At 44.2% G+C, this 66,699-nt stretch overlaps 8 non-coding genes across 8 annotated transcripts; 4 read left to right on the forward strand and 4 right to left on the reverse strand.

Annotated features, from left to right (window-relative positions):
* Positions 1–11,397: 11,397 nt before the first annotated feature.
* On the reverse strand, positions 11,398–11,479 carry trnas-aga (transfer RNA serine (anticodon AGA)). The gene has a single exon. It is a non-coding gene; the product is annotated as a tRNA-Ser (tRNA).
* An 11,189-nt stretch (positions 11,480–22,668) lies between these two features.
* Positions 22,669–22,740, reverse strand: trnae-uuc (transfer RNA glutamic acid (anticodon UUC)). Its single transcript has one exon. It is a non-coding gene; the product is annotated as a tRNA-Glu (tRNA).
* A 19,135-nt stretch (positions 22,741–41,875) lies between these two features.
* On the forward strand, positions 41,876–41,957 carry trnas-aga (transfer RNA serine (anticodon AGA)). The gene has a single exon. It is a non-coding gene; the product is annotated as a tRNA-Ser (tRNA).
* A 2,497-nt stretch (positions 41,958–44,454) lies between these two features.
* On the reverse strand, positions 44,455–44,526 carry trnae-uuc (transfer RNA glutamic acid (anticodon UUC)). The gene has a single exon. It is a non-coding gene; the product is annotated as a tRNA-Glu (tRNA).
* A 2,646-nt stretch (positions 44,527–47,172) lies between these two features.
* Positions 47,173–47,244, forward strand: trnad-guc (transfer RNA aspartic acid (anticodon GUC)). Its single transcript has one exon. It is a non-coding gene; the product is annotated as a tRNA-Asp (tRNA).
* A 6,473-nt stretch (positions 47,245–53,717) lies between these two features.
* Positions 53,718–53,799, forward strand: trnas-aga (transfer RNA serine (anticodon AGA)). The gene has a single exon. It is a non-coding gene; the product is annotated as a tRNA-Ser (tRNA).
* A 2,343-nt stretch (positions 53,800–56,142) lies between these two features.
* trnae-uuc (transfer RNA glutamic acid (anticodon UUC)) lies at positions 56,143–56,214 on the reverse strand. The gene has a single exon. It is a non-coding gene; the product is annotated as a tRNA-Glu (tRNA).
* A 4,316-nt stretch (positions 56,215–60,530) lies between these two features.
* trnad-guc (transfer RNA aspartic acid (anticodon GUC)) lies at positions 60,531–60,602 on the forward strand. Its single transcript has one exon. It is a non-coding gene; the product is annotated as a tRNA-Asp (tRNA).
* The last annotated feature ends 6,097 nt before the right edge of the window (positions 60,603–66,699 follow it).

Genomic DNA, 66,699 nt, shown 5'->3' on the forward strand with positions numbered 1-66,699 from the left:
CAAGTTCTCATCGAAGAGTTGCTCTTGGCTGACGATGTCATTCCATACCGAGGAAAACCTTCAGGGGCAAATGCACAGGCTCTCTCAGGCTTTTAAGAGCTTCGTTTGCCAATCGACACCAGGGAGAAAACAAGTCCTGTTCCAGTGTGTTGCAGCAGGCCAACTATCAGCTTTGACAATGTGACGAAAGTGTTTGTTGATAGCTTCACATGTCTAGGCTGCACAATCACCAGCAATCTATCGTTTGATGCTAAAATCAACACACATTTTACAGAAGTTGCAGCTGTTATGTTCAAATTGATTTAAAGTGTTCATTGAGTCATAGAGTTAGACAACATTGAATCAGGCTCTTCAGCCCAACGTGTCCGTGACGGCCATCAAGGACCTATCTATTCTAATCCCATTTTCCAGCACTTGACACATAGCCATGTACGATATGGCATTTCAACTGCTTATCTAAATATTTCTTAAGTGTTGTGAGGGTTCCTGCCTCCAAAACCCCTTCAGGAAGTGTATTCTAGATTCCAACCACCTTCTGGGTGATTTTCCTTTCCTTCAAATCCCATCGAAAACTCCTGCCCCTTACCTTAAATCTCTCCCCCCTGGTTATTGACACCTCCGTTAAGGAGAAAAGTTTCTTTCTATTTACCCTATCAATGCCGCTCATAACAAGTCCCCACTCAACCTTCTCTGCTCTAAGGAAAACAACACTAGCCTATCCAGTCTCTCTTCATAGCTGAAACGCTCAAGTCCAGGGAACACCCTGGTGAATCTCCCCTGTGCCTTCTCCAGTGCAATCACATCTTATAGTGCGGCGACCAAAACTGTACACAATACTCCAGCTGTGGCCCAACTAGTGTTTTGTGCCGCTCCTGGTGCACTAGCAATTGTATATGGAACCAACCTTTCCACTGTCTCCTCTTTACCAATTTGTATTCCACGCAGTGTCTAAACTGCCTCCTTTTTCATCACAGCTTTGGTATCATCTTCTTCCATCGTAAAGGCAAGCGTATCATAACCAAGTGTTGCAGACTTGCCCCCTGCCTCAATGAATAAATCCCCTTTTTGGTCCCTAATCAGCCTTGCCAATCATTTTACCACCTTTTTTCTATTAAGCGATTTTTGGATTACCATTACTATTGGCTGCCAGTCTGTTGTTGTGCATAATCTTTGCTGTTCTTACTTTATTCACATCCACTCAAAAGTTTGAATATTCAGCCTGGTTCTCTATTGTACTATTAATCTGACATCTGTCCTTTGCACTATTTCGATTTCAACTTAGTCTCTATCCCTTTCATTACCCTGGGAGATCTGGCTCCCTCCCCGCCCACCACTCCACCCTCGTGGGAATATATCTCAACTATGCCCAAGCTATCTTCTCTTGAAAAGCATCACGTTGTTCAATTACAGTTCTTGTCTGCCATTTCATTGATTCCTATTTACCTGAACCAGTTCCCATTTCTCCCCTTGAAACTGACCCTGCCCCAAAATTTCGACATCCTGTGACAGTGTGAGTCCGGAGAGGTGTAACAGATTTGCGCTATCATTCAATATCAAGGCCTAAGCTTTAGGCTTGCATGAACCAGAAATCAGAAACCTACTCAGAGGAGAATGGACACGTGGAATTCCCGCCAGTGATGCATGCATTTAGTGGAATTAATTCAAACTTCTGTACAAGAGTGACATCTCGATCCGGAATCTTATGTAATTTTAAAGGAAAATGAGCCAGGTTTTCTTAAAAATTAATTGGAGAAAGGAAGTAATGGAATATCTGGCTGGTGTGATCACTTCCGCTTGTAGATCCTCTTGAGCGAGTAAAGAAAATCTAAGCTGGGATCAGGACTAAACAAGAAGCAAGGCTTGCGCAGTGACAGCAGATTTAATCAGGAAGTAGTCTTCAAAAGCAACAATTATTAACCTCCCCTCCCCCTGCGCTCCCCGGCGCACACTTGTAACCCACTGTACAACATTGGGACATCAAATGCTACGAATTAATTTCAGATGTGATATCGGCACCACATCAGTGGAGGGGTTTCTGCAATAAACATCGAAGGGAGTTGTTTAAAATTGTTGTGAAAATTCGAGGAGCCATTGCTAATGCAATTGAGAAATCTCATTCAGAAAACAGAAGACTGACATTGTAATTAATTGATATCAGCAGGGGAAAATAAGATCAATGAATACACTTTGATGTTCAAAATCTACTGCCTCGTTTCACTGCCTTACTAGGAATGCCAGCTGCCGCAAGAACCGGTTGTAAATTGGGTTGGTCTGGTAAATGGCAGGGTATACCATTGCTCCTGTGAAGCACTGATGTCGGTTCTGCCAGGCAGAGGACAATGAACCAGTGAATGTAGAAAGTTATTCAGATGAGCCATTATACTTATTAAAGAGGAACACCCCAAGGTAAAGCCGTCAGGGAATGTAAACTGGCTTATTACTTACATTCCACTGAACAATCAAATTTAATGAATCGCTTTTACTCAAAGGGCTTGTGTGTAATAGTAGAGACGCATTAAAGTTATTGGGAAGAAAAAATAATCAAAAGATTTTTTAAATGTTCAAAAAGTGACTTCTCGTTTCTTTGGCTATGAACCTTTCTTTTTTAAATGAGCATTTTAAATTAATGAGCTAATTCTGAAGCAGATATGTTGCAAGCGTGAACCAGCGATGTTGAATTTTGAGTCAAACGTCAGAACCACTCAGCCACATGAATTCAGCGTTCTAGAAGAAAAATTGTCACACAAAAGCAAAACATTGTGGACACTGAATAATTTAAATTGCAAACAAAAATGCTGCGAATAGTCAGCAGTTAAACTAGCATTAATGAGAGAGAAACAAAGTTAACTTTTCAGGTTGATGCAGTTATGATGACCGATTTGAGACAGAGAGTTTAATCTCATACTTACTCATTAGCTGGTTTTGTGCTGTTCAATTTCGTCAACTCTAAAAGCATCACAGCGATTATTGCAGTGGACATCAACAGTCCCCGACACTGAAAGGTAATGTAAGGTGTTGCGATCATTCTGGAATATTTTGCATGATGTTGATTACAATCAGCAGGAATGCTGTGTTCTGTTCCCAGATGTCCTGGACCGGCCTTGGAGCTACAAGTATTCCCCAGAGTTTTAACTTTGATGATGGGATGTGGACGTCGCTGGCTGGGCCAGCATTTATTGATCATCCCTAATTGCCCTTTAGAGTCAAACATTTTGCTGTGGTTCTGGCCAGACCAGATAAGGCCATTAGATTTCCTTTCCGAAAAGGTAATAGTGAAATGCTTGGCTTGCATGATCATCATTAAACTTGCAATTCAAATTTGAATGGTGGGATTCGAAACGAGGACAGGGAACATTACCCTAGAATTAGGGAAAACTTACCCAACGACAATAACAGTGTGCCACCAGCCCCCATAATAAGTTTAATTGCCCTCCACAGGACTGAGGTAAATGTGGGGGCTGGCACAACGGGGTGGAGGAGGGTAGCGAGAGCGGGATGGGGTCTGGTTTTGCGAAGGAGCACGGGGTATGTGGGGAAGATATGGGGATCAGGGGCGATGGGGAAAAGGGGCCCAGGAGCGCCTCGCTGCCCTTTCCAGCCAGACGGCCAATCAGGGTGATTTGTAGGGCTGCCCCCACACCCCCAACCGCCCCCGCTCCCGCTCCCATCCCTGAAGTCCTCCCAAAGGCCTCAAAACTGATGCTGGGCAGGACCGCCCCTTGCATTACCCACATGTTGGGGGCGGGCGTGTGTCGATACGGTAGCGGTAAAGCCACGCGGAGAATTTCACGGGTCCTCTCACCTGTAAAGTCGCCTCAGCTCGCAGGTTACTGAAACTTTGGTCGGAATTGTATTGCTTCTGGAGCGGCTGGCTGGGAAAGAGACAGGCCGGGATCGTGATAATGCTGACCAGAGGCGGACATCCATTTGGAATAATTAAAGGGTGCAATTAAGGGTCATTTCCCTCTGCTGCTGGCTCAAGCTGCCGTACTGATCGTTGGGCCATTGGTATGATTCTCGTTTGGGAACTTTTGGAACCATCTTTCTTTCTGCCTAACCTGACTCATTCTCTGTAATAGAAGTTGTTCCTCTGGGGTTGGTGAATGAGGTCAAGTCTCTTTACCGCGCGTTTGCTGATCGGATGCTTATGCAGGAGCTTCGGATCAGCAAGAACGACCAGTTCTCCATAGTGAGTATCCCTGCTTGTCACCCTATTGAAACCCCAACCTCCTTGGGACTGTTATCTTCACAGCGCGTTTTCTGGCTCTGGAATGATAGTTGCGCTGCTCTTCACGGTACATGCGGTGATGTGCCACTTTGTAGACATCTCACACGCCAGCTCATTTCGCCCGCTTATTTCATCTTTACCTCACTCTCAGTTACAAGGCAAGTTACTGAAACAAGAGGACGACGAATCCTGGATGGAGCAAAAAACGCTCAAAGCCCTGGTGGGCCGAATGTTCCAGTTGACATTTTCAATAACATTGCAGCACAGAGTATTATTCCGGAGCTATGGGAGTACCTGCACCAGGTTTACTGCAGTGGTTCAAGAGGGCAGCTCCGCACCAACTTCTCAAGAACATTTGGAGTGGGGCAATAAATGTTGGCCTTGCCGGGGAAGCCCTAATGCCATGAAAGAATCGATGTAAAACCTCAGCTACTTCTGTTAACCTTTAAGTTGATACAGGCATCCACGGTGCTAATTCACACTGAGAGGTTTTCGTGGTGCTGAAGAAGGTCAATTTCTTTCTTGTGATCCATTTACTCAGAGACCAGAGTGCGAGAACTGAGCCGCGGCTAGTTAGAATCCCACTTCTGTTACTGTCTTAGTTTGGATTATTTCATTTTCTTCTGTTCCATCATCTGCTCAAGAAAGTTCTGAAGCTCGTTTATTACCTAAATAAAATCATCACAAATCTCTAACTTCCGCTATTGGCAGCTTTCTTCCTTTGTACACCTCCTTTACCAAAGTTCTAATCTGGGAGCAGCCTCCCATCTAATAATACGAGGGTTTGAGTTTCCCGAAGTCATGGCCGTCAGCGATTGTCTCCCAGCTCGCCTGTCTCCTGGTGTCAGTCTCAATATCTGCCATCTCCATACCTCGCTTGCACATATCCTTGTAGCGGAGGTGTGGACGCCCAGGGGCTCGTTGCCCAGGCGCCAATTCAGCATACAGAAAGACTTTATTTTATATATGGCCGCATCCATCCGATGAAGGTGCTTCGAACTCGTGCATATTTCGTTGGCTTAGCAATAAGAGTGTGCTGATCGAATTAGCGCACATTAGATCCCCTCAGTTAGTGAACTTGGCCAGAAAAGAGACGCCGAGGTTACGTCTGAGAGAGCGGAAACTATTCAAAATTTCCTCTTGCCTGGCATCTGTTATCCAGGTCAAACTACTACAGAGCAGTGCAGCGAGATAACAGCTTTGGCAGTCGGGCAAATTTGTGTTCTCAGTTAGTTTCACGCTGTAGAACACTGAATCATCTTGAACATAACAGCTGCGACTGTTGTGATATGTTTGTTGATTTTAGCATCAAATGATAGATTGTTGGTGATTGTACAGCCTGGAAATGTGAAGCTACCAACAAACACTAGCGTCACGTTGTCAGAGCTGATAATGCAGTCTGACAAGAGCAACATGGGTAGATAATTGTCCCATGATACTCAGCAGGGCGATGTTTTGATAGTTGTTGTAATCGCTGCGGCAGCCTTTGTTCTTGTGCATGGTCATAATGTTTGCATTGTGCATTTCATTGAGCACTGTCCCTCCCTCCAGCAGAGAGAGATATAACTATGTGCAGCTGCTGCAGGAATGCCAATTTCTTCTGCTTGTTGAGTTCAGGCGGGAGAGTATCAACTCCTGGAGCTTTGCCCATGCCAAGTGGATGAATATCCTTGGTAATCTCCTCGACTTCGCAATCGATATTCAGCTCTACTGAGACAGGCAGAATTTCTCTGGGTGCTAGATCTTCTTTGCTGACAATGTTCTCCGTAAAATCCCATTCAAGGAAGTTTTCCACCATCTCTCCAACAATTTGTTGCAGTCAGCGATGCCTTTACATTCAATTGAGTAATTATTTGTTGTTTGACTGATGGACCTGTTGCCTTTTTGACCCATTAATATACGCGTCCTCCCACCCCATACTCATTCTCCACACGCCCCCAACTCACACACAACTCCCGTCCGCCACCTCCTGACATTCAATGTTTCGAAGGACATCTCACTAATCTGGCAGAGCTTTCACCAGGAGCCATTGGTGAACCGCCTAACAGTATGTTGGACTTTACTTCAAACAGCCCTTACGGCGTTCAGAGTGGACTAATTGGCTTCAATGGCAGAAACCACCTCAGTGGCTTTAGCCTCGAAGGAATCAGTCTTTTCCTGCTCTAGCTTCCCACACATTGAGAGTCCAGCATTGGAGATTGTGTTTCGAAGTATCTTCCGTTTCGCTTCTTTGCTCTGTGTTTGTGAATGAAACAACTGTAGGAACTTATTATCAGCTTCTGGGTCTGGTCTCTGCCTTCTTCATTTTTCCTCCATTGCACCACTTGGATTCATATACTCCTACTATCGAACCAGGATGGCTCTGCAACCCTTTACGTAGCAGTGACAAGTTTCAGTCTGGACAGAAGTTTTGGGGTCCAAATGACAGTTTTACTTTTTGTTCCTTTAGGAAATGGGAGGGTTAGTTTCCTTTACCTGTTTGATTTTTCAATTTGGGTCTTCCACAAAAAATAAAACAAACTTTGTAATCACAGATTCAATCAGAAGGACGAATTGAGAAAACAGGTTCCGCCCCAGTTCTGGAGGGTTATATGATTGAGAGTAGCAAGTTCCTCAAAGCAAAGCCTAGGTCCTTGCTCACACGATTCCACAGAACACTTCCACCACCAGGTGAAAGTGTAAATCTTTTCTTACAGTGATCAATTCTCGGCGACCCTGGTCTCTTGTTGGGACGCCATGTTGCTGTTCAGCCTATCAAGTTCCATGTCGACCACAGAGATCTTGCATGCGTTATTGACCGAATTCAAGTTGTCTGTTAGATCCATGCACATAGCCTGGACATTCCAACTTGCCAGCCGAAGAGTTGCATCTCTTAACTTACAGATTGTTTTGTTCGGTTGCCTGGCGCAATTGATTCTGCCCACTTCTTGAGGACAGTCTCTAATCTATAAGAACCCATTAAAACAGATGTGCTGTGGTGGATCAGTACTTTGGTCGTCAGGTACGACGCAACTTGAGATGTGCGGCGGCTGACCAGGAAGATACAATGGTCCAACCCACTGGCGGAGACACCCCTTGCACGCGTTCTCCATCCCAGTCGATTTGTGCTTCTCGCTCATAGTTGATGTTTTCTGTATTAAGTTAACACTCTGCACTGATAATGGAGCGTCCTCTTTCCAGTACTCAAGCCTAGGCAACATTCATGTAGATCCTGGAATGCCCCATCTGCAGAGTGCCACCCTTGACGTTTCTGGTTGAGTAAATGCAATGTAAAGCACTATGTTTGGCACCATCTTGGCTGCAGGAGTTGACGGAAATATTATATTTAGGCATCAGCCTACCTTTGGGCTCCAGTCCAGAACTTGTTGACAAGGTGAAATGCTATATCCTTCAACTCTCCCGAAGTATCCACAAAGCATTGGATATATTCAGCAATAACTGTAAGTTTGGTCCATGAGTCCACACGCCAATGAACCTGCACGGTGCCTGTTTGGGGGCTGAATATACCCTTCGTTCAGCTTAATGCTGTGAGGGACCAAGTCTCCATGTCCATTGCGAAGAGGCACAACTGAGGACTTGCCCATGGGCAGGCTGTGCAATGACAGGGCAAGGTTTACACATTTGGCTCTCTTTTTCACAATGCTGTAAGTTAGCAGTGTGGGCTGAAAATGAGAAGCAGAACGCATGCTAACTTTCTCCACCCACAGGCTAGATGCATCACATCAACCTGTGGGACAACATAATTCCAAATACAATGAGAGGAAAAAAAACAGATGTACCATGCACATATACCCAAGCCGTGAGAAATATATGTAGTTATTGGGTTCAAATAAACTAATGGAAATTGTCTATGTCAACAGACAAAGAACTGGAAATATACCACCACCCTCTCAGAAGCTACATTTCTTGTGGATATTGTGCAGTGTTTTAGTGAAGGCAAAGCATTTCTGCAGATGTTATACAATTGTAATAGGTTTTACTTGCATCTTATAATTATTTTCTGTTCATCGAAAATCTGAAGTTCAGACCCCTAGGTATCCCTCTTCAAATTGTGCTTACCCCTGAATATTCCCGCCAGCTGTGTATCGCATGTGTGTCGCTGTCCAGTTGTTGTGGCCCTAGGTAGCCCTAGGTATCAGTGCCCAGCTGTGCTCTCCCTGTGAATGCCTGCCTATAGGTACAATATTTCCTCCGTATTCCTGTGAGAGCTGTAGCATGCTGATTTGGTCCATGAATGTCGCTTTCTGGGAACGTGATTTTGAGATTTGGGAACGTGAAACACATTGTGCAAACAACGTTTTCTCCCTTCACATATTTGGAATGGTGCTTCCCGGAGGCGAGAGGAGGCTGGTTTCCATGAGAATGCGTCAAAGAGCATTCCGAAGATTCAGGGAAGGAAGTTCAGAAGCTTCTTCAGGAATTTAAAAAAAGAAAGGCACATATGTTTCCCATTTGACATCTATGGCTTTGATCGTCGAAACGTTTGCTCAAGTGAGTGCAGAGGATTCAGCATTTTACTGTCTGACTGAACACTTCCTTTGGCCCTAGGCCAAAATGTTAGGCGTTCGCTTCCTGCAGAGTTTCAGTATCGTCTGACACGCGAGAGGTCCCACAAACATTTACTTCCGCGGGGAGAGGTTATTCAGAGTGGGAATGACATGTTTCTTCACCGACAGATATGATCCAACTTGTTTATAAAGGAGAGCTTTCTTGACCGGGAATGGAACCGGGCCGCGGGGTGAAAGCGCCGAATCCTAACCACCAAGGAACATGCAGTCGTCTGTGTCTATATCATTAAACAGAGCAGAGCTCATTTTGGTACCTTTTTGATCCTATTTTGGATGCAAATTCATGTCATGACTGCTGTTTTCGGATCTATTTACATGCATGTCTATTCTTTGTCCATTATTCGGGTGGGCATGACTCCATTCCGAATGTCCTTTTTTATTCCTGTTTGCTTCTCCTTTAAGTTTAACAATTCCTAAGAGCATTCCAAAATACTAAGTAAGATTGAGTATGTTGGGCCTGTACTCACTGGAGTTTAGAAGAACAGGAGACGATTTACTGAAACATACACGATTCCTAAGTGGCTCGACAGAGTAGATGCTGAGAGGTTGCTTCCGCTTGAGGGAGAGCCTAGGATCTGAAGGCATAATCTCGGAGTAAGGGGTCGCCCATGTAAGACAGAGATGAGGAGGAATTTCTTCCCTCAGAGGGTGGTGAATCTGTGGAATTCTTTACCGCAGAGGGCTGTAGAGTGTGCTGTTAAGTATATTCATGGTTGAGGTAGACAGATTTTTAAACAGTAAGGGAATCAAGGGTTATGGGGAACAGTCAGGAAAGTGGAGTTGAGGACTATCAAATCAGCCATGATCCCATTGAATGGTGAAGCAGACTCAATGGGCCGAGTCGCCTACTTCTGCATTAATTCTCATGGTCTTAAAAATACATTGAGAAATAACATAGGTATACACACATCTCCCTAGAATATTGCACTGATACGTCCACAATCTGTTTCCAAATTTCACAATATTATCCATAAATATATTGTGCCAAACTGATATAACCCAATACAGAGAGACCACAACAGCCACGTTAAAAGGTGCTATATAAATGCCAGTTAGTGGTTGCTTTTCAGAAACATGAAAATAATTCATTTACATTCTTCTACAATTTTCCGCATTCCTTCTATCATCACGATTTGAGAAGCCACTAATAACAAGAGCTGGAGGATTTGATAGGTTGGATCGAAATAAATTGCATCCACGAATTGTGTGGGTGCAGGACACAAGAGGCCGAAAGGGAAAGACAGGGAACAGTCGAAACAGAGCCCGTCAATTAGAATGTGGAATTCCACTAAGAGCATATATTACAGGCATCATGTGAGATAGCAGCGTAATATTTTCTCAGTGGTAGGAAACAAGGGACGGGCGGGCAGAGAATCAAAGTTAATTTGGTACCAAGCACAAAACTCACTAAATACCGGTAGGCATGTAGGAAAAATAAATTTAAAGTCCCAAATGCTAGCCGGCCAAACCCACTAATACTATTAAGGAGTTCAAAAGTTCCCTCGAATTTTGTGCAACAATCAAATTCCACAGCTTCCTTTGTACCCCATTGATTGAAATGGCTCTCGCTTTCTCTCTCTCTCTCCCTCCTGGGCAGCCGTTGTTGGAAGGGACTTGGAATAAATGAATAAGTGTTTTATGAAGTCCTTACCTGAAGGAGGATATATCTATTAGGGGCAATGTAACGAATGTTCATTAGATTCATGCAAACGCGACATCAACTGCAGACGATGGAAATCTGAAGGAAAAATAGAAAATGCTGCGAATCTTCAGCAGGTAATGCAGCATCCGTGGAGAGAAACATAGGTAATACTTCCGGTCCGGGACCCAAAGGCCTACTGAGTATTCTCAGCATTTTCTGTTTTTATATGACTAGATTCACTCTTGGGTTCAGAGGAGAGATTGATGAAAACGAGTCTACACGCTCTGGAGTTTAGAATAATGAGTGATGATGAGAAATTTCTACATTCAGAAGTTTGTGAATCTTTGAAATTCCCTACCCGGAGTATTGGAAGCGCTCAATATATTCAAAGCTGAGATCCGAAGACTATTGAATACTAAGGGGATCACGGGATATAGGAACAGTCTTGGGTTAAGTCATGAGCCAGGGTTGGATGAATATTTAACACAGAGAACTCAAGAAGATGGAAAGAGAGGGAGAAACAGACGGACATTCAATACGCGTCAGATAGAGAATGCAAGACGCGTCACAATTCTGAAAGCAGCAAAGAGGAAGTCTTCCTGAGAAACAAACATCAGCTCAAAAAGGTCAGAAAGTAAGGCGCACACAAAATAATAACACGCTAAAAATAGGTAAAAATTTGATACGAGGAAGTAAGACCTGAAATTATGTACTTTGGGAGGGCTAATATAGTCAGTACATTATAAAGGCGAGATTTTTGTAAAGTTTATATGAGCATAGAGGCTTGGTCTTTATACACAAAGTTCATAATATAGCTCGAAAATCATATTGGGTATTTGGGTTTATTAATCGAGACAGACCAGAAAGAATATTGTCGTATTTCGCGCACAAAAGTGCACGCAGATGAAAAAGGATAAGAAAAACACACGCATAAGTCGAAAAGTCAGCAAACGAGTTCCCGTAGTCGGCAGGATTCGAACCTGCGCGGGGAAACCCCAATGGATTTCTAGTCCATCGCCTTAACCACTCGGCCACGACTACTGGCGTGTTAGCAATGCGATCATCAGCACTAGCAAACGTAGTTACAACGATGTTGGTTCCAGTTGCGGTTCAGACCCAACCCTTCCGACTTGTGCACGCCCCACCTTCGCCAGAAACAGACCCAGTGATCCACGAAGCTGAAGCCCTCCTACCTGCACCATCTCTTTAGCCACCCATTCATCCTCTCTATCCTCTATTCCTATACTCAGTAGCACGTGGCAGAGGAGGTAATCCAGAAATCACAATCTTTGAGGGCCTTCTTTTTAATCTGCTACCTATCTCCCTAAATTCTTGTGGCAGGACCTCATTCACCTTTCACCTGTGTCGCTGGTATCAATGTGAACCATGGCTTCTAACTGTTCGCACTGCCCCTTTCAAATGCCCTGCAGCTGTTTTGTGACATCCATGACCTTGGCACCAGGGAGGTAACACACCAACCTGGAGCCACATCTACGGCCACTGAAGCACCTGCCTCCACCCCTCACTATTGAGTCTCCTACCACTATTGCACTTGCAGGCTTACTCCTCCTCCGTTGTGCAGCTGAGCTAGCTGCTCTCTCCAGAAGATCCTTCACCCTCACCGTTTTTCAACACAGAAAAACTGTTCCTGAGTGAGATGCACTCTGGGGCTTTCCTCATTACCTGCCTGCCTCCCTTCTTCTGACTGGTGTCACTCATTCTCTTTCTGATTGCACTTCCTTAAGCTGCGGAGTGACCACATCAAAAAAAATTGCTATCCACATAATCCTCAGCCTCACCGATGCACCGCTATGTCTCCAGTTGACGCTCAAGCTCCAAAACACAATGCTCAAGGCTGATCAAGCCGGTGGCACTTCCTGCACATGCGGTAATCCAGGCTGCAAAGAGTGTCTAAGAATTCCCACATGCTGCAGGCCGTACAACACATGGGACTGAGCTCCCTTGTTATACTTGTTGTATGTTTTTAATAGTAAGACTATTTCCTTAAATAGTTTTGCAACAGAAAACTGACTGACAACACAAACTTGCCCGATTGACAAAGCTGTGACATCGGCACTCTTCTCTGCAGCAGTATGACCTAGACAACAGACGCCATGTTATCTCAGACGTAATTTCGGCATCTCGTGGCATGTCAAGGTCACTAACTGAGAGGTCTTGGAGCGTGCTAGTTCGATCAGCACGCGATGGATCACATTCATTGGATGGAAGCGGATATGTTGGAAAAAAAAAGACTTACTGTAAGTTGAATTCACCAATGGGTCATGGCCCCCTTGTCATCCATACCTCTGCTACAAGGATATGTGCAGGCGAGATATGAAGATGGCAGATATTGACAGACAACAGGAGACAGGCGAGATGGGAGACAGTTGCTGACGGCCATGAACTCGGGAGGCTCAAGCCATCGTACTATTAGATTGGAGGCTGCCACCAGATTAGAAATTTTTAGAAAGTGAGTGTAGAAATTGAGGAAAGCTCGCCTATTTGAAGCTGGAGATTTGTGATATTTTATTTAGGTAAGAAATGAGCTGCTGAACTCTGAACAAGAACAAAAGTAGTATTCTAACTTACAGTGGCTCAATGCTGGTCCTCTGGTCTCTGAGTAAGACGATCATGAGAATGTAATTGATCTGCTGCAGCAACATGAAACCTTTCAGAGCGAATTAGCTTTAAATTGCGTTCACGTCCTGCCTAACATTGGCTTCACGACTATCCGAATACTGAGCATAAAAACAAAAAAATGTCTTGGAAATACTCAGCAGGTGAGATAGTACCTGTGGAGAGAAGCAGATTTAACGTTTCAGGCCAAGATGACCTTTCCAACACTCTCAGTACTTTGCTTGTGTATTGTCGAATATTTTGTGGCAGATGGGGCAATGAAAGTTTGAAACAATGGCAGCAGCTGTTCCAAAAGTGGTTTGTCAGTGTGACTTGATTTTGATTCTTCATCACCCACACAACCACGGCAGCCACTGTGGCGCAATCGGTTATCGCATTCGGCTGTTAACCCGAGGGTTGGTGTTTTCATCCCACAAGGGACGAGACCATCTGCATAGTTCCGAGTCCCTTCGTAGCTGCGCAGTTTTGTTTCATGTACTTTGGTTCCAAACAAATATTTTGAGAACTTTGATGCTGACCAGTTATCTCCGTAACCAACGATTTTTATGAAAAATCATTTCAAATTAAAAGGAATTAAAATTACGTACATCAAACCCATTAGAAAAATATGAAGTCGGTATGTTCAAAGAAACAAATGCCCTTCGCGTGCGGTGCTGCTTTTTTTTCCAAAACAATATCGTTGCAGTGCATTAATGTACTGTTAATATCTCTGTGCTAATAGTTCAGGGAATTTGCAGATCCCTGTTTTCACAGTGCAGAGCTGGCATTTACGAATGTCTTTGCCCTTACAGCTCAGTGCTGAATGTTGCTCTGTGTTTTGCCGGTCTATGTCGTTACATGACAGTGCCTGGTGTTGTCCAGGCCTGTGCACTGAAATGTGGTGCCGATAATGTAAGTGTTTTTGTGATTGCAGTGCTGTGGTAGATGTTGTAAATATCTGTCCTTACAATGCAGCGCTGTGGTTTGTAAAGGCATATGCCCTTACAAGACAGGGATGGCTATTGTACCGGCGTATGTCTCTTTATGTTGCAAATCTGAGTGGTGCGAAGAACAGTTTAAAAGTTCTGTGCTGCGGTTGTGAACAGTACAATTATTAAATTACCTTAATTACAAGCTCTAATAATTTCGACTTCAATGTTCGACCAACGGTACAACAATTATTCAGTTTGCCACACAGAACTACTCCCACCAACGTTTCCTTACTTTTCCTATTCTTAATCTCCAACCATGCTGATTCTACGACTTGAAGTTATGAGCAAAGATCCTTTCTCATTGATGTTCTCATGTCATTCTTTACTATCATGGCTAACCCTCATTCTTTGAAATTATGTTAGTCTTTTAGAAATCTGGTGTACCCTGGAATTTTAATTTTCCAAACTTTGACACCATGTAAATATTTCTTTGTAATGGTAATTAGATTTGAACCACAACTTTATTATTCGCCAGCACAATGGCCTCAGCCCCGTTTATGTGGAGCCCATCGTAATGGAACAGCACACTCTTCCATTCCACTCTAGTGCCATTGTCGCATGTATCGAAACCCCTTTATTTCGCACATCACTCTTTGAGACACATGTTTAATTTTCTAATCGGTTTGACCCAATGCGAATTGTCTCGTGGCCCAAGCAATAATCCAAGGGTGATTATCTTCGATGTTCTACATTTTAATTCCATCCTAACACCTTAAACACTCACAGACGAACATTATTCCGATCATTGGCACCAGCCTGGGCCACAGAAATTACATTCTCCCCCTCCCGCTTTAAGTTCCTTTCTAGCCGCGAGGAGCTGCCCTTAACCCTGGCACTGAGCAGGCAAAAGATTTTTCAGAGCTCCCGATCGTGGCTGAGAGAATGTATCTATCCCCCTGACTGTATAATATCCTATCACCAACACATTCTTTCTGGCTTCCCCCAGTTGAACAGTATACTGCACCGTGATGGCATGGACAGTTTTCTCATTCACGCTCTACCCTCAATCTTCATACACAAAGGTAGCAAGCGCCTCGTAATTGTCGGTCAAAGTCAAGGGCTGAGGCGTATTCATCACTGTAAAATGACTTCCCATACCTGTCAAGCTGGCAGCCACAAGCTGCTGTCCCTAACCATTGCCTCACTAATAAGTTCTACCAAACCTCAGAGAAATAACGGCACCCGGAACAAAATGTCCTGATCTCTCACCCCCTCCCTCATGCCGTTCCATGTCTGCAACTCAGACTCGACCTCAGCTTCTCTGAGCCGAATTATCTCAGCTGCAGATGCTTACCGCAGATTTGTTGTTCGGGACGATGATGGATTCCACAAATTCCCCCACGCTGCAGTTACGGTAATCACTAAGCGTAATCATTTAATTATTAAAAGTAGCCCAATATTTATTGATCCTTAAGTAATCGATTGGAGTCAAAAGAAGAACACTCACCAGACACTGGAAGATGGAAAGCTAATGAAAAAGTGCGCGTCCTTCTTCTCTGCACCGAATTCCCGACTTAAAACGTTCTTCGGCGCACACAGACCTCGCCGCGCTGCGTGTGTTCCGTAGCGTAAGGTTCTGAAAAGACAAACAAAAATGCGATTTACTCAGAAAATACTTCGCGAAGTGCGACGTACACAGAGAAAATAACATGTTAAGAATTAGAAGTCCTGCGGAAAGTGTGAAGTCGCCCGCTCAGGAAGCATTAATTTTGAAATGTAGCGTCTTGTACACGGGAGGTTTTCGTAAAATTAGCCGAAAGGACTTGGTGTCCATGCCCATAAAATTCATAATGTGGAAAATCATATCGGTTACGTGGCTTTATAAATCGAAGACTAGTATATAAAAGCAAAAAGGTCGTGCTAGAACATTAAAGGAGCGTTTCTATATAATACGACATTTAAAGTGAGTAAATAGGCGAACATTTTCTGGCGAGTCGTCAATAACTGGAGATCAAGGGCAAAGATTCAAAGCTATTGGCAAAAGATCTGGAGAGGGTGGGGGCAAAAAATTTGTTTCCCATTCGGGAATTGTTGGGAACTGGAACGCTCAACCTGAAAATATTTTAGAGGCCGATTTCATAAATCATTTGAAAACGGAGTTGGAAAAGACATTACAAAAGGAATTGCAATCACACGGTCGGCCAACATCAAAAACAACGCAAACAGCCAAATTCGCAAATATATACAGAAAAGGGGAGAGAGAGAGAGGAAAAGAGAAACAGAGAGAGAGAGAGAGGGAGGAGGGGCGGAGGGGGGGTGGGGGGTGAGGCGGGGTGGAAGAAACCTGTGGTTATTTGGCTGATTTCTTTCTTGTGTTGTGAAGTTTCGTAAATACATGCGGCTGAATAAAATTGTGAAAGGCAGCTGGTGTTTTTGAAAGATGTGTTGAGGCATGATTAATTCCAAAGGAATTTAGTGAAATTTTCAAATTAACATGAAAAAAGGGACGCAGTTGGAAGAATTTGCCACTGAGTGGTGAAACTCGAATGGATTTTCATTCCATCGCCTTGAGCATTCGGCCGGGACCGCAGGCTGAAGTATTTTGACAAGTTGATATTAAAATGGTACTGACCTCTGCTCACATATCTCAGAAAGAATGCTTCTCCTCTTGAATATCTATAATCCTCCGTTCTTCTTGGCAGCTGTATTAAAATAAAGTTGCACAAGAATATGAATACAACCCTAACAACAGAGCAACCAAACTGAATTGGATTGCGGTCTCCCGCGTGACAGGAGAGGATTTAACGAGAAATCGTCAAGAGTGCTTCCGTGTATTTGAAATCGAAAAGGTTCACAGCGATTATTGCAATGGTCATCAACAGTCCCCGACACCGAACGGTAATGTAAGGTGTTGCAATCATTCTGGAATATTTTACATGATGTTGATTATAATCAGCAGGAATGTTGCCTTCTGCTCCCAGAAGCCTTGGTCTCGGTCTTGGAACTACAAGTATTCCCCATAGGTTTAAATACGTTGATGGGATGTGGGCGTCGCTGCCTGGGCCAGCGTTTCAGTAGCCTGCGAACTACGGCGAGTTTACAGACGGGAGGACCCGTGAAATTCTCCGCGTGGCTTTCCCGCTACCGTATCGACACACGCTCGCCCCCAACATGTTGGTGATGTAAGGGCCGGTCCTGCCCAGCCTCGGTTTTGAGGCTAATTGCCCTTTAGAGTCAAACATTTTGCTGTGGATCTGGCCAGGCCAGGTAAGGACAGCAGATTTCCTTTCTTAAAAGGTAATAGTGAACTGCATGGCTATCATTAAACCTCCAATTCAAATTTTAATGGTGGGATACGAAACGCGGATCGGGAACATGACTCGAGGATTCAGGAACACTTATCCAATGACAATAAAATTGTGCCGTCACCACCCACATAAAGAGTCCAGCTTCTGGCCACAGGACAGAGGTAAATGTTGGGGCTGGTACGGCGGGATGGAGGAGCCTGGCGGGAGCGGAGTGGAGTTTGGTTGTGCGAAGGAGCACGGGGTCCATTGGGAAGGTATGGGGGTCAGAGGCGATGGGGAAAGAGGGCCGATGAGGCAGGTGCTGCCCTTTCCCGCCAGAATCCCAAGCAGTGTGATTTGTAGGGCTGCCCCCACACCCCCCAACTGCCCCCGCTCCCGCTCCCAACCCTAAACTCCTCCTAAAGGCCTCAAAACTGAGGCTGGGCAGGACCGGCCCTTACGTCACCCACATGTTGGGGGCGGGCGTGTGTCGATACGGTAGCGGGAAAGCCACGCAGAGAATTTCACGGGTCGTCCCGCCTGTAAAGTCGCCGTAGCTCGCAGGTTACTGAAAGCTTGGCCGGGATTGTATTGGGTGCGGGGTGACTGGCTGGGAAAGAGACAGGCCGGGATCGGGATAATGCTGACCAGAGGCGGACATCCACTTGGAATAATTGAAGTTGAAATTAAGGACCATTTCGCTCTACTGCTGGCCTATGGCTGCCGTACTGATCGTTGGACCATTGACATGATTCTCGTTTGGCAACTTTTGGAATCCCCTCCCTTTCTTCCTGGCTTGGGTCACTCTCTGTAATAGATATTGTTCCTCTGGTGTTGGTGAATGAAGCCAAATCTTTTACTGCGCTATTGCTAATCGGATGCGTCTGCAGGACCTTCGGATCAGCAACGACGACCAGTTCTCTTTCTTGTCATCGAGGTCGTCATTTTAAGATGACGAATTGTCCTCCCATTTCTTGTGCACCTTCCTGTTTTTTTAAAGCTGCCGTGAAGAAGGGAAGAGTAAAAAAAACTGCAGGAAGTGCTCTTCCCGAGAAATTCCTTAAACGGAAATTAGCGCGAATCCACTTGAAGCCAGCAGCCAGTCTTGGCCGAATGGTAAGGTCATGTTTCCCCGCAGAGGTTCGAATACTACCACAATTGCACGGCATTGGTAAAATAGCAGCAAAGCGAAATTAATTAAATCGTTCTTTCAAATAGCCGACATAGAAACAATTAGCTAAATAGCCTCTACATGTGGTGTGTGAATACATAATTCAACGTAACATAATTGACTGCAAAGCTTACCCACCGGAAGAGGTTCGCTACACCTCCCATTTTCGTACCATTGCCTCAAAAGATATAACCTTGTTCTCAAACCTCCGTCTAGAATGTTGGGAAAGCAGTTTTTAAAAATTCTCGATCTCAGTGAACTTTTCCACAATAAACGAATCACATTCAGAATTTGACCAAAGTCAAATAGTCTTACAGGGAAGAGGAAATTTCTTAGCGCATAATCCACCTCCACGATGTGTTAACTTAACGTTAGTACAATTACGCTGCTCTTCCTTGAGGCTTTTGTCTCTGCCTGGTTTTTGCTCTGTAACTACAAAGTTGAAAAATATATTTTTTATTCAGTATTCTATCTCACCGAAAAGGCTTCATGCCAATCCATATTCAACAATCTGAGCTGAAAACTCTGCTCACATTTTGACAGCTGCAACAAATTCCACCACAGCAGCTGAGGCAACACAAACATTCTAAAAGAAGCAAACAACATTCCAAATAAAACAGCACACGACGTTCTAAAAAAACCAATACGCTCCATCTGTCAATGTTAAGGGGTTATTTAATAAAGCCCAGGATCCGAATTTGCAACTCCACAAAACAAAATAATAACCTCTTTCTTGTGCCATACCCTATTTGTATACCACGTTTCGTTGAAATCCGTCGATTAATTCTTGAGATGTAGTGTTTGCAAACAGACAAACAAATAGGAGCGAGAATATTGCATCCTCACCTTCAGAGGCGAAAGTAACTTTGTCATACCAAGGAGAAATGGATTAAATTGGCACGGGCTGATCATTGATAGCTCGTAATTGACAACGGTTTTCGTTAACCGTATGGGCTAGCGGGCATATTGGTCTTAGTGTATGATTTGCGCTGTTGGTAAGCAACAGCTCAAAAATATCAGCTTCATATCCAGCACGAACCCTTAGTTCAACGGTTGGCACTGAACTTCGTTTGGAGCTGTCGGAAAATGGAAAAGCTGTCGCGGAAATAAGGTGGAGAAGACAAGGGAAATTTATTACAAGTTCAAAGTAGTCTCAATGGCTTACGCTTTTTCTGGGCGAGCTCTTGTTCATACCGCCCTGGGCTTTCATTTCATTGAAACAGGCTGTAATTGCCTTTGTCTTTGTAACCGTATGGAGAACTTGATGTGCTTCACGTGGGTCGCTTTCATTTTCTGAAAACTCACCACTCGCTGTTGAAAAGAACCGTAGAATCAAATTGTCTTGGGAATCGGTGAGTTCAAAGGAAGCGATTTTTAAATGCCTGACAGCAGCCTCTTCTCACGGTAAACAAATGCTGACTTCTGCCCCAGAGTCACCATGTTGAAATTCATTTACGCGTCCTCCCACCCCATACCCATTCCCCAACCGTCCCCAACACACACATAACTCCCGTCCGCAAACTCCTGGCATTCACTGTTTCGAAGGATATCTCACTAATCCGGCAAAGCTATCACCAGTAGTCATTGGTGAACCGCCTAGAGTATGTTGGACTTTACTTCAGTCAGTTCTTAGGGCATTCAAAGTGGACCAGTTGGCTTCAATGGCAGAAACCCCCTCAACGGCTTTTGCCTCGAAGGAATCAGTCTTTTCCGGCTCTCGCTTCCCAGATATTGCGATTCCGACATTGTCGATGGTGGCTGGACTTATCTCCCATTTCACTTCTCTGCTTTGTGTTTGTGAATGAAACAACTGTGGAAACTTATTATCAGCTTCTCGATCTGGCCTCTGCCTTCTTCATGTTTCCTCCATTGTGCCACTTCACTCCACGTACTGCTACGATCGAACCAGGATGGCTCTGCAGCCATTTACATAACATTGACAAGTTTCAGTCTACCAAGAAGTTCTGGGATCCAAATGTCAGTTTTACTTTTTGTTTCCTTAGACAATGAGAGGGTTAGTTTCCTTTTTCTGTTTGATTTTTCAATTTGGGTCTTCCCCAAAAAATAAAACAGACTTTGATATCACCGATTTCATCAGAAGGACGAATGTAAAAAACATGTTCTGCCCCACTTGTGGAGGTTTCTATCATAGAGAGTAGCAAGTTACTCACAGCAAAGCTTACTTGCTCACACGGTTATACAGAACACTTCCGCCACCAGGTGAACGTGTAAAAGCCTGATCTCTTGTTGAGTTGCCATGTTGCTGTTCAGCATATCAAGTTCCATGACGATCACAGAGACCTTGCATGTGTTAATGACCGAATTCAAGTTGTCTGTCAGATCCATGCACATCAGCCTGACATTCCAAATTGCCAACCGAAGAGTTGCATCTCCTACCTTTCAGTTTGCTTTGTTCGTTTGCCTGGCGCAATGGATTCTGTAAAGTTATTAAGTATAGCCTCTAATCTACAAGAACCCATTGAAGCAGATGGACTGTGGCGGGTCAGCACTTTCGTAGTCAGGTACTGCGCAACTTGAGATGGACGGCGACTGACCAGAGAGATACAGTGGTCCACCACACTGCCGGAGACATCCCATAGCACTCGTTCTCCATGCCAGTCAAGTTGAGCTTATCCCTCATAGTTGTTGTTTTCTGTATTAAGCTAACATTCTGCACTGATAATGGAGCGTCCTCTTTCAAGGGGTCAAGCCTAGGCAAAACCTATGTAGATACTGGACTGCCTCATCTGCAGAGTGCCACCCTTTACGTCTCTGGTTGAGTCAATGCAATGTAAAGCACCATGTTTGGCACCAGATTGGCTGCAGGAGTTGCCTTAAATATTATACTTTGGCCTCCAGTCCAGACCTTGTTGACAAGGTGTAATCCTATAGCCTTCAACCCTCCTGAGGTATACACAAAGCAGTGGATCTATTCGCCAATAGCTGCAAGTTTGGTCCATGAGTCCACATGCCAGTGGAAATGCACGCTGCCTGTTTGGGGGCCCAGCCTACTCAGCGTCCCTCTGCGTTCAGCCCGGGGCTGTGCGGGACCCAGTTTCCATGTTCATTGCGAAGAGGCACAACTGAGGACTTGCCCATGGGCAGGCTGTGCAATGACAGGGGAAGGTTTACACATTTGGCTCTCTTTTTCACAATGCTGTAAGTCAGCAGTGTGGGCTGAAAATGAGAAGCAGAAAGCATGCTAACTTTCTCCATCCACAGGCTAGATGCATTACATCAACCTGTTGGGCAGCGTAATGCCAAATAAAATGAGAGAAAAAATTAACAGATGCGCCATGCACCTATATTCAAGCCGTGAGAAATATATTAAGTTATTGGCTTCAAATAAACTAATGGAAATTGCCTATTATTACATATAAAGAACTGGAATATACCACCACCCCCTCAGAAGCTACATTTCTCGTGGATAATGTGCAGGTGTTTTAGTGAAGCATATCTGCAAATGATACACGATTATAATAGGTTTTATTTGAATCTTCTAATTATTTTCTGTTGATCGAAAATCTGAAGTTCAGACCCCTCGGTATCCCTCTCCAAAATTGTGCTGATCCCTGAATATTCCCGCCAGTTGTGTATCGGTTGTGTATCGCTGTCCAGTTGTGGTAGCCATAGGTAGCAGTAGGTAGCCCTGGGTATCCTGGCCCAGCTGTGCTTGCCCTGTGAATGCCTGCCTAGAGGTAAAATGTTTCCTGGGTATACCTGTCAGACCTGTAACATGCTGAATTTGTCCACGAATGTCGCTTTCTGGGAATGTGATTTTGAGATTTGGGAACGCGAAACACACTGTACAAACAAAGTTTCCTCCCTTCACAGATTTGGAATGGTGCTTCCCGGAGGCGAGAGGAGGCCGGTTTCCATAAGAATGCGTCTGAGAGTGATGTCATTCTGGAGATTCAGGGAAGGAAGTTCAGAAGCTTCTTCAGAAGTTTATATAAAGAAATGGGCATGTTTCCCGTGTGGCTTCTATGGATTTGATCGTCGAAACGTTTGCTCAAGTAAGTGCATAGGATTCAGCATTTTACTCTCTCCCTGAAGACTTCATTTGGCCTAAGGCCAAAATGTTCACATCGTGCAGAGTTTCAGTGGCGCCTGGCACGCCAGTGTCCCCACACACATTTCCTTCTGCGGGGAGCGGTTATTCAGAGTGGGAATGACATGTTTCTTCACCGACAGATATGATCCAAGTTGTTTATAAAGGACAGCTTCCCTGACCGGGAATCGAACCCGGGCCGCGGCGGTGAAAGCGCCAAATCCTAACCACTAGACCACCAGGGAACACGAATGCAATGCTATCAGTATCATTAAACAGAGCAACGCTCGTTTAGGTATGCTTTTGATCCTGTTTTGGGAGCAAATTCATTTCATGACTGCTGTTTTGAAATCGATTTACATGCAGATCTATTCTTTGTTCATTTATTTGGGTGGGTATGACTACATTCGGAATGTTTTTTTTATGCCTGTTTATTTCTCCTTTAGGTTTAACTACTAAGTGCATTCCAAAATACTAAATAAGATTGAGAATGTTCGGCCTGTACTCACTGGAGTTTAGAAGAATCAGAGACGACTTTATTGAAACATATACGATTCTTAAGTGGCTTAACAAGGTAGATACTGAGAGGTTGTTTCCGCTTGTAGGAGAGCCTAGGACCTGAGGGTATAATCTCAGAGTAAGGGGTCGTCCATTTAAAACAGAGATGAGGAGGAATTTCTTCCCTCAGAGGGTGGTGAATCTGTGGAATTCTTTACCGCAGAGGGTTATATAGTATAATGTTAAGTATAGTCATGGCTGAGGTAGACAGATGTTTAAACAGTAAGGGAATCAAGGATTATGGGGAACAGTCAGGTAAGTGGAGTTGAGGATCAGGCATGATCCCATTGAATGGTGGAGCAAACTTGATAGGCCGAGTGACCTACTCCTGCTTCTAATTTTCATGGTCTTACAAATACATTGAGAAATAACACATAGGTATAAACATATCTCCCTAGAATAAGACACTGATACGTCCACAATCTGTTTCCAAATATCACAATATTATCCATAAATACATAGTGCCATACTGATATAACCCCATACCGAGACACCACAACGGTCACGTTAAAAAGTGCTATATAAATGCCAGTTCGTGTTTGTTTTTCAGAAACAGGAAGAGAATTCTTTTATATTCTTCTGCAATTTTGTGTATTCCTTCTGTCATCTCGATTTGAGAGGCTACCAATAACAAGAGATGGATGATTCGATAGGTTGGATCGAAAGAAATTACATTTACGATCTGTGAGTGTGCAGGACACAGGAGGCTGAAAGGGAAAGACAGGGAACAGTCGAAACTGAGCCCGTCAGTAAGAATGTGGGAATTCCACTAAGAGCATATATTACAGGCACCAGGTGAGAAAGCAGCGTAATATTTTCCCAGCGGAGAGAAAGAAGGGACCAGCGGGCAGAGAAACGAAGGGAATTTGGCTCCAAGTACAAAATTCACTAAATACTGCTAGGCACGTAAGAAAAATAATTTTTAAGTACCTAATGCTATGCGATCCAAGCTGCTGCTGCTATTAAGAAGTTAAAACGTTCCCTTGAATTTTGTGTAACGATCAAATCCCACTGCTTCCTTTGTGCCCCATTGATTGAAATGGCGCTCTCTCTCTCTATGTATCTCTCTGTCCCCTGGGCAGCCGTTGGTGGAAGGGACTTGGAATAAATGAATAAGCGTCTTATGAAGTCCTTACCTGAAGGAGGATATACTTCTGTTAGAGATAATGTAACGAATATTCATTAGATTCATGCAAAAGCGAGATCAACCGCAGATGATGGAAACCTGAAGGAAAAATAGAAAATGCTGCGAATCTTCAGCAGATAATGTAGCATCCATGGAGAGAAAAATAGATAAAGCTTCAGGTCCGGGACCCAAAGGTGCTGCCTGACCAACTGAGCATTCTCAGCATTTGCTGTTTTTAGATGACTAGATTCACTCTTGGATTCAGAGGAGAGATTGAGGAAAACGAGTCTATACTCTCTGGAGTTTAGAATAATGAGTGATGATGAGAAATTTATTCATTCAGAAGTTTGTGAGTCTTTGAAATTCTCTACCCAGAGTGTCAGAAGCGCTGAATATATTCAGAGCTGAGATCCGAAAACTATTGAATATTGAGGAGATCACAGGATATGAGAACAGTCTTGAATTAACATTCAGGAGCCAGGGTTGGATGAATATTTAATTACACAGAGAGATCAAGATGGAAACAGAGAGAGAAACAGACGGGCATTCAATACGTGTCAGATAGAGAATGCAAGACAGGGATACGCTTCACAATTCTATCGCTTCGTTAGGTGAAAGTGGCAAAGAGGAAGTCTTCCTGAGAAACAAAGATCAGCTCAGAAAAGAGGTCAGCAAGTAAGGCGCACACAAAATGTTATCACGTTAAGAATAGATAAAATTTAATACGCGGAAGTAATATGTGAAATTATGTACTTTGGGAGGGCTAATAAAGTCAGTACACTATAAATGCGAGATTTTTGTAAAATTTATGTGAGCATAGAGGCATTGGCCTCTATTTACACAAAGTTCACTAAATAATGATTTGAAAACGGAGTTGCAATCACACGGTCGGCCAACATAAAAAACAACGCAAACAGCGAGAATCGCAAATATATACAGAAAGGGACAGAGAGAGAGAGGGCGGGCGGCGGGATGGAAGAAACCTGTTGCTTAATTGGCTGATTTATTTCTTGTGTTGTGAAGTTTAGTGAATACATGCGGCTGAATAAAATTGAAAAAGGCAGCTAATGTTTTTGAAAGGTGTGTGGAGGCATGATTAATTTCAAAGGAACTTAGTGAAATGTTCAAATGAATATGAAAAAAGGGACGCAGTTGGCAGAATTTGCCACTGAGTGGTGAAACTCGAATGGATTTTCATTCCATCGCCTTGAGCATTCAACCGCGACCACAGGCTGAAGTACTTTGACAAGTTGATATTAAAATGGTACTGACCTCTGCTCACATATCTCAGAAAGAATGCTTCCCCTCTTGAATATCTTTAATCCTCCGTTCTTCTAGGCAGCTGTTATAAAATGAAGTTGCACAAGAATATGAATACAACCCTAACAACAGAGCAACCAAACTGAATTGGATTGCGGTCTCCCGCGTGACAGGAAAGGATACTAACGAGAAATCGTCAAGAAGTGCTTCCGTGTATTTGAAATCGAAAAGGATCACAGCGATTATTGCAATGGTCATCAACAGTCCCCGATACTGAAATGTAATATAAGATGTTGCGATCATTCTGGAATATTTTGCATGATGTTGATTATAATCAACAGGAATACTGCCTTCTGCTCCCAGAAGTCTTGGACTCGGCCTTGGAACTACAAGTATTCCCCATAGCTTAAATTTGTTGATGGGATGTTGATAAATGCTGGGCCAGCATTTATTCACCATCGCTGATTGCCCTTTAGAGTCAAACATTTTGCTGTGGGTCTGGCCAGGCCAGGTAAGGACAGCAGATTTCCTTTACTAAAAGGTAATAGTGAACTGCATGGCGTGCATGGTCATCATTAAACTTCCAATTCAAATTTGAATGTTGGGATTCGAAACAAGACTGGGGAACGTTATCCTAGGATTCAGGAATACTTATCCAATGACAAAAACATTGTGCCACGACCACCCACATAAAGAGTCCAGCTTCTGGCCACAGGGCAGAGGTAAATGTTGGGGCAGGCACTGCGGAATGGAAGAGGGTAGCGAGAGCGGAGTGGGGTTTGGTTGTGCGAAGCAGCACGGGGTCCGTTGGGAAGGTATGGGGGTCAGAGGCGATGGGGAAAGAGGGCCCATGAGGGAGCTGCTGCCCTTTCTCGCCAGAATCCCAAGCAGTGTGATTTGTAGGGCTGCCTGCACACCCTCCAAACGCCCCCGCTCCCGCTCCCATCCCTAATATCCCCCCAAAGGCCTCAAAACGGAAGCTGGGCAGGACTGGCCCTGACATTACCCACATGTTGGGGGCGGGCGTGTGTCGATACGGTAGCGGGAAAGCCACGCGGAGAATTTCAAGGGTCCTCCCGCCTGTAAAGTCGCCGTAGCTCGCAGGTTACTGAAACCTTGGTCGGGAATGTATTGGGTCCGGGGCGACTGGCTGGGAAAGAGACAGGCCGGGATCGGGATAATGCTGACCAGAGGCGGACATCCACTTGGAATAATTAAAGGTGAAATTAAGGATCATTTCCCTCTCCTGCTGGCCTATGGCTTTCGTACAGATTGTTGGACCATTGGCATGATTCTCGTTTGGCAACTTTTGGGACCATCTCTCTTTCTGCCTGACCTGACTCACACTCTAATAGAAATTGTCCCTCTGGGTTTGGTGAATGAAGCTAAATCTCTTTACTGCGCTATTGCTGATCGGATGCATCTGCAGGAGCTTCGGATCAGCACGAACGACCAGTTCTCTTTCTTGTCACCGAGGTCGTCATTTTAAGTTGACGAATTGTCCTCCCATTTCTTGTGCACATTCCTGTTTTTTTAAAAAGTTGCCTTGAAGAAGGGAAGAGTAAAAAAAAAGCAGGAAGTGCTCTTCCTGAGAAATGTCTTAAGCGGAAGTTAGCGCGAATCTACTTGCAGCCAATCTTGGCCGAATGGTAAGGCGATGTTTCCCCGCAGAGGTTCGAATGCTACCACAATTGCAGGGTTTTGTAAAATAGCAGCAAAGCGGAATTAATTAGATCGTTCTTTCAAAGAGCCAACATTGAAACAATTAGCTAAATAGCCTCTACATGTGGTATGTGAATATATAATTCAACGTAGCATCATTGACTGCAAAGTCTACCCACCGGAAGAGATTCGCCACATCTCCCATGTTCCCACCATTGTCTCGAAAGATATAACCTTGTTCTCAAACCTCCATCTGGAATGTTGGAAAAGCAATTTTTAAAAATTCTCGATTTCAGTGAGGTTTTCCACAATAAACGAAACACTTTCAGAATTTGACCAAAGTCAAATAGTCTTACAGGGAAGAGGAAACTTCGTAGCGCATAAACCACTTCCGCGATGTGTTAACTTAACGTTAGTACAATTACGCTGCTCTTCCTTGAGGCTTTAGTCTCTGTCTGGTTTTTGCTCTGTAACTACAAAGCTGAAAAAAGATTTTTTTTATTCAGAGTTCTATCTCACTGGAAAGGCTTCATGCCAATCCATATTCAACGACATGAGGTCACATTTTGACAGCTGCAACAAATTCCACCACAGCAACTGAGGCAACACAAACATTCTAAAAGAAGCAACAACATTCCAAATAAAACAGCACACGACGTTCTAAATAAGCTCTATCGTTAAGGCGTCATTTAATAAAGGCCAGGATCCGAATTTGCAACTCCACAAAACAAAATAACTTCTTTCTTGTGCCATACCCTATTTGTATGCCAAGTTTCGTTGAAATCCGTAGATTAATTCTTCAGAGGCAGTGTTTGCAAACAGACAAACAAACAGGAGCGAGAACGTTGCATCTCCTCCTTCAGAGGCGAAAGTAACTTTGTCATACCAAGGAGAAATTACTACCCGAGCCACGTGCAAGTTGGCATAGGGACGCGAGGATAAGGGAAGTAAACACGTGGCTAAAGGAGTGGTGCAGGAAAAAGGGGTTCCATTTCGTGGGGCACTGGCATCAATTTTGGAACAGGAGGGATCGGTACAGTTGGGACGGTCACCACCTGAACTGATCTGGGACCAATGTTCTTTCGAAAAGGGTAAATAGGGTGGTCACCGGGACTTTAAGCTAGAAAGTTGGGGGGGGGGTGGGGGGGGGGAGCGAGGGAAGGGTAAAACTCCAAGAGATATGACTAATGGGAAACAAAGCAGCAGGTTAGTGTGTGGTTTCAACTTCATGGAAAATTATGAAAAAACTGAAAAGAAAGGAAAGCCCAGGAGAGGCTATTAAAGTCCCTAGAACACAAAATAGGACAGAGTGTTTGTAAACCGCTAGGAATCTAACTTTAAGCGCATCAGATAAAGGGACGACAATGAAAAAGGGGACGGGAAATACAGGACTGAAGGTGTTGTATCTGAATGCACGCAGTATACGAAATAAGGTAAATGAGCTTGTGGCGCAGAATGAAATTGGCAGATATGATGTGGTGGGCATCAGGGAGACATGGCTGCAAGGGGATCAGGACTGGGAGCTAAATATCCAAGGATATACATCCTATCGAAAAGATGGGCAGGTTGGCAGAGGGGGTAGGGTTGCTTTGTTAGTAAGAAATGAAATTAAATCGATAGCAAGAAATGACATAGGGTCAGATGATGTAGAATCTGTGTGGGTAGAGTTGAGGAACTGCAAAGGTAAAAAAAAAAACATAATGGGAGTTATGCACAGGCCTCCGAACAGTAGTCAGGATGTGGGGCACAAGATACACCAGGAGATAGAAAGGACGTGTAAGAAAGGCAAGGTTACAGTGATCATGGGGTTTTCAATATGCAGGTAGACAGGGAAAATCAGGTTGGTAGTGGATCCCAAGAAAAGGAATTTGTGGAATGTCTACATGGCTTTTTGGAGCAACTTGTGGTGGAGCCCACTAGGGAACAGGCAATTCTAGATTTAGTGATGTGTAATGAGGCAGATTTGATCAGGGAGCTTAAGGTGAAGGAACCCTTAGGAGGAAGTGACCATAATATGATAGAATTTAGCCTGCAATTTGAGAGGATGTAACGGTATTACCGTTGAATAAAGGCAACTACAGAGGCATGAGGGAGGAGCTGACCAGAATTGACTGGGAGATGAGCCTAGCAGGAAAGACAGTGGAACAGCAATGGCAGGAGTTTCTGGGAGTAATTTGGGAGACACAGCAAAAATTCATGCCTAGGAAGAAGAAGCATAAGGGAGGAGGAGGCATCCATGGTTGACAAGGGAAGTCAAGGACAGCATAAAAGCTAAAGAGAAAGCATACAATGCCGTGAACATCACTGGGAAACCAGAGGATTGGGAAGCCTACAAAGACCAACAGAGGACAACTGAAAAAGAAATAAGGAGGAAGAAGATTAAACATGAGGGTAAAGTAGCCAGTAATATAAAAGAAGATTGCAAGAGTTTTTTTTAGATATTTAAAGGGTAAGAGAAAGGCAAAAGGGACATTGGGCCGCTGGAAAATGACGCTGGAGAAGCATTAGTGGGGAACAAAGAAATGGCAGAGGAACTGAATAGGTACTTTGCGTCAGTCTTCACGGTGGAAGAGACAAGTAACATCCCCAAAATTCAAGAGAGTTTGGGGGCAGAGGTGAGTATGGTGGCCATTACCAAGGAGAAGGTGCTAGGAAAACTGAAAGGTCTAGAGGTGGATAAATCACCTGGACCAGATGGATTACACGCCAGAGTTCTGAAGGAGATAGCTGAAGAAATAGAGGAGGCGTTAGTGGTGATCTTTCAGGAATCACTCAAGTCAGCGAGGGTCCCAGTGGATTGGAAAATCGCTAATGTAACCCCCCTGTTTAAGAAAGGAGTGAGGCAAAAGACGCGAAATTACAGGCCGATTAGCCTGACCTCGGTCGTTGGTAAGATTTTAGAGTTCATTATTAAGGATGAGATTTCAGAATACTTGGAATTGCATGATAAAATAGGGCAAAGTCAGCATGGTTTCATCAAGGGAAGGTCATGCCTGACAAGTCTGTTAGAATTCTTTGAGGAGGTAATGAGTAAGTTAGACAAAGGAGAACCAATAGATGTTATCTACTTGGACTTCCAGAAGACCTTTGACAAGGTACCGCACAGAAGGCAGCTCAGTAAGATAATAGCCCATGGTGTTAAAGGCAAGGTACTAGCATGGATAGAAGATTGGCTGTCTAGCAGGAGGCAGAGAGTGGGGATAAGGATGGCGGCCGGTGATTAGTGGAGTTCCGCAGGGGTCAGTGTTGGGACTACAACTTTTCACTTTATACATTAATGATCTCGATGAAGGAACTGAGGGCATCCTGGCTAAGTTTGCAGATGATACAAAGATAGGTGGAGGGACAGGTAGTATTGCGGAGGCGGGGAGGCTGCAGAAGGATTTGGACAGGTTAGGAGAATGGGCAAAAAAGTGGCAGATGGAATACAACGTGGGGAAATGTGAGGTCATGCACTTTGGTAGGAAGAATAGAGACATCGACTATTTTCTAAATGGGGAGAGAATTCAGAAATCTGGAGTGCAAAGGGACTTGGGACTTCTAGTCCAGGATTCTCTTAAGGTTAACTTGCAGGTTGAGCCGGTAGTTAGGAAGGCAAATGCAATGCTGAAATTTATTTCGAGAGAACTAGAATATAAAAGCAGGGATGTGTTGCTGAGGCTTTATCAGGCTCTGGTCAGACCACATTTAAAATATTGTGAGCAATTTTGGACCCCCTATCTCCGGAAGGATGTTCTGGCCCTGGAGAGGGTCCAGAGGAGGTTCACGAGAACGATCCCAGGAATGAAAGGGTTAACATATGAGGAACGTTTGAGGACTCTGGGTCTATACTCGATGGAGTTTAGAAGGATGATGGTGGATCTGATTGAAACTTACAGAATACTGAAAGGCCTGGATAGAGTGGACGTGGGGAACATGTTTCCATTAGTAGGAGAGATTAAGACCCGAGGACACAGCCTCGGAGTAAAGGGAAGACCTTTTAGAACAGAGATGAGGAGAAACTTATTTCGCCAGAGAGTGGTGAATCTATGGAATTCATTGCCACAGAAGGCTGTGGAGGCCAGGTCATTGAGTGTATTTAAGACCGAGATAGATATGTTCTTGATTGGTTAGGGGATCAGTGGTTACGGGGAGAAGGCGAGAGAATGGGGTTGAGAAACTTATCAGCCATGATTGAATGGCGAGCAGACACGATGGGCCGAATGGCCTAATTCCTGTTCCTATGTCTTATGGCTTAAATGAATTAAATTGGCATGGGCTGGTCATGGTTAGCTCGTAGCCGTTGTCGTTAACCGTATTGGCTAGCGGGCATATTGGTCTTAGTGTATGATTTGCGCTGTTAGTAAGCAATAGCTCAAAAATCTCGGCTTCATATCCAGCACGAAATCTTAGTTCCAACGGTTGTCATTGAACTTCGTTTGGAGCCTTCAGAAAATGGAAAAGCTGTCGGGGAAGTAAGGTGGAAAAGTCATGGGAAAATTATTACAAGTTCAAAGTCGTCTCAATGGCTTACGCTATTTCTGGGCGAGCTCTTCTTCATTAAGGCCTGGGCTTTCATTTCATTGAAGCAGATTGTAATTGCCTTTGCCTTTGTAACAGTGTGGAGACCTTGATGTGCTTTACATGGATCGCTTTCATTTTCTGAAAACTCACCGCTCGCTGTTGAAAAAAAACCGTAGAATCAAATTGTCTTGGGAACCGGTGAGTTCAAAGGAACCGATATTAAAATGCCTGACAGCAGCCGCTTCTAACAACTCGGTAAACACATGATGAATTCTGCCCCAGAGTCACCCTGTTGAAATCCCGGCATCCTCGGGACAGTTATCTTCACAGCGCGTTTTCTGGCTCTAGAAAGAAAGTTGTGCTGCTCTTCATGGTACATGTGGTGATGTGCCACTTTGTAGACATCTCACACGCCAGCTCGTTTCGCCCGTTCATTTCTTCTTCACCTCACTCTCAGTTACAAGGCAATTTCGTGAAACAAGAGGACCAGAGGCGAATCATGGATGGAGCAAAAAACGCTCAAATCCCTGGTGGGCCGAACCTTCCAATTGACATTTTCAATAACATTGTAGCACAGAGTATTACTCAGGAACTATGGTAGTACAGATTTACTACAATGGTTCAAGAGGGCAGCTCCGCACCAACTTCTCAAGAACAAATGGAGTGGGGCAATAAACGTTGGCCTTGCCGGGGAAGCCCTAATGCCATGAAAGAATAGAAGTAAAATCTCAGCTACTTGTTTAAGTTGATCCAGGCATCCAGGGTGCTAATTCACAATGAGAGGTCAATTTCTTTCTTGTGATCCACTTAATCAAAGACCAGAGTGTGAGCACTGAGGCACAGCTAGTTAGAATTCCACTTCTGTTACTGCCTGAGTTTGGATTATTTCATTTTCTTCTGTTCCATCATCTGCTAAAGAAAGCTCTGAAGTTCATTTATTACCTAAATAAAATTATCACAAATCTCTAACTTCCAATAGCGGCAGCTTCCTTGCTTTCTACACCTCCTTTTCCAAAGTTCTAAACCGGGAGGCGCCTCCCATCTAATAAAGCGATGGTTTGAATTTCTCGAAGTTATGGCCGTCAGCTACTGTCTCCCAGCTTGCCTGTCTCCTGGTGTCAATCTCAATATCTGCCATCTTCATACCTCGCCTGCACATTTCTTGTAGCGGAGGTATGGACGCCCAGGAGGTCGTTGCCCAGTGTTCAATTCATCATACAGCAAATCTTTATTTTATATGTGGCCACATCCATCCGATGAAGGTGTTCGAACTCGTGCATATTTATTTGCCTTAGCAATGAGAGTATGCTCATCGAATTAGCACGCATTAGGTCCCCTCAGTTAGTGACCTTGGCCAGGCAAGAGATGCCGAGGTTACGTCTGAGACAGCGAAAGCAGAAACTATTCAAAATTTCTTCTTGCCTGGCATGTGGTATCCAGGTCTGACTACTACAGAGGACTGCGCCGAGGTCACAGCTTTGGCAGTTGGGAAAATTTGTGTTCTCAGTCACTTTGCTCCTGTAGAACACTCAATCAGCTTGAACATAACCGCTGCAACTTTTGTGATATGTGTGTTGATTTTAGCATCAAGCGATAGATTGCTGGTGATTATACAGCCTTGAAATGTGCAGCTATCAACACACACTAGCGTCACGTTGTCAAACCTGATAATGGAGTCTGACAAGGTCAATATGGGTAAATAATTGTCCCATGACGCTCAGCAGGGCGATGTTTTGATAGTTGTTGCAATCGCTGTCGACGCCCTTGTTCTTGTCCAAGGTCAAAATATTTGGGTTGTGCAATTCCTCGATCACTGTCTCCCTCCAGCAGAGAGAGAACTTCATGCAGTTGCAGCAGGAATGCCAATTTCTTCTGTTTGTTGTGTTCAGGCGGTAGGGTATCAACACCTGGATCTTTTCCCATGCCAAGTGGGTGAGTACCTTTCGTAATCTCCTCCAGTTCGGATTCGATATCCGGCTCTACTGAGACAGGCAGAATTTCTCTGGGTGCTAGATCTTCCTTGGTGACAATGTTCTCCCTGAAATACTATTCAAGGTAGTGTTCCACCGTCTCTCCAACAATGTATTGCAGTCAGTGGTGCCTTTACATTCATTTGAGTAATTATTTGCTGTTTTTATGGTGGACCGGTTGCCTTTTTGACCCCTTCATATACGCGTCCTCCCACCCCATAACCATTCCCCACCCGCCCCCGACACACACACAACTCCCGTCCGCCACCTCCTGACATTCACTGTTTCGAAGGATATCTCACTAATCTGGCAGAGTTGTCATCAGCAGTCATTGATGAACCGCCTAGCAGTATGTTGGACTTTACTTCAAACAGCTCTGAGGGCATTCAAAGTGGACTAATTGGCTTTCATTGCAGAAACCACCTCAGTGACTTTAGCATCGGAGGAATCAATCTTTTCCTGCTCTTGCTCCTCACATATTGAGAGCCCGGCATCGTAGATGGTGTCTCGAAGTATCTTCCATTTCGCGCCTCTGTTCTGTGTTTATGAATGAAACAACTGTAGGAACTTATTATCAGCTTCTGGATCTGGCCTCCGCCTTCTTCATTTTTCCTCCATTGTGCCACTTGACTCCATATACTCCTACTATCGAACCAGGATGCTTCTGCAGCCCTTTACATAGCAGTGACAAGTTTCAGTCTGGCCAGAGGTTTTGAGATCCAAACGTCAGTTTTACTTTTTGTTTCCTTAGAAAATGGGAGGGTTAGTTTCCTTTCTTTGTTTGATTTTTCACTTTGGGTCTTCCACAAAGAATAAAACAAACTTTGAAATCACAGATTCCATCAGTAGGATGAATCGAGAAAACAGGTTCTGCCCCAGTTGCGGAGGGTTCTTTCGTCGAGAGTAGCAAGTTCCTCACAGCAAAGCCTAGTTCCTTGCTCACACGATTCCACAGAACGCTTCCGCCACCAGGTGAACGTGTAAATCTTTTCCTTCAGTGATCCATTCTCGGCTAGCCTAGTCTCTCCTTGGGCCGCCTGTTCATGTCGCTGTTCAGGCTATCAAGTTCCATGTCGACCACAGAAACCTTGCATGTGTTATTGACCGAAATCAAATTGTCTGTCAGATCGATGGACATCGTCCTGACATTCCAACTTGCCAACAGAAGAGTTGCATCTCCTATCATTCAGTTTTGTTTTGTTCGTTTGCCTGACGCAATGGATTATGTCGACTTGTTAAGACAGCCTCTAACCTTTAAGAACCCATTGAAGCAGATGGACTGTGGTGTGTCAGCACTTTAGTAGTCAGGTACTGCGCAAGTTGAGATGGGCGGCGGCTGACCAGAGAGATACAATGGTCCAACCCACTGGCGGAGACATCCCGTAGCACTCGTTCTCCATGCCAGTCGAGTTGAGCTTATCGCTCACAGTTGTTGTTTTCTGCATTAAGTTAACACTCTGCACTGATAATGGAGCGTCCGCTTTCCAGGACTCAAGCCTAGGCAAAACTTATGTAGATCCTGGACTGCCCCATCTGCAGAGTGCTACTCTTGACGTCTCTGATTGAATCAATGCAATATAAAGAACTATGTTTGGCACCAGCTTGGCAGCAGGAGTTGTCGGAAATACTATATTTAGGCACCAGCCTACTTTTGGGCTCCAGTCCAGAACTTGTTGATAACGTGTAATCCTAAAGACTTCAACTCTCCCGAAGTATCCACAAAGCAATGGATCTATTCACCAATAGCTGCAATTTTGGTCCATGAGTCTACATGCCAGTGGACCTGCACGCTGCATGTTTGGGGACCAGCCTGCTCCTTGTGCAGCCTGTGGCTGTGAGGGACCGAATTTCCATGGTCATTGCAAAGAGGCGCAACTGAGGACTTGCCCATGAGCAGGCTGTGCAATGACAGGGGAAGGTTTATACATTTAGCTCTCTTTTTCACATTGCTGTAGGTCAGCAGTGTGGGCTGAGAATGAGAAGCAGAAACCATGCTAACTCTCTCCTCCCACAGTCTAGATGCATCACGTCAAGCTGTTGGGCATCGTAATTTCAATTAAAATGAAGCCGTGAGAAATATATTAAGTTGTTGGGTTCAAATAAACTATTGGAAATTGCCTATGTACATACAAAGAACTGGAAATATATCACCACCCTCTCAGAAGCTACATTTCTTGTGGATATTGTGCAGGTGTTTTAGTGAAGGCAAAGCAAAGCAGGTGTTATACAATTGTAATAGGTTTTACTTGCACCTTGCACCTTTACTTGCATCTACTTGAACCTTCTGTTCTGAAAAATCTGAAGTTTAGACCCGAGGAATCCCTCTCCAAATTGTGCTTATCCCTGAATATTCCCGCCAGCTTTGCATCGCGCGGGTATCGCTGTCCAGTTTTTGTAGCCGTAGGTAGCCATAGGTAGCCCGAGGTATCAGTGCCCAACTGTGCTCTCCCGGTGAATGCCTGCCTAGAGGTAGAATATTTCCTGGGTATTCCAGTCAAAGCTGTAACATGTTGAATTTGTCGCTTTCTGGGAATGTGATTTTGAGAAGTAAGTGGCTATGGGAACGCGAAACATGCTGTACAAATTTCCGCCCTTCACCGATTTGCTTCCTGGAGGCGAGAGGAGGCCGGTTTCCATGAGAATGCGTCTGAGAGTGATGTCATTCCGAAGATTCAGAGAAGGAAGTTCAGAAGTTTCTTCAGAAGTTTAAAAAAAAAGAAATGGACATACGTTTCCCGTTTGACTTCTGTGGCTTTGATCGTCGAAACGTTTGCTCAAGTGAGTGCAGAGGATTCAGCATTTTACTGTCCTCCTGAATGGCCTGAGGCCAAAATGTTAAGATGTCACATCGTGCAGCGTTTCAGTATTGTCTGACACGCGAGAGTTCCCACAAATATATACTTCGGTGTGGAGGGGTTACTCAGAGTGGGAATGACATGTTTCGTCAGCGACAGATATGGATCAACTTGAATCCTAACCACTAGACCAGCAGGGAACGGAGAGTTACAGCTGTCAATATCAGTAAACAAAGCAGCAACTCCTAAGAGCATTCCATAATACTAAGAAAGGTTGTTGGGCCTGTATTCACTGGAGACCGCGGTCCAATTCAGTTTGGTCACTGTGTTGTTAGAGTTGTATTCATTTCCCTGTGCAACTTTAATTTAAAACAGCTGCCTAGAAGAACGGAGGATTATAGATATTCAAGAGGAGAAGCTTTCTTTCTGAGATGGGAGCAGAACCATTTTAATATCAACTTGTGAAAGTACTACAGCCTGCAGTCGGGGCCGAATGCTCAAGGCGATGGACTGAAAATCCATTCGAGTTTCACCACGCAGGGGCAAATTCTTCCAACTACGGCGGTTTTGGCGTATTAATTTGAACATTTCACGAAGTTCCTTTGGAATTAGTCATGCCTCAACACACCTTTCAAAAACATCAGCTGCCTTTCCAAATTTTATTCAGGCGCGTGTATTTACGAAACTTCACAACGCAAGAATAGGCGATAGGCTTCTTCCACCCCGCCGCCGCCGCACCAACATCATCCCCTCCCTCCAAATCAGCACCCCCTCTCTCTCCTCGCCCCCCCCCCCCCACCCCTCCTCCTCCTCCCCACTACCCCCTCCAATCTCCCTTTATTTATATATTTGCGATTCTGGATGTTTGTGTTGTTTTTGTTTTTTGGTCGGCCGTGTGATTGCAATTCCTTTTGTAATGCCGTTTCCAACTCCGTTTTCGAATTATTTATGACATCCAACAGATTTTCAGGTTGGGCGTTCCAGTTCTCAACAATCCCCGAACGGGAAACAAAATGTTTACCCCCAACCTCTCCAGACCTTTTTCCAATGGATTTGAATCATTGCCCTTGATCTCCAGCGATTGACCACTCGCCAGAAAATTTCCCCCGATTTACTCACTTTAAATGTCCTATTACCTAGAAAACCTCCATTAATGTTCCAGTAAGACCTTTTTGCTTTTATATACTAGTCTTCGATTTATAAAGCCATGTAACCGGGATGATTTTCCACATTATGAATTTTATGGACATGGACACCAAGACCATTCGGCTAATTTTACGTAAACCTCCCGTGTACAAGACGCTGTATTTCTATCTTCATGCTCCCTGAGCGCGCGACTTCACACTTCCTGCAGGAATTTTAATTCTTAACATGTTGTTTTCTCCCTGTACGTCGAACTTCGTGAAGTATTTTCTGAGTAAATCGCTTTTTTGTTTGTCTTTTCAGAACCTTACGCCACGGAACACACAAAATGCGGCGAGGTCTGTGTGCGCCGAAGAACGTGTTAAATCGGGTGCGGGGAAGGAGGACATGCACATTTTCAATAGTTTTCCAGCTTCCAGTGTCTGGTGAGTGTTCTTCTTTTGTCTCCAATCGATTCCTTTAGGATCAATAAATTTCCGGCTACTTTAATAATTAAATGATTACGCTTAGTGATTACCGTAACTGCAGCGTGGGGGAATTTGTGGAATCCATCATCACCAAATCTGCGGTAAGCGTCTGCAGCTGAGAATATTAGGCTCAGAGAAGCTGAGGTCGAGTCTGAGTTGCAGACATGGAACGGCATGATGGAGGGCGAGAGAGATCAGGACATTTTGTTCCGGGTGCCATTATTTCTCTGAGGTTTGGTAGAACTTCATAGTGAGACAATGGTTAGGGACTGCAGTTTGTGACTGCCGGTCTGACAGGTATGGGTAGTCAACTTACAGTGATGAAAAAGCCTCAGCCCTTGACTTTGACCAACATTTACGAGGCGCTTGCTACCTTTGTGGATGAGGAAAGGGGGTATAGCGTGGTTGAGAAAACTGTCCACGCCGCCATGATGCAGGATGTTGTTCAACTGGGGGAAGTCAGAAAGAATGTGTTGGTGATAGGATAGTATACAGTCAGGGGGATAGATACCATTTTCTCAGCCACGATCGGGAGCTCTGAAGAATCTGTTGCCTGCTCAGTGCCACGGTTAAGGGCAGCTCTTCGCGGCTAGAGAGGAACTTGAAGCGGTAGGGGAAGAATGTAATTTCTGTGGCCCAGGTAGATGCCAGTGGCGGAATAATGTTCTGCTGCGTGAATTTAAACTATAAAGATGGAGTAAAAATGAAGAATATCGAAAATAATTATCCCTGGATCGTTACTTGGGCCACGAGACAATTAGCATGGGGTCAAATCGATTAGAAAATTAAACATTGGCTCAAAGAGTGGTGTGGTAAATAAAGGGGTTTCGATACATGCGGCAATGACACCAGAGCTCAGGGAAGAGTGAGCTTCTACATTAAGACGGGCTCCACATAAACGGGGCTCAGGACAGTCCTGGCGAATAATAAAGTTGTGGTTGAAATCTAATTACCACTGCAAAGAAATAATTACATGGTGTCAAAGATTGGGAAATAAATATTCCGGGGTACTTCAGATTTCAATAAGACAGACATAATAACAAAGAATGAGGGTTCGCCCTGATATTAAAGAACGACATGAGAACATTAATGAGAAAGGATCTTGGCTAAACTTCAAGTAGTAGAATCAGCATGGTTGGAGATTAAGAATAGCAAAAATGAGAAAATGCTGCTGGAAGTAGTTGGGCATAGCAAATTGAGTAGTAAATGTACCGGTAATAGAATATTGAACGCGAAATTATTAGCGTATGTAACAAAGGCAATTTAATGATTGTACTGTTCACAACCGCAGCACAAAACTTTTAAACTGTTCTTCGCACCACCCAGATTTGGAACGTTAAGAGACATACGCCTGTACAATAGCCACCCCTATCTTGTAAGGGCATATGCCTTTACAAACCACAACGCTGCATTGTAAGGACAGATATTTACAACATCTACCAGAGCACTGCAAACACAAAAACACTTACATCATCGGCACCACATTTCAGTCTACAGACCTGGACATCACCAGGCACTCTCATGTAACGACATAGACCGGAAAAACACCGAGCACTCAACATGTTGAAACAAACTGCTGCAACATTCAGTCCTGAACTGCAAGGGCAAAAACATTCACAAACGCCAGCTCTGCATTGTGAAAACAGGGAGCTGCAAATTCTCTGAACTATTAGCACACAGATATTAACAGTCCATTAATGCACTGCAACTACATTGTTCTGGGGGAATAAGCAGTACCACACGCGAAGGGCCCGGCTAATTATAACCTCAGATATGCACTGAGAGGATTCAGACCTGTCAATCTCCAGAACGCTGTATTGAAAAGGTGCAAAATTTACAGCTTCCAGCAGTGTGCTGTAAGGGCACAGACTTGTACAAGCCCTGACCACAATACTCGAACGACAGACCAGTTCAACACTCAGAAACTGTGCATTTCGAAAATATAGACAACAAGAACAGCTTGTATTTATATGGCACCTTGAACGTTACGAAATTTCTCAAGGTGGATCCTAATATGCAAAATTTAATATTGTGCCACGTAGGTAATAATTGGGCATATGGTCAAAAGCTCGGTTGAAGAGCTGAAGAAAATAAGTGACAGCCATTCGCTGACTCGTTCCTCGGTGCAATGCTCGGACCAGTCAGGGTCCAGCTGCCTTTTCAAAATTTCAAACAATGCTTGGCAGTATGCTGTCACCATCAGTGGTGCCTTCAACATGGCAATGCCACTTGCCAACTAATCAGCACTCCCTTCACATGCAGTATAAATTGTTGCCTTCCCCTTACATTGATATTCCTGTGAATGTCCTAATGAGTGAAAGACGTAAAGCTTAGACATATCTCTTTTACCAGCAATACTCAAGGCCTGTACTACCAAACAACTAATTCTGAGTTTGTGATTTTCGATCAATCAAAATAAAGTTATTAAATTCAGGTAAGCATGCCTCCCATTTAATAACACAATGCGTTGGGCCTCCTGAGGTCTCCATTGACTGTCTCCCACCTCGCCTGTCTCCTGTTGTCAGTGTCAATATCTGCCATCTTCATATCTCCCCTGCTCATCTCCTTGTAACTGGGGTTCCCCCAGTTGAACAGTATGGATGACAAGGGGGACATAATCCAATGGTGAATTAAGTAAGTCTTTTTTTTTTCGAACATGCCCATATCCATCCGATGAATGTGGCCCAGTGCGTGCACACTTCGTTGGCTCAGCAATGAAGGACTGCTGATCGAACTACCATGCTCCGCGACCTCTCAGTTAGTGACCTTGATGCCAAGAGATGTTGAGATTACATCTGAGGTAGCATGGGGTCTGTTGTTCATGTCTTGCTGCTGCAGAGAAGAGGGCCGAGGTCACTGCTTTGTCAATTGGGCAAGTTTGGTTTTTCAGTCAGTAAGCTGTTGCAAAACTATTTAAGGAAATCGTCTTTGAAATAAAAATAAACATCAAGTATGGCAAGTGAGCTCAGTCCCATGTGTTGTACGACGTGCAGCATGTGGGAATTTTTCGACACTCTTTGCAGCCTGGATGACCACATGTGCAAGAAGTTCCACTGGCTTGACCAGTCCTGAGCATCAGGTTTCGGAGCTTGAGCGTCAACTGGAGACACAAAAGTGCATCCTCGAGGCTGAGGATTATGTGGATAGCAATTTTTTCGATGTGGTCACTCCACAGCTTAAGGAAGTGCAGTCAGAAAGGGAATGGGTGACCAGCATTCAGAAGAAAGGAGGCAGGCATGTAGTCAGGAAAGGCCCAGAGTGCATCTCACTCAAGAATCGTTTTTCTGAGTTGGAAAACGGTAAGGGTGAAGGTTCTTCTGAAAAGTGCAGCCAGAGTCATGTTCACGGATCAGCTGCAAAACCGGGTAGGAGTAAGGCTGCAAGTGCAGCAGTGGTAGGAGACTTAATAGTGAGGGGTGCGAACAGGTGCTTCTGCTGATGTAGATGTGACTAAAGGATGGTGTGTGGCCTCCCTGGTGCCAAGGTCATGCATGTCGCAGAACGGCTGCAGGGCATTCGGAAGGGGGAGGGTGAACAGGCAGAAGTTGTGGTTCACATTGATACCACGGACATTGGTAGAAAGGAGAATGAGTTTCTGCAACAAGAATTTCGAGAGATAGGTAGCAGATTAAAAAGCACGACCTCAAAGGTTGTTATCTCTGGATTACTCCCTCTCCCACGTGCTAGTGAGTATAGGAATTGGAGGATTGAGAGGATGAATGAGTTGCGAAAGAGATGGTGCACGGAGCACGGCTTTAGTTTCGTGGATCACTGGGTATGTTTCTGGCGAAGGTGGGGCCTGTACAAGGTGGACGGATTGCGCCTGACCCGGAACGCGAACCAACATTGTTGGGCCAAGGTTTGCTAGTGCAGTTGATGTTGTTGGCGCTAAGTAAGTAGTCGTGGCCCAGTGGTTAAAGCGATGGGCTAGAAATCCATTGGGGTCTCGCCGCGCAGGTTCGAATCTTGCCGACTACGCACCTTCCCTTGCTCACTTTGATCACGGTGCATCTTCCGGTCCGTCTCTTCTTTTCTCATTATGATTCACCTGCTTGTATTTTTCTGCGAGAAATACGACAAAATCAGTCAAATTCGTGACAGTATTCCTTCTGTTATTTCTCGATTTATAAACCCAAAAAATCTACATGATTTTGCACCTATATTATGAACTTTGTGTAAATAGAGACCAAGACCTCTGTGCTCATATAAACTTGACAAAAATATCGCATTCATAGTGCACAGGCTAAATATGCCATCACAAAGTACATAATTTCGAGGCCTTACTTTCTCGTATTAAATTTTATCTATTTTTAGCGTGTTATTATTTTGTATGCGCCTTACTTTCTGACCTCCTTTCTGAGCTGATCTTTGTTTCTCAGGAAGACTTCCTCTTTGCCACTTTCACCTAGCGAAGCGACAGAATTGTGACGCGAATCCCTGTCTTGCATTCTCTATCTGACACGTTTTGAATGTCCGTCTGTTTCTCTCTCTGTTTCCCTCTTCTTGATCTATTTGTGTAATTAAATATTCATCCAACCCTGGCTCATGAATTAACCCAAGACTGTTCTCATATCCCGTGATCTCCTCAGTATTCAATAGTTTTCGGATCTCAGCTTTGAATATATTGAGCGCTTCCAACACTCTGGGCAGAGAATTTCAAAGATTCACGAACTTCTGAATGAAGAAATTTCTCATCATCACTCATAATTCTAAACTCCAGAGAGTATGGGCTCGTTTTCCTCAATCTCTCCTCCGAACCCAAGAGTGAATCGAGTCATATGAAAACAGAAAATGCTGAGAATATTCAGTAGGTCAGGCAGCACCTTTGGGTCCCGGACCTGAAGCATTACCTATGTTTCTCTCCACGGATGCTGCATTTCCTGCTGAGCATTCCCAGCATTGCCTATTATTCCTTCAGATTTCCATCGCCTGCGGTTGATCTCGCTTTTGCATCTGATCATTCGTTACATTATCCCTAACAGAAGTATATCCTTATTCAGGTAAGGACTTCATAAGACACTTATTCATTTGTTCCAAGTCCCTTGCAACAAAGGCTGCCCAGGAGAGAGCAAGAGAGAGCGCGCCATTTCAATCAATGGGGCACAAAGGAAGCAGTAGGATTTGATTGTTGCACAAAAATCTAGGGAACCTTTTAACTCCTTAATAGCAGCAATAGGTTTGACCGGCTAGCATTCGGGACTTTGAAATTATATTTCGTACATGCCCACTGGTATTTAGCGAGTTTTGTACTTGGAGCCAATTTCCCGTTGATTCTCTGCCAGCCAGTCCCTTGTTTCTCACCACTGAGATAATATTACGCTGCTTTCTCACCTGGTGCCTGTAATATATGCCCTCAGTGGAATTCCCACATTCTTACTGACGGGCTCTGTTTCGACTGTTCCCTTTCTTTCCATTTTGGTCTCTTGTGCCCTGCACACACAGTGCGAGGATGTAATTTATTTCGATCCAACCTACGGAATCCTCCAGCTCTTGTTACTGGTAGCCTCTCAAATCGAGATGACAGAATGAGTACGGAAAATTGTTTAGAAGAATATAAATGAATTCTCTTAGTGTTTCTGAAAAACAAACACGAACTGGTATTTATATAGCGGTTTCTTACGTGGCTGTTGTGGTCTCTCGGTATTGGGTTATATCAGTTTGGCTCGATCCATTTATGGATGATATTGTGATATTTGGAAACAGGTTGTGGACGTATCATTGCATTAGTCTGAGGAGATTTGTGTACACTTATGTTATTTCTCAATGTATGTGTAAGAACATGAGAATTAAAGCAGAAGTAGGCCACCCGGCCCATCGAGTCTGCTCCATCATTCAATGAGATCATGGCTGATCTGATAGTCCTCAACTCCACTTTCCTGAGTGTTCCCCATAACCCTTGATTCCCTTAATGTTTAAAAACCTGTTTGTAAAAGCGAGTGAGTGAACTTTAGCTTCTTCGCAGTTCATCTGGCCCGAGGCCAAAAAGTTAGATGTTTACCTCATGTAGCAGTTACTACTGTTCCGAAGAAGAGGCATATTGACTCGAAACGTTAACTGTTTCTTTCTCCACAGATGTTGCCAGACTTGCTGAGATTTTTTTAGAACTTAGATAAAGTCAAAATACTGCGGATGCTGAAAATCTGAAACAAAAACAAAAAAATGCTCGAAGAACTCAACAGGCTTGACAGCATCTGCGGAGAGAAAGAGAGAGTGTGTGTGTTACGTTTCCAGTCCGTATAACGTTGACTCTGTCTTTCTCTCCACAGATGCTGTCAGACTCGCCGAGTTTTTCGAGCAACTTCAGTTTTTATTACAGCTTTGAGTAGCTTCACCTGATATACGGAAAGGCTTTGGCCTTTTAGGAAGCATTTTCTTCAGTGTGCAGCAAAATGTTGTAAATGAATAGTGGTGAAAACAATTAAGGTACGCTGTAACAGTCAATATGACAATCTCCCCTCTCACTAAAATCGCGCACTTCCCTGACCGGGAATCGAACCCGGGCAGCGGCGGTGAAAGCGCCGAATCCTAACCACTAGACCACCAGGGAATGGCGAAGCCCCGTTCTCAATATCAGTAAACAAAGCAGCGCTCATTTAGATCTGCTTTTGATTCTGTTTTGAATGCAAAGTTCATTTCAGGGCTCTGCTGTTTTCAAATCGATTTACATGCTTGTCTATTCTTTGTTCATTTAAACGGGTAGGTATGTCTTCATTCAGAATGTTTTTCTTTATATACCTGTTTGTTTCTCCTTTAAGTTTAACAACTCCTGTGAATCATGTATGAATAGACCATCATGTCTGAAAACCTCGTTTTCAATGTAAATCACTCAGAAACTGTCTTGAACTAAAGATGAACAATAAATATCGAATACTATTCCATAATACTAAGTAAGATTGTTGGGCCTGTACTCACTGGAGTTTAGTAGAACAAGAGGCGACCTTATTGAACAATATACGATTCTTAATTGGCTTGTCAGAGTAGATGCTGAGAGGTTGTTTCCGTTTATGGGAGAGTCTAGGGCCTGAGGGCATAATCTCGGAGCAAGGGGTCGCCCATTTAAGACAGAGATGAGGAGAAATTTCTTCTCTCAGCGGGTAGTGAATCTGTAGAATTCTTTACCTTAGAGGGCTGTGGAGTGTGCTGTTAAGTATGTTCATGGCTGAGGTAGACAGCAAACATTACACCATTCAAAACCACGCAAGTCACAAGGAAAAAATATTCATTACAACGTCGTTAAACTGCTGAAAAAGCTTCCGAATTTCCTCCCCTGCGCCAATCTCGTCAGGATCCATATTCAGGGTAAGCGGTCGCCCTCTGCCTCCGGGAACGCAGTTCCATTTCAGTGAATGCAGCGAGTTTTGTTTGGGTAGTGAGTTTCACGTTGACATAAAGATATATTATCAAAACCTTGTTTCAATGGTGTGTCATTCATTCAACATTTTCCAGCTCTGACAACCAAAACTAGTCAGGTATACCCTGGGACGGGCATCGCTGGGCTGGGGCACTCAGGCTTATCACAGCTGGACACCAATATTCAAGGACCAGCACAGGCAGAGAGGAACACCTACAGTTTCTGATTTTCGATCAACAAAAATTAGCCATTAGCTGCAGGTAAAACACTATTAAAATGATACGACATGCTCAGATTGGTTGTCTTTGCCTCTAATACCTCCGATATAATAACCACAAAAATGTCTTGTTTGACTTTTATGTGTAAAGAGAGAGAGATAATCCTTTCAGCCCAATAATGTTATATACTTCTAATGGTCGGATGGGATTTAGTTTCTCTTTTTATTTGAAGCGAACATTCATAAAACATGTGCATGGGGCCTAAATGGATAATATGAGAGGTGACAATGTTTGGGAATATTATCTGGCAGTCACAACACACAAAGCAGTATAGCAAGGAACTATAAAGAGCAAAAAACATTTGTCCCCGAGTGAAATCGAACTACCAAGCATACCAGCTAACCGATTATGACACAGATACTGTTGTGATTCAATTTGCCAAAATTAAGCATGAAATAATTATTTTGAATATAAGGAAACTGATTCTGCCTGCTGCAGGCACACCCATATTGATTTAAAATTCATTTTTATAGAACGTGGGCATCTCTGGCTAGGCCAGCATTTGTTGCCGGTTGCTAATTGCCCTTCAGGAGATGCTGGCTAGCTGCCTCTTGAACTGCTGCAGTCCATGTAGTGTAAGGGAGGGAGTTCCAGGATTTTGGCCCAGCGACAGAAGAGGATCGGCGATATACTTTCAAGTCAGGGTGGTGTTTGGCTTAGAGGGGAATTTCCAGGTGGCAGTGTCCCAAATGTCTGCTGTCTTTGTCCTTCTCGCTGGCAGCAGTCATGAGTTTGGAATGTGCTGTCTAAGGAGCCTTAGTGAGTACCCGCAGTGCATCTTGTAGATGTGTGTCGGTGGTGGAGGGAGTGAATGTTTGCAGATGGAGTGCCAATCAAGCAGAGGTGGATGGGATGCCAATCAAGTTGCTTTGTCCTGGATATTGCCTACTTTCTTCGGTGTTGTTGGAGCTGCACTCATTCAGGCAAGTGGAGAGAGATTCATCACACTCTTCACTTGTGTCTTGTAGATAGTGGAAAGGCTTTGGCGAGTCAGGACGTGAGTTACTTGCGTCGGGATTCCCAGCCTCTGACTTGCTCTTGTAGCCATAGTATTTATATGGCAAGTCCAGTTCAGCTCCTGGTCAATGGTAACTCCCAGCATGTTGATAGTGGGAGGTTCAGTAATGGTAATGACATTGAATATCAAGGGGCAATGGTTACATTCACTCTTCTTGGAGATGGTCATGGTAATGGTAATGACATTGAATATCAAGGGGCAATGGTTACATTCACTCTTCTTGGAGATGGTCATTGCCTGGGGCTTGTGTGGCGCAAATGTTACTTGCACTTGTCACCCCAAGCCTGGATATTGCCCAGGCCTGGCTGCATGGGCATAGACTGATTCAGTATCTGAGGAGTCGCGAACATCTGTACTTTCAGTCTCGACTTGTCTCTCTCCATCACTGTTTCTCTGTTTTTCTTTGCTTGTCGCTTTCTATCTGTCCGCCTTTGTCACCTTTGTCATGCATCTGCCACCCTCAGCTGAATCATTCTATTCAATCACAGGAAAAGTGTTGTTATGACGCTTCCTGTAGGAGTTACACAACGATGGTGACCAGTTAACTCCTCGTTAGTATAGTGGTGAGTATCCCCGCCTGTCACGCGGGAGACCGGGGTTCAATTCCCCGACGGGGAGATGATTCCTTTTTAAGAGGTAGAATTGTATTACTTTTAAAACAGCTGCCAAGAACGGAGGTTTAAAAGCTTTCTATCTGAGACTTATGAGCAGAGGTCATCACGATTTTAATGGATCAACATGTCAAAGTGCATCAGCTTGTCGTCGCGACCGAGCACTTAAGGCGAAGGAATAAAATTCATTTGAGTTTCACCACGCTGGTCCAAATTTTGCCAACTACGACCCTTTTCCCGCATTCATTTGAACATTTCACGAAGCTCCTTCAGAACGAATCATGCCATGCACGGAGTAATAACATTCACCTCTCAGGAACGTGAGTTGCTTCCCTCAATAGTATTCAGCTGCATGTATTCACGAAATTTCTTTCTGAAACATATGAAAGAAATCAGCCAAATTGGCGACAGCCTTTTTTCCTTTCTCTTCCTCTCTCTCTTTCTATTTATGTTTAAGTCACTCTACGTGTGTTTGTGCATTGTGTCTTCTTGGTGTGCACTGAATCCATTTGTGTCTTTGTGGGAATTTGCGATTCTGGCTGTGTTTCTTGATTTTGTTTGTTGGTCGACCGTGTGTTTGTAATGTCAGTAGCATGGTTGGACCATTGGCATTATTCTCGTTAGGGAACTTACATTGCAGTGGTTATGCAAGAGGTTTTAGATTAAAATCCCAGGCGAGCCCTTCTACGTTGTCATTATTTGTCGAAGCCACAAATTGCTTTCGCTAAAATATTCTCCTTTGCAGAAGTAGGATTGATTTATATCGGGAGTAGGTTTAAGGCCCAGAGTACACAATGTAGGGAGTTTGCCTATGCAGCACACATGCAGAACTTGTTTATTAGTTTTCAAGAGGCATTCATTTTTTATCGGTCCTTCTTTGTCACTTTGAACATGCAACTGCCAACCTCCAGTGAATCATTCCGCTTACTCGCAGCACAATTTTTGTTATTACGCAAAACAAAAACAAAAATACCTGGAAAAACTCAGCAGGTCTGGCAGCATCTGTGGAGAGGAGCACAGTTAAGGTTTCGAGTCCGAATAACCCTTCAGCAGAACTGTTCTGTTAAAGGGTCATTCGGACTCGAAACGTAAAGTCTGCTCCTCTCCACAGATGCTGCCAGACCTGCTGAGTTTTTCCAGGTATTTTAGTTTTTATTTTGGATTTCCAGCATCCGCGATTTTTTTGCTTTTATCGTGTTATGACGCGTTCCTTGAGAAATACACGGGAGCACCTCTTGTCGATTTCGCGTTAGTAAAGTGCTGAGTGTCCTCTCCTGTCACGCTGGAGACCGCGGTCCAATTCAGTTTGGTCACTGTGTTGTTAGAGTTGTATTCATTTCCTTGTGCAACTTTAATTTACAACAGCTGCCTAGAAGAACGGAGGATTATAGATATTCAAGAGGAGAAGCTTTCTTTCTGAGATGGGAGCAGAACCATTTTAATATCAACTTGTGAAAGTACTACAGCCTGCAGTCGCGGCCGAATGCTCAAGGCGATGGACTGAAAATCCATTCGAGTTTCACCACGCAGTTGCAAATTCTTCAAACTGTCGCCCTTTTGCCGTATTAATTTGAACATTTCATGAAGTTCCTTTGGAATTAGTCATGCCTCAACACACCTTTCAAAAACATCAGCTGCCTTTCTCAATTTTATTCAGACGCGTGTATTTACAAACCTTCACAACGCAAGAATAGGCGATAGGCTTCTTCCACCCCGCCGCCGCCGCACCAACACATTCCCGCCCCCGAAATCCAGCACCCCCTCTCTCTCCCCGCCCCCCACCCCCTCCAATCTCCCTTTATGTATATATTTGCGAATCTGGATGTTTGCTTTGCTTTTGCATTTTGGTCGGCCGTGTGATTGCAATTCCTTTTGTAATGCCGTTTCCAACTCCGTTTTCGAATTATTTATGACATCGGCCTCCAACATATTTTCAGGTTGGGCGTTCCAGTTCCCAACAATTCCCGAACGGGAAACAAAATGTTTGCCCCCAACCTCTCCAGACCTTTTTCCAATGGATTTGAATCATTGCCCTTGATCTCCAGCGATTGACCACTCGCCAGAAAATTTCCACCGATTTACTCACTTTAAAAGTCCTATTATCTAGAAAACCTCTATTAACGTTCCAGTAAGACCTTTTTGCTTTTATATACTAGTCTTCGATTTATAAAGCCACGTAACCGGGATGATTTTCCACATTATGACCTTTATGGACATGGACACCAAGACTTTTGGGCGAATTTTACGTAAACCTCCCGTGCACAAGACGTTGTATTTCTATCTTCATGCTCCCTGAGTGCGCGACTTCACACTTCCTGCAGGAATTTTAATTCTTAACATGTTGTTTTCTCCCTGTAAATCGAATTTCGTGAAGTATTTTCTGAGTAAATTGCTTTTTTGTTTGTCTTTTCAGAACCTTACGCCACGGAACACACAAAATGCGGCGAGGTCTGTGCGCGCCGAAGAACGTGTTAAATCGGGTGCGGGGAAGGAGGACATGCACATTTTCATTAGTTTTCCAGCTTCCAGTGTCTGGTGAGTGTTCTTCTTTTGTCTCCAATCGATTCCTTTAGGATCAATAAATTTCCGGCTACTTTAATAATTAAATGATTACGCTTAGTGATTACCGTAACTGCAGCGTGGGGGAATTTGTGGAATCCATCATCACCAAATCTGCGGTAAGCGTCTGCAGCTGAGAATATTAGGCTCAGAGAAGCTGAGGTCGAGTCTGAGTTGCAGACATGGAACGGCATGATGGAGGGCGAGAGAGATCAGGACATTTTGTTCCGGGTGCCATTATTTCTCTGAGGTTTGGGAGAACTTCATAGTGAGACAATGGTTAGGGACTGCAGTTTGTGACTGCCGGTCTGACAGGTATGGGTAGTCAACTTACAGTGATGAAAAATCCTCAGCCCTTGACTTTGACCAACAATTACGAGGCGCTTGCTACCTTTGTGGATGAGGAAAGGGGGTATAGCGTGGTTGAGAAAACTGTCCACGCCGCCATGATGCAGGATGTTGTTCACCTGGGGGAAGCCAGAAAAAATGTGTTGGTGATAGGGTAGTATACAGTCAGGGGGATAGATACCATTTTCTCAGCCACGACCGGGAGCTCTGAAGAATCTGTTGCCTGCTCAGTGCCACGGATAAGGGCAGCTCTTCGCGGCTAGAGAGGAACTTGAAGCGGCAGGGGGAGAATGTAATTTCTGTGGCCCAGGTAGATGCCAGTGGCCGGAATAATATTCTGCAGCGTGATTTTAAGCTATAAGGATGGAATAAAAATGAAGAATATCGAAAATAATTATTCCTGGATCGTTACTTGGGCCACGAGACAATTAGCATGGGGTCAAATCGATTAGAAAATTAAACATTGGCTCAAAGAGTGGTGTGGTAAATAAAGGGGTTTCGATACATGCGGCAATGGCACCAGAGCTCAGGGAAGAGTGAGCTTCTACATTAAGACGGGCTCCACATAAACGGGGCTCAGGCCTGTCCTGGCGAATAATAAAGTTGTGGTTGAAATCTAATTATCACTGCAAAGAAACAATTACATGGTGTCAAAGGTTGGAAAATAAATATTTCAGGGTACTTCTGATTTCAATAAGACAGACATAATTACAAAAAATGAGGGTTCACCCTGATATTAAAGAACATGAGAACATTAATGAGAAAAGAACTTGGCTAAAGTTCAAGTCGTAGAATCAGCATGGTTGGAGATTGAGAATAGCAAAAATGAGAAAATGCTGCTGGGAGTAGTTGGGTATAGCAAATTGAGTAGTGTTTGTACCGGTAATAGAACATTGAACGTGAAATTATTAGCGTTTGTAACATAGGCAATGTAATGATTGTACTGTTCACAACCGCAGCACAAAACTTTTAAACTGTTCTTCGCACCACCCAGATTTGCAACATAAAGAGACATACGCCTGTACAATAGCCACCCCTGTCTTGTAAGGGCATATGCCTTTACAAACCACAACGCTGCATTGTAAGGACAGATATTTACAACATCTAACATAGCACTGCAAACACTAAAACACTTACATCATCGGCACCACATTTCAGTGCACAGGCCTGGACAACACCAGGCACTTTCATGTAACGACATAGACCGGAAAAACACCGAACGCTCAACGTGTTGAGACAAAGTGCTGCAACATTCAGTCCTGAACTGTAAGGGCAAACACATTCACAAACGCCAGCTCTGCATTGTGAAAACAGGGAGCTGCAAATTCTCTGAACTATTAGCACACAGATATTAACAGTACATTAATGCACTGCAACGACATTGTTCTGGGGGAATAAGCAGCACCACACGCGAAGGGCCCGTCTAATTATAACCTCAGATATGCACTGAGACGATTCAGACCTGTCAATCTCCCGAACGCTGTATTGAAAAGGTGCAAAATCTACAGCTTCCAGCAGTGTGCTATAAGGGCACAGACTTGTACAAGCCCTGACCACAATACTCGAACGACAGATACCAGTTCAACACTCAGCACCAGTGCATTTCGAAAACATAGACAACAAGAACAGCTTGTATTTATATGGCACCTTGAACGTTATGAAATTTCTCAAGGTGGAGCCTAATATGCAAAATTTAATATTGCGCCACGTAGGTAATAATTGGGCAGATGGTCAAAAGCTCGGTTGAAGAGCTGAAGAAAATAAGTGACAGCCATTCGCTGACTCGTTCCACGGTGCAATGCTCGGACTAGTCAGGGTCCAGCTGCTTTTTTAAAATTTCAAACAATGCTTGGCAGTATGCTGTCACCATCAGTGGTGCCTTCACCATGGCAATGCCACTTGCCAACCAATCAGCACTCCCTTCACATACAGTATAAGTTGTTGCCTTCCCCTTATATTGGTATTCTTGCGAACGTCCTAATGAGTGAAAGACGAAAAGCTTAGACATATCCATTTTTGGCAGCAATACTCAAGGCCTGTAATACCAAACGACTAATTCTGACTTTGTGATTTTCGATCAATCAAAATAAAGTTATAAAATTCAGGTAAGCATGCCTCCCATTTAATAACACAATGCGTTGGGCCTCCTGAGTTCGCCGCCGACTGTCTCCCACCTCACCTGTCTCCTGTTCTCAGTGCCAATATCTGCCATCCTCATATCTCCCCTGCTCATCTCCTTGTAACTGGGCTTCGCCCAGTTGAACAGTATGGATGACAAGGGCGACATGACCCACTGGTGAATTAAGTAAGTCTTTTATTTTTTCCAACATGCCCACATCCATCCGATGAATGTGGCCCAGTGCATGCACACTTCGTTGGCTTAGCAATGAAGGAATGCTGATCGAACTAGCACGCTCCGCGACCTCTCAGTTAGTGACCTTGATGCCAAGATATGCTGAGATTACATCTGAGGTAGCATGGGGTCTGTTGTCCATGTTTTGCTGCTGCAGAGAAGAGTGCCGAGGTCACAGTTTTGTCAATTAGCCAAGTTTGGTTTGTCAGTCAGTTTGCTGTTGCAAAACTATTTAAGGAAATAGTCTTTGAAATAAAAATAAACAACAGGTATGGCAAGTGAGCTCAGTCCCATGTGTTGTACGACGTGCAGCATGTGGGAATTTTTCGACACTCTTTGCAGCCTGGATGACCACATGTGCAGGAAGTGCCACTGGCTTGACCAGCCTTGAGCATCAGGTTTCGGAGCTTGAGCTTGAGCGTCAACTGGAGACACAAAAGTGCATCCTCGAGGCTGAGGATTATGTGGATAGCAATTTTTTCGATGTGGTCACTCCACAGCTTAGGGAAGTGCAGTCAGAAAGGGAATGGGTGACCAGCATTCAGAAGAAAGGAGGCAGGCAAGTAGTCAGGAAAGCCCCAGAGTGCATCTCACTCAAGAATCGTTTCTCTGAGTTGGAAAACGGTAAGGGTGAAGGTTCTTCTGGAAAGTGCAGCCAGAGTCAAGTTCACGGATCAGCTGCACAACCGGCTAGTAGTAAGGCTGCAAGTGCAGTAGTGGTAGGAGACTTAATAGTGAGGGGTGCAGACAGGTGCTTCTGCGGACGTAGATGTGACTCCAGGATGGTGTGTTGCTTCCCTGGTGCCAAGGTCATGGATGTCGCAGAACGGCTGCAGGGCATTCGAAAGGGGGAGGGTGAACAGGCAGAAGTTGTGGTTCACATTGATACCACGGACATACGTAGGAAGGAGAATGAGGTCCTGCGACAAGAATTTCGAGAGATAGGTAGCAGATTAAAAAGCAGGACCTCAAAGGTTGTTATCTCTGGATTTCTCCCTCTGCCGCGTGCTAGTGAGTATAGGAATTGGAGGATTGAGAGGATGAATGGGTGGCGAAAGAGATGGTGCACGGAGGAGGGCTTTAGTTTCGTCGATCACTGGGTTTGTTTCTGGCGAAAGTGGGGCCTGTACAAGGTGGACGAATTGCGCCTGACCCGGAACGCGAACCAACATTGTTGGGCCAAGGTTTGCTAGTGCTGTTGATGTGCTACGGTCAAATCAGTAGTCGTGGCCGAGTGGTTAAGGCGATGGACTAGAAATCCATTGGGGTCTCCCCGCGCAGGTTCGAATCCTGCCGACTACGCACCTTCGCTTGCTCACTTTGGTCAAAATGCATCTTCCAGTCCGTCTCTTATTTTCTCATTATGATTCACCTGCTTGTACTTTTCTGCGGGAAATACGAAAATATCAGTCAAATTCGTGACAGTATTCTTTCTGCTATTTCTCGATTTATAAACCCAAAAAAGCAATATGATTTTGCACCTATATTATGAACTTTGTGTAAATAGAGACCAAGACCTCTGTGCTCATATAAACTTGACAAAAATATCGCATTTATAATGCACAGACCAAATATGCCATCACAAAGTACATAATTTCAGGCCTTACTTCCTCGTATTAAATTTTATCTATTTTTAGCGTATTATTATTTTGTGTGCGCCTTACTTTCTGACCTCCTTTCTGAGCTGATCTTTGTTTCTCAGGAAGACTTCCTCTTTGCCACTTTCACCTAGCGAAGCGACAGAATTGTGACGCAAATCCCTGTCTTGCATTCTCTATCTGACACGTTTTGAATGTCCGTCTGTTTCTCTCTCTGTTTCCCTCTTCTTGATCTATTTGTGTAATTAAATATTCATCCAACCCTGGCTCATGAATTAACCCAAGACTGTTCTCATATCCCGTGATCTCCTCAGTATTCAAAAGTTTTCGGATCTCAGCTTTGAATATATTGAGCGCTTCCAACACTCTGGGCAGAGAATTTCAAAGATTCACGAACTTCTGAATGAAGAAATTTCTCATCATCACTCATAATTCTAAACTCCAGAGAGTATGGGCTCGTTTTCCTCAATCTCTCCTCCGAACCCAAGAGTGAATCGAGTCATATGAAAACAGAAAATGCTGAGAATATTCAGTAGGTCAGGCAGCACCTATGGGTCCCGGACCTGAAGCATTACCTATGTTTCTCTCCACGGATGCTGCATTTTCTGCTGAGCATTCCCAGCATTGCCTATTTTTCCTTCAGATTTCCATCGCCTGCGGTTGATCTCGCTTTTGCATCTGAACATTCGTTTCATTATCCCTAACAGAAGTATATCCTCATTCAGGTAAGGACTTCATAAGACACTTATTCATTTGTTCCAAGTCTCTTGCAACAAAGGCTGCACAGGAGAGAAAAAGAGAGAGCGCGCCATTTCAATCAATGGGGCGCAATTTCCCTTTGATTCTCTGCCAGCCGGTCCCTTGTTTCTCACAACTGAGAAAATATTACGCTGCTTTCTCACCTGGCGCCTGTAATCTATGCCCTCAGTGGAATTCCCACATTCTTACTGACGGGCTCTGTTTCGACTGTTACCTTTCTTTCCATTTTGGCCTCTTGTGCCCTGCACACACACAGTTCGAGGATGTAATTTATTTCTATCCAACCTACGGAATCCACCAGCTCTTGTTACTCTGTAGCCTCTCAAATCGAGATGACAGAAGGAATACGGAAAATTGTTTAGAAGAATATCAATGAATTCTCTTAGTGTTTCTGAAAAACAAACACGAACTGGTATTTATATAGCGGTTTTTTACGTGGCTGTTGTGGTCTCTCGGTATTGGGTTATATCAGTTTGGCACCATCCATTTATGGATAATATTGTGATATTTGGAAACAGGTTGTGGACGTATCATTGCATTAGTCTGAGGAGATTTGTGTACACCTATGTTATTTCTCAATGTATGTGTAAGACCATGAGAATTAAAGCAGAAGTAGGCCAATGGGCCCATCGAGTCTGCTCCACCATTCAATGAGACCATGGCTGATCTGATAGTCCTCAACTCCACTTTCCTGACTGTTCGCATAACCCTTGATTCCCTTAATGTTTAAAATCTGTTTGTAAAAGCGAGTGAGTGAACTTTAGCTTCTTCGCAGTTTATCTGGCTCGAGGCCAAAAGGTTGGATGTTTACCTCATGTAGCAGTTACTACTGGTCCGAAGAAGAGGCATAATGACTCGAAACGTTAACTGTTTCTTTCTCCACAGATGTTGCCAGACTTGCTGAGATTTTTTTAGAACTTAGATAAAGTCAAAATACTGCGGATGCTGAAAATCTGAAACAAAAACAAAAAAATGCTCGAAGAACTCAACAGGCTTGACAGCATCTGCGGAGAGAAAGAGAGAGTGTGTGTGTTACGTTTCCAGTCCGTATAACGTTGACTCTGTCTTTCTCTCCACAGATGCTGTCAGACTCGCCGAGTTTTTCGAGCAACTTCAGTTTTTATTACAGCCTTGAGTAGCTTCACCTGATATACGGAAAGTCTTTGGCCTTTTAGGAAGCATTTTCTTCAGTGTGCAGCAAAATGTTGTAAATGAATAGTGGTGAAAACAATTAAGGTACGCTGTAACAGTCAATATGACAAGCTCCCCTCTCACTAAAATCGCGCACTTCCCTGACCGGGAATCGAACCCGGGCAGCGGAGGTGAAAGCGCCGAATCCTAACCACTAGACCACCAGGGAACGGCAGTTTCAAGTTCTCAATATCAGTAAACAAAGCAGCGCTCATTTAGATCTGTTTTTGATTCTGTTTTGAATGCAAGTTCATTTCAGGACTCTGCTGTTTTCAAATCGATTTACATGCTTGTCTATTCTGATAAAAACAAAAAGCTAAAAGCTACTGCGGATGCTGGAAATCCAAAACAAAAACAGAATTACCTGGAAAAACTCAGCAAGTCTGGCAGCATCGGCGGAGAAGAAATCAGTTAACGTTTCGAGCCTTCATGGCCCTTCGGCAGAACTGCAGCATAGTTTCAACAAGGGAGAAATATAAATTGGTTTAAGGTGGGTGGGGGGGGGGGGGGGAAGAGACACATTGAGGGTGTGGTGTGAGCAAATAATCAAAAGATGTCACAGACAAAAGGGTCAAAGAGGTGTTGAAGGTGGTGGTCTTTGTCTGAGAAAAGTGCTAATTAAGAATGGAAAACAGGATATTCAAAGTACAGCTCTAGTGGGGGTGGGGTGGAAAGACTAAAGGTTTTAGTTTTAGATTTAAAACTAATGGAAATAGGTGGGGAAAGAAGAATCTATATAAATTATTGAAAAAAAAAGCGGGTGGGGGGGGGAAAAAAAACGGGGTGGGGATGGGGGGAGGGGGAGTTTAAGATCTAAAGTTGTTGAATTCAATATTCAGCCCAGAGGGCTGTAAAGTGCCTAGTCGGAAGATGAGGTGCTGTTCCTCCAGTTTGCGTTGGGCTTCACTGGAACAATGCAGCAAGCCAAGGACAGACATGTGGGCAAGAGAACAGGGTGGAGTGTTAAAATGGCAAGCGACAGGGAGGTTTGGGTCTTTCTTGCGGACAGACCGCAGGTGTTCCGCAAAACGGTCGCCCAGTTTGCGTTTGGTCTCTCCAATGTAGAGGAGACCGCATTGGGAGCAACGAATGCAGTAGACTAAGTTAGGGGAAATGCAAGTGAAATGCTGCTTCACTTGAAAGGAGTGTTTGGGCCCTTGGACGGTGAGGAGAGAAGAAGTGAAGGGGCAGGTGTTGCATCTTCTGCGTGGGCATGGGGAGGTGCCATAAGTGGGGGTTGAGGAGTAGGGGGTGATGGAGGAGTGGACCAGGGTGTCCCGGAGGGAACGATCCCTACGGAATGCCGTCAAGGGGGGTGAAGGGAAGATGTGTTTGGTGGTGGCATCATGCTGGAGTTGGCGGAAATGGCGGAGGATGATCCTTTGAATGCAGAGGCTGGTGGGGTGATAAATGAGGACAAGGGGGACCCTATCATGTTTCTGGGAAGGAGGAGAAGGCGTGAGGGAGGATGCGCGGGATATGGGCAGCACCTCATCTTCCGACTAGGCACTTTACAGCCCTCTGGGCTGAATATTGAATTCAACAACTTTAGATCTTAAACTCCCCCTCCCCCCATCCCCACCCCGTTTTTTCTCCCCCCCCACCCGCTTTTTTTTCAATAATTTATATAGATTCATCTTTCCCCACCTATTTCCATTATTTTTAAATCTAAAACTAAAACCTTTAGTCTTTCCACCCCACCCCCACTAGAGCTGTGCTTTGAATATCCTGTTTTCCATTCTTAATTAGCACTTTTCTCAGACAAAGACCACCACCTTCAACACCTCTTTGACCCTTTTGTCTGTGACATCTTTTGATTATCTGCTCACACCACACCCTCAATGTGTCTCTTCCCCCCCCCCCCCCCCCCCACCCACCTTAAACCAATTTAAATTTCTCCCTTGTTGAAACTATGCTGCAGTTCTGCCGAAGGGCCATGAAGGCTCGAAACGTTAACTGATTTCTTCTCCGCCGATGCTGCCAGACTTGCTGAGTTTTTCCAGGTAATTCTGTTTTTGTTTTGTCTATTCTTTGTTCATTTATTCGGGTAGGTATGTCTTCATTGAGAATGTGTTTTTTACATACCTGTTTATTTCTCCTCTAAGTTTAACAACTCCTGTGAATCATGTGTGAATGGACCATCATGTCTGAAAACCTCGTTTTCAATGTAAATCACTCAGAAACTGAATTGAACTTAAGATGAACAATAAACATCTAATACTATTCCATAATACTAAGTAAGATTGTTGGGCCTGTACTCACTGGAGTTTAGTAGAACAAGAGGCGACCTTATTAAAACATATACGATTCTTAATTGGCTTGTCTGAGCAGATGCTGAGAGGTTGTTTCCGCTTATGGGAGAGTCTAGGACCTGAGGGCATAATCTCGGAGCAAGTGGTCGCCCATTTAAGACAGAGATGAGGAGGAATTTCTTCTCTCAGCGGGCAGTGAATCTGTAGAATTCTTTACCTTAGAGGGCTGTGGAGTGTGCTGTTAAGTATGTTCATGGCTGAGGTAGACAGCAAACATTACACCATTCAAAACCACGCAAGTCACAAGGAAAAAATATTCATTACAACTTCGTTAAACTGCTGAAAAAGCTTCCGAATTTCCTCCCCTGCGCCAATCTCGTCAGGATCCATATTCAGGGTAAGTGGTCGCCCTCCGCCTCCGGGAATGCAGTTCCATTTCAGTGAATGCAGCGAGTTTTGTTTGGACGGTGAGTTTCGCGTTGACATAAAGACATATTATCAAAACCTTGTTTCCATGGTGTGTTATTCATTCAACATTTTCCAGCTCTGACAACCAAAGCTAGTCAGGTATACCCAGGGACTGGCATCGCTGGGCAGGGGCACTCAGGGTGATCACAGCTGGGCACCATTTTCAAGGACCGGCACAGGCAGAGAGGAACACCTACAGTTTCTGATTTTCGATCAACAAAAATTAGCCATTAGCTGCAGGTAAAACACTATTAAAATGATACGACATGTTCAGATTAGTTGTCTTTGCCTCTAATACCTCCGATATAATAACCACAAAAATAGCGTGTTTGACTTTTATATGCAAAGAGAGAGAGATAATCCTTTGAACCCAATAATGTTATATACTTCTAATGGGTTGGATGGGATTTAGTTTCTCTTTTTATTTGAAGCGAACATTCATAAAACATGTGTGTGAGGCCTAAATGGATAATATGAGAGGTGACAATGTTTGGGAATATTATCTGGCAGTCACAACACACAAAGCAGTATGGCAAGGAACCATAAAGAGCAAAAAACATTTGTCCCCGAAGAAGTCGAACTACAAGCGTACCAGCTAATCGATTGTGACACAGAGCTGCCGTGATTCAATTTGCCAAAATTAAGCATGAAATAACAATATTGAATATAAGGAAACTGATTCTGCCTGCTGCAGGCACACCCATATTGATTTACACTTCATTTTTATGGAATGTGGGCATATCTGGCTAGGCCAGCATTTGTTGCACATCGCTAATTGCCCTTCAGAAGATGCTGGAGAGCTGCCTCTTGAACTGCTGCAGTCCATGTGTTGTAAGTACACCCAGTGCTGCTAGGGAGGGAGTTCCAGGATTTTAGCACAGCAACAGAAGATCGGTGGTGGTGATTGGCTTAGAGGGGAATTTCCAGGTGGCAGTGTCCCAAATGTCTGCTGTCTTTGTCCTTCTAGATGGCAGCAGTCATGGGTTTGGAATGTGCTATCTAAGGAGCCTTAGTGAGTTCCTGCAGTGCATCTTGTAGATGGTACACACTGCTGCCAATGTGCGTCGGCGGTGGAGGGAGTGAATGTTTGCAGATGGAGTGCCAATCAAGCAGGGGTGGATGGGATGCCAATCAAGTGGGTTGCTTTCTCCTGGATATTGTCTACCTTCTTCGGTGTTGTTGGAGCTGCACTCATTCAGGCAAATGGAGAGTGTTTCATTACACTCTTGACTTCTTTCTTGTAGATGGTGTAAAGGCGTTGGGGAGTCAGGACATGAGTTACTCGCCTCGGGATTCCCAGCCTCTGACTTGCTCTTGTAGCCATAGTATTTATTTGGCAAGTCCAGTTCAGCTTCTGGTGAATGGTAACTCCCAGCATGTTAATAGTTGGAGATTCAGTAATGGTAATGACATTGAATATCAAGGGGCAATGGTTACATTCACTCGTCTTGGAGATGGTCATTGCCTGGCGCAAATGTTACTTGCACTTGTCACCCCAAGCCTGGATATTGCCCAGGCCTGGCTGCATTTGGGCATAGACTGATTCAGTATCTGAGGAGTCACGAACATCTGTACTTTCAGTCTCGACTTGTCTCTCTCCGTCACTGTTTCTCTGTCTTTCTTTGCTTGTCGCTTTCTATCTGTCCGCCTTTGTCAACTTTGTCATGCATCTGCCACCTTCAGCTGAATCATTCTATTCAATCACAGGAAAAGTGTTGTTATGACGCTTCCTGTAGAAGTTACACAACACTGCCGATCACTTAATTCCTCGTTAGTATAGTGGTGAGTATCCCCGCCTGTCACGCGGGAGACCGGGGTTCAATTCCCCGACGGGGAGATGATTCCTTTTTAAGAGGTAGAATTGTATTACTTTTAAAACAGCTGCCAAGAACGGAGGTTTAAAAGCTTTCTATCTGAGACTTATGAGCAGAGGTCATCACGATTTTAATGGATCAACTTGCCAAAGTGCATCAGCTTGTCTTCGCGGCCGAGCACTTAAGGCGAAGGAATAAAATTCATTTGAGTTTCACCACGCTGGTCCAAATTTTGCCAACTACGACCCTTTTCCCGCATTCATTTGAACATTTCACGAAGCTCCTTTGGAACGAATCATGCCATGCACGGAGTAATAACATTCACCTCTCAGGAACGTGAGTTGCTTCTCTCAATGGTATTCAGCTGCATGTATTCACGAAATTTCTTTCTGAAACATATGAAAGAAATCAGCCAAATTGGCGACAGCCTTTTTTCCTTACTCTTCCTCTCTCTCTTTCTATTTATGTTTAAGTCACTCTACGTGTGCTTGTGCATTGTGTCTTCTTGCTGTGCGCTGAATCCATTTGTGTCTTTGTGGGAATTTGCGATTCTGGCTGTGTTTCTTGATTTTGTTTGTTGGTCGACCGTGTGTTTGTAATGTCAGTAGCATGGTTGGACCATTGGCATTATTCTCGTTAGGGAACTTACATTGCAGTGGTTATGCAAGAGGTTTTAGATTAAAATCCCAGGCGAGCCCTTCTACGTTGTCATTATTTGTCGAAGCCACAAATTGCTTTCGCTAAAATATTCTCCTTTGCAGAAGTCAGATTGATTTATATCTGGAGTAGGTTTAAGGCCCAGAGTACACAATGTAGGGAGTTTGCCTATGCAGCACACATGCAGAACTTGTTTATTAGTTTTCAAGAGGCATTCATTTTTTTATCGGCCATTCTTTGTCACCTTGAACATGCATCTCCCAACCTCAAGTGAATCGTTCCGCTTACTCGCAGCACAATTGTTGTTATGACGCGTTCTGTGAGAAATACACGGGAGCATCTCTTGTCGATTTCGCGTTAGTAAAGTGCTTAGTGGCCTCTCCTGTCACGCTGTTGACCGCGGTCCAATTCAGTTTGGTTGCTATGTTTTTAAGAGTTCTATTCATTTCCTTGTGCAACTTTGTTTTAAAACAGCTGCCTAGAAGAACGGAGGATTATAGATATTCAAGAGGAGAAGCTTTCTTTCTGAGATGGGAGCAGAGATCAGCACCATTTTAATATCAACTTATCAAAGTATTACAGCCTGCAGTCGCGGCCGAATGCTCAAGGCGATGGAATGAAAATCCATTCGAGTTTCACCACGCATGGGCAAATTCTGCCAAATGCGGCCCTTCTGTCGTATTAATTTGAACATTTCACGAAGTTCCTTTGGAATTAATCATGCCTCAACACACCTTTCATAAACATCAGCTGCATTTCTCAATTTTATTCAGACGCGTGTATTTCGAAACTTCACAACGCAAGAAATAAATAAGCCAAATAAGGCGATAGGCTTCTTCCACCCCGCCGCACCAACACCATCTCCCCCCGTACCCCCCACCCCCCCACCCCACCAACCCCCAAATCCAACAGCCTCTCCACCCCCCACCCCCCCTCCCCTCTCCCTTTATGTATATATTTGCGAATCTGGATGTTTGCGTTGTTTTTGTTTTTTGGTCGGCCGTGTGATTGCAATTCCTTTTGTAATGCCGCTTCCAACTCCGTTTTCGAATTATTTATGACATCGTCCTCCAACATATCTTCAGGTTGGGCGTTCCAGTTCCCAACAATTCCCGAACGAGAAACAAAATGTTTGCCCCCAACCTCTCCAGACCTGTTCCCAATGGATTTGAATCATTGCCCTTGATCTCCAGTTATTGACGACTCGCCAGAAAATTTCCCCCGATTTACTCACTTTAAATGTCTTATTATCTAGAAAACCTCCATTAATGTTCCAGTAAGACCTTTTTGCTTTTATATACTAGTCTTCGATTTATAAAGCCACGTAACCGGGGTGATATTCTACATTATGAACTTTATGGACATGGACACCAAGACCCTTCGGCTAATTTTCCTAAACCTCCCGTGTACAAGACGCTGCATTTCTATCTTCATGCTCCCTGAGGGCGGGACTTCACACTTCCTGCAGGAATTTTAATTCTTAACATGTTGTTTTCTCCGTGTACGTCGAATTTCGTGAAGTATTTTCTGAGTAAATCGCTTTTTTGTCTGTCTTTTCAGAACCTTACGCTACGGAACACATATAGTGCGGCGAGGTCTGTGTGCGCCGAAGAACGTGTTAAGTCGGGTGCGGGGAAGGAGGACATGCACATTTTCATTAGTTTTCCAGCTTCCAGTGTCTGGTGAGTGTTCTTCTTTTGTCTCCAATCGATTACTTTAGGATAAATAAATTTCCGGCTACTTTAATAATTAAATGATTACGCTTAGTGATTACCGTAACTGCAGCGTGGGGGAATTTGTGGAATCCATCATCACCAAATCTGCGGTAAACGTCTGCAGCTGAGAAAATTAGGCTCAGAGAAGCTGAGGTCGAGTCTGAGTTGCAGACATGGAACGGCATGAGGGAGGGCGAGAGAGATCAGGACATTTTGTTCCGGATGCCATTATTTCTCTGAGGTTTGGTAGAACTTCATAGTGAGGCAATGGTCAGGGACAGCAGTTTGTGACTGCCGGTCTGACAGGTATGGGTAGTCAACTTACAGTGATGAAAAAGCCTCAGCCCTTGACTTTGACCAACAATTACGAGGCGCTTGCTACCTTTGTGGATGAGGAAAGGGGGTATAGCGTGGATGAGAAAACTGTCCACGCCGCCATGATGCAGGATGTTGTTCAACTGGGGGAAGCCAGAAAGAATGTGTTGGTGATAGGATAGTATACAGTCAGGGGGATAGATACCATTTTATCAGCCACGATCGGGAGCTCTGAAGAATCTGTTGCCTGCTCAGTGCCACGGATCAGCTCTTCGCGGCTATGGAGGAACTTGAAGCGGCAGGGGGAGAATGTAATTTCTGTGGCCCAGGTAGATGCCAGTGAGCGGAATAATGTTCTGCTGCGTGAGTTTAAGCTATAAGGATGGAATAAAAATGAAGAATATCGAAAATAATTATCCCTGGATTGTTACTTGGGCCACGAGACAATTAGCATGGGGTCAAATCGATTAGAAAATTAAACATTGGCTCAAAGAGTGGTAAATAAAGGGGTTTCGATACATGCGGCAATGGCACCAGAGCTCAGGGAAGAGTGGGCTGCTCCATTAAGACGGGCTCCACATAAACGGGGCTCAGGCCAGTCCTGGCGAATAATAAAGTTGTGGTTGAAATCTAATTCCCACTGCAAATAAATAATTACATGTTGTCAAAAGTTGGAAAATAAATATTCCAGGGTACTTCAGCTTTCAATAAGACAAAAATCATTACAAAAAATGAGGGTTCGCCCTGATATTAAAGAACGACATGAGAACATTAATGAGAAAGGATCTTGGACAAACTTCAAGTAGTAGAATCAGCATGGTTGGAGATTAAGAATAGCAAAAATGAGAAAATGCTGCTGGAAGTAGTTGGGCATAGCAAATTGAGTAGTAAATGTACCGGTAAAAGAACATTGAACGCGAAATTATTAGTGTTTGTAACATAGGCAATGTAATGATTGTACTGTTCACAACCGCAGCACAAAACTTTTAAACTGTTCTTCGCATCACCCAGATTTTAAACATTAAGAGACATACGCCTGTACAATAGCCACCCATGTCTTGTAAGGGCATATGCCTTTACAAACCACAACGCTGCATTGTAAGGACAGATATTTACAACATCTAACATAGCACTGAAAACACTAAAACACTTACATCATCGGCACCACATTTCAGTGTACAGACCTGCAGAACACCAGGCACTCTCATGTAACGACATAGATCGGCAAAACACCGAGCACTCAACGTATTGAGACAAACTTCTACAACATTCAGTCCTGTACTGTAAGGCAAAGACATTCACAAACGCCAGCTTTGCATTGTGAAAACAGGGAGCTGCAAATTCTCTGAACTATTAGCACACAGTTATTAACAGTACATTAATGCACTGCAACTACATTGTTCTGGGGAAATAAGCAGCACCACACGCGAAGGGCCCGGCTAATTATAACCTCAGATATACACTGAGAGGATTCAGACCTGTCAATCTCCCGAACGCTGTATTGTAAAGGTGCAAAGTTTACAGCTTCCAGCCGTGTGCTGTAAGCGCACAGACTTGTACAGGCCCTGACCACAATACTCGAACGACAGAGACCAGTTCAACACTCAGCACCAGTGCATTTCGAAAACATAGACAACAAGAACAGCTTGTATTTATATAGCACCTTGAACGTTACGAAATTTCTCAAGGTGGAGCCTAATGTGCAAAATTTAATATTGCACCACGTAGGTAATAATTGGGCATATGGTCAAAAGCTCGGTTGAAGAGCTAAAGAAAATAAGTGACAGCCATTTGCTGACTCGTTCCTTGGTGCAATGCTCGGACCAGTCAGGGTTTTTTCAAAATTTCAAACAATGATTGGCAGTAAGCTGTCACCATCAGTGGTGCCTTCACCACGGCAATGTCACTTGCCAACCAATCTGCACTCCCTTCACATACAGTATAAATTGTTGCCTTCCCCTTATATTGGTATTCCTGCGAATGTCCTAATGAGTGAAAGACGAAAAGCTTAGACATATCTCTTTTACCAGCAATACTCAAGGCCTGTACTACCAAACGACTAATTCTGACTTTGTGATTTGCGATCAATCAAAATAAAGTTATTAAATTCAGGTAAGCATGCCTCCCATTTAATAACACAATGCGTTGGGCCTCCTGAGTTCGCCATCGACTGTCACCCACCTCGCCTGTCTCCTGTTGTCAGTGTCAATATCTGCCATCTTCATATCTCCCCTGCACATCTCCTTGTAACTGGGTTTCCCCCAGTTGAACAGTATGGATGGCAAGAGGGACATGACCCCCTGGCGAATTAAGTAAGTCTTTTTTTTTCCAAAATGCCCACATCCATCCGATGAATGTGGCCCAGTGCATGCACACTACGCTGGCTTAGCAATGAAGGAATGCTGATCGAACTAGCACGCTCCGCAACCTCACAGATAGAGACCTTGATGCAAAGAGATGCTGAGATTACATCTGAGGTAGCATGGGGTCTGTTGTCCATGTCTTGCTGCTGCAGAGAAGAGTGCCGAGGTCACAGTTTTGTCAATTGGGCAAGTTTGGTTTATCAGTCAGTTTGCTGTTGCAAAACTATTTAAGGAAATCGTCTTTGAAATAAAAATAAACAACAAGTATGGCAAGGGAGCTCAGTCCCATGTGTTGTACGTCTGCAGCATGTTGGAATTTTTCGACACTCTTTGCAGCCTGGATGACCACATGTGCAGGAAGTGCCACTGGCTTGACCAGCCTTGAGCATCAGGTTTCGGAGCTTGAGCTTGAGCGTCAACTGGAGACACAAAAGTGCATCCTCGAGGCTGAGGATTATGTGGATAGCAATTTTTTCGATGTGGTCACTCCACAGTTTAAGGAAGTGCAGTCAGAAAGGGAATGGGTGACCACCATTCAGAAGAAAGGAGGCAGGCAGTTAGTCAGGAAAGACCCAGAGTGCATCTCACTCAAGAATCGTTTCTCTGAGTTGGAAAACGGTAAGGGTGAAGGTTCTTCTGGAAAGTGCAGCCAGAGTCAAGTTCACGGATCAGCTGCACAACCGGCTAGTAGTAAGGCTGCAAGTGCAGTAGTGGTAGGAGACTTAATAGTGAGGGGTGCAGACAGGTGCTTCTGCGGACGTCGATGTGACTCCAGGATGGTGTGTTGCCTCCCTGGTGCCAAGGTCATGGATGTCGCAGAACGGCTGCAGGGCATTCGGAAGGGGGAGGGTGAACAGGCAGAAGTTGTGGTTCACATTGATACCACGGACATACGTAGAAAGAAGAATGAGGTCCTGCGACAAGAATTTCGAGAGATAGGTAGCAGATTAAAAAGCAGGACCTCAAAGGTTGTTATCTCTGGATTTCTCCCTCTGCCACGTGCTAGTGATTATAGGAATTGGAGGATTGAGAGGATGAATGGGTGGCGAAAGAGATGGTGCACGGAGGAG

Source organism: Cetorhinus maximus, chromosome 21, assembly GCF_964194155.1.
Source record: "Cetorhinus maximus chromosome 21, sCetMax3.hap1.1, whole genome shotgun sequence".
Lineage (NCBI taxonomy): Eukaryota > Metazoa > Chordata > Chondrichthyes > Lamniformes > Cetorhinidae > Cetorhinus > Cetorhinus maximus.